This window comes from Wolffia australiana, chromosome 8 (genome assembly GCF_029677425.1).
Source record: "Wolffia australiana isolate 7733 chromosome 8, ASM2967742v1".
NCBI classification, from domain to species: Eukaryota; Viridiplantae; Streptophyta; class Magnoliopsida; order Alismatales; family Araceae; genus Wolffia; species Wolffia australiana.
The window spans coordinates 4,756,973-4,829,061 of NC_135842.1; the positions used below are offsets into that span (position 1 = coordinate 4,756,973).

The 72,089-nt window shown below is 38.4% G+C and overlaps 2 protein-coding genes and 1 long non-coding RNA gene across 3 annotated transcripts; 2 read left to right on the top strand and 1 right to left on the bottom strand.

Annotated features, from left to right (window-relative positions):
* Positions 1–1,710: 1,710 nt before the first annotated feature.
* On the bottom strand, positions 1,711–7,486 carry LOC144707022 (uncharacterized). The gene is made up of 3 exons (XR_013582385.1): positions 6,292–7,486; positions 4,096–4,175; positions 1,711–2,455 (listed from the first exon to the last, which is right to left on the bottom strand). It is a non-coding gene; the product is annotated as an uncharacterized LOC144707022 (long non-coding RNA).
* Positions 7,487–10,804: 3,318 nt separating this feature from the next.
* LOC144707097 (uncharacterized) lies at positions 10,805–11,407 on the top strand (the record flags this gene model as incomplete). Its single annotated transcript, XM_078580219.1, has 1 exon — positions 10,805–11,407. A coding segment is annotated over exon 1 (603 nt), but the record flags the coding sequence as incomplete, so codon positions are not given.
* Positions 11,408–38,274: 26,867 nt separating this feature from the next.
* On the top strand, positions 38,275–38,610 carry LOC144707099 (non-specific lipid-transfer protein 3-like). The gene has a single exon (XM_078580220.1). It carries the CDS (start codon positions 38,275–38,277, stop codon positions 38,608–38,610), a length of 336 nt encoding a protein of 111 aa, XP_078436346.1.
* Positions 38,611–72,089: the final 33,479 nt, after the last annotated feature.

The window sequence follows — 72,089 nt, forward strand, 5'->3', positions numbered from 1 at the left end:
CTACAGAGAAAAAATAGACGAATTAACCTAGAGAGAGAAAATGATGAATTTGGGGGAAAAGTGATATCCGGCCTGAATTTAAAAATCAAAAAATGCATAGTTGTTCCAAATCTATTTAAAACTAAAGATTAAAAATCAGATCTCGAATCAAAATCAAAATGCAATGCTAATTTCATTTCAAAACAACTTCAAGGGCATGTATATTTCGCCCATGCCTTGGCGTTTTAGAATCGTTCAAGAAGAAATTCAAAGCACAAATCAGAAACTTATAATTTTCAATGATGAATCTAGATGTGTCGACTTCCAATACAATTCTTGTGTCCTTCTTGGCCAAATCTTTGGGGAGAACTTCAAAAAGTGAATTTTGCCTTCTTCGTGACCTCTATTTAAAAATCCAATCATAGAGGGGGAAAAGACAAACATGCCCTCAATTTCAGCTCAATTGGACATCTGGATCTCAAGATATCATCATTTTACTAGCGTTTAATCATGGCCGTTGGATCATTTAATTACTTTAGAAAATTGGTTTTTTCTCATTGGCTGATGGCTCTTTTCCTTGTTTTCACCACCCTCGGATCACATTATGACACGTCATTGTGCACGTCTACAGTGCGCAATCAGTGCTGCAAGATCGAGACAAACTGCACTTTTTGTATGGTTAAAATCATGCCACGTCGCCTAATAAGCCCTCTCTTTAAATAAAAAAAAAAAGAATAAGGAGGTGAAGTTACCAATTTTTTTAATTCACGCATCGTCAATTTCCCCGTGCATTTAGTGCACGCAGCGAATCGACGCCTCATGTATTAAGTACAATGTGAATCATTTTCTTAATATAGACGCACGTGTATCGAGTAGCGCGTGCATTAAATGCACGCGGCTAACCGATACCGATCCACGCGCATTGATTAACCTCATCTTATCATTGCACGGAAAGTGAATGAAGAAAACAAAATGAGGAAATATACCTTTTCCTTGCTGCCCGCGCCACGTAGTTCCGTGCAAAGCAATGATTTTCTCATGATGGCATCGCGCATTGCGATGCCATAGTGAGTCAATGAAACATTTAGATTAATGCATCCAATCATCCACCCGTGCATAACGTGGATGCCATGTGATTTATAAATGAATAAATAAATAAATATTATTCTAAAATGCTAAATAAATAAAAATATATTTTTTAAATTTGGAAAAATCATTTCCTGGCTATATAATTGCAAAAAATTATATAAAAATAAGAAAAAATCCCCAAAATTAGTAAAACCCTTACCTACCTTTAGCCAAGTATTCGAAGCCCTGTAAAAAATATTTCTTCAATGAAATGAGGTTAAATACCATGTAAACAATACTAAAATTTCAAACTAATCATAAAATCAAGCTTTAAGTTATTTATCTCCATTTATATATGATAACATGCAAATATGGCCATTAAAACACATAAATATAATCTAATATTCATCACTTAAACATTATAATTTGCAACTTATCATACCCCCCCCACTTAAATCATTGCTCGTCCCTTAGCAATGTACCATTGTTACTTTAGATGACTTCTTTATGGATTAATCCTCATTCATCCGCATGAAGTGTTAGAGATATCAATAACATGCTCAAAAATGGAGATAGATAACTTACACATTGTTTATGTTTGGTGTAGATGTTTGTCATTTGAAATACATGGCAGAGTTTTTTGTTATTTTCAGATAATTTTGGACATTTTTCCAAGAATAAAGTATATCTTCAAAAATTTTTACATAGTATGGAGTCGAGTGCTGAAAATTTGTCACAACAAACAAATGACGTTGTGCCGCCCGTGGGGGCTTACGGTGAGGTTAGGAACGTCCGTCAATGTTGGAGTCAAAATTTGAGGAAGCCACCTAGAGCAAAAATATTCGAGTACTTCACGACAGCGGAAGACTCAAAGTACATATGTGAACTTTGTCATGCTATAAACCCTCCAATTAGATGCTATCTACAACGACCTAAAGATGGGAGCACACATGTTTTTTGGCAAAATTTGTTAATGGTTCATCGAAAGATACACAATGAACGGAAAGGTATACCTTCTTCGCAACGTTCTGTTGCAGAGGTGTTTTTGAATTTGTCATCGACGAAGTAGTATTTCACCAGAATAACTCCGGAGGCGAAGAGACAAGAAATTTTACCGCTTATTGCCCGTAGTGCGTTGCCTTGGTCCTTTGCCGATACCGAGCAATTCCAAAGGGCATGGAGATTTCGAGTTGAGCTCAACATAAAGATGTATGGACGATGGGCTATTAAGGAGACCGGTAGGACAGTATACACTCCACTAAAATCAGCCATAGCGAATAGGTTTAATGACGTCCACTGTGTGGCCCTCACAGTAGATGCCTGGACTACTCCAAATGGCTATTCGATGTTGGGCGTAACCGGCCATTGGGTCGATGCAGAATGGAAACTTCAAGAGCAAGTGCTTGGCCTACGTCATATCAAAGACAAGCACAATGGGGAGACGATGAGCGAAGTCGTCATTGAGGTCGTTGAAGATTTTAACCTTGAATTGAAGGTGTGATAACCATTCCAATAGCAACTTGTTATTACTCATAACTATTTTGGAATGCGTATCTCAATGTTGAAAAACATCCAGATTTCTATAATCATCACCGACAACGCTGCGAACAACACAACTATGATGGACTTTCTGGCGATAAGCTTGCGTGCTATGAATCCAGATTTAAGTTGTAATCGACACGTGCTATTAGTGTTTGCCCGTCCGATATCCGTCCGATATCCGGTATCGGACAACCGATATCCGATATCCGGAAAAAAATGGGACGGTTCCGGATATCGGATATCGGATATCGGGCGATATCCGTCTATCAGGGGTTAGATGGATATCGATATCCGATACGGGGAGGTGAGGACGAAGACGGTACCGGATACCGGATATCGGAATACCGATATCCGGATATCAGTTTCGCGATATCCGGTATCAGATACCGGTTTCGGTAAAATAATCATTTATCTCGCTTAGTTTAACTTAGTTACATTATTATAAGTAGATTTCAATGTGTATTTTATGCCTGTTATTATAAAGTAACAATTTTTTTTTATCTTTCCATATGGGATAAAGGGATTCCGAGTTTACCACAAAACCCAGAATCCCTTTATCCCATATGGAACAAATAAAGAAACGTAATCTGTATATAATGACTTGGATATATAATCAAATAACTATTTCTTCTAGTGCCCTTTGCCAACGCTAACTCTGAGAAATATGAAATGTCATACGCACATATTTTTAGAGGAACTTATTACTCGTGCTTCTCATATTTTTAAAGAGCGAGGCATGAAAAGCTAGAGAGAGAGGGAGAGAGGGAGGGGGAGGGGGAGAGAGAGAGGGCAAGAACGAGAGAGAGAGAGAGATAGAGGATGAGAGAGAGACTGAGAGAGAGGGAGAGGGCAAGAACGAGAGAGAGAGAGGACGAGAGAGAGACTGAGAGAGAGGGGACGAGAGAGAGACTGAGAGAGAGGGAGAGGGCAAGAACGAGAGAGAGAGAAAGAGGACGAGAGAGAGACTGAGAGAGAGGGAGGGCGGGAACGAGAGAGAGAGAGAGGAGAACGAGAGAGAGAGAGGACGAGAGAGAGACTGAGAGAGAGGGAGGGCGGGAACGAGAGAGAGAGAGAGAGGGGAGGGGAGAACGAGAGAGAGAGGGAGAGAGGGTATACGATGCGGATATCAAAAACCGATATCCGCATCCGATATCCGATACCGTCATCTGTCCCCCTGAGACGGGAGACGGATCACGGTATCGGACGGATACCGGTATCGGATATCGTCACTGTAGCAACCGATATCTGATACCGATATCCGGTATCTGGATATCGAAAAAACCGGATACCGGAAATTTCCGGTACCGGCATCCGTCCAGCATCCGTCCCGATACCGGTATCCAGTACCGGCTTCGGGACGGGCGAACACAACGTGCTATGTGTTGCACACGTCTTAAACGTGATCGTGTAGGCGGGTTTAAAAAGCCTATGTGGAACACCCAAGGAAACATAGATGTCTGTGTTTGACGAAGTCAGATATCCCATCGACACATCGTATGGACGCACCTGCACCTCCCTAGGCCGTGGCCTTAGTTCGTGAACTAGTGAAGTCTATTTCTCGCTCTTTCCAAAGGAGGGTAGACTACCTGCAGATATCCAAGAATTTTGCGATGCCAAACAACAATAAGGTGCTGATGGACTGCCAGACAAAGTGGAACTCAACGTACACTATGCTGCAAAGTGCCATAGATAAGCGAGAGGTTCTTGATAAGATGGCGCGTGTGCTCATTTTGATGAGCACGAAGAATTATAGCTTACAGGTAGATGAGTGGTTGATGTTGGAAGATTTTTGCAAAATCTTAGAAGTCTTTCTCAAAGTAACAAACTTCATAAGTAGTTCCAAGGTTGTTACTGCAACAATGGTGCTTGTGGTGATCAAGACTGTATCAAACCACCTCAACGATGTCGTCGACAGATTTGATAGGGATGATATATTTGCAGTGATGAACATGTTACCAAAGTCACAGAGGGAATCTATCTAGGACGCATGCGTGGCCATGAAGATAAAATTTGAAAAATATGAGAGTACCATACGCCGCAATGAATGCATCGCAGCAACATCGCTTCTTGACCCAACAACAAAAAGGGCTCTCATAGATTTTCAAACCCTTGAAGACTCTGTTGCGTATCTGCAATCTTGGCTACATACTTAATTAAATACTGATGAGCATCCTGATTGAATTGAGATGGATGAGGCTGGAGGTGGTCAGCAGCTTACTCTTGCAATTGCGAAGACAATAAAAGAGGCCGAAGCTAGCATTAAATCCAAGCCAAAAGCAAGACCTGAGCAGGAGTTGGATGCCTACCTCAACGAGCCCCTTACTCAAGAAGGTGAAACCCTCTTAAATGGTGGATGGTAACTGGTGTCCATGCTTACCCACATCTTGCAAAGTTAGCCATGGAGTACCTCTCCGTGCCAGCAACAAGTACACCATCAGAGCGTCTCTTCTCAGTCGGTGGTAATGTTGTCACGCCTCAACGATCGAACTTGGACGTCGAGAGTATTGAGATGTTGTGCGCCTTACAACCCAATCCGGCAACATCATCAACGTTTCTTAATCCAAAAACACAGACGAGGTAATTAGTTTTTTAATTAATTTTAGATTTTTTATTTTATATGTTACGTTACTTAAGACCGTTACTGCAGCATCCTTCCTTGAGGGAGGCTTGATTCTCGACCGTCGTTGAGAAATTATTCAAGGTTTGCTCTATGGACATTTCTTTCCGGCACGGTTTGAACACGATCTTGTTATATCTCTCAATCTCTGAATTGCTATCTGTTACAATTTTCTTCATGCTACAAACGATGATGACGATGAAGATGATGATACTGCAGGATGATGAGGATAATGACTTAAGCTTCACGTCGTCACCAGCGTGAGACTCATCGCTGGGCCACTAGGAGGACGATGACGAAGATACCGGGATGATGACATCGTAAGATATTCTTCACGGCACCAAGATGATGATGATATTTTTATGTTGTGCTATTTTAATGTATCAAATTTTAAACCTCATGCATTGACAGTATCTTTACACTACCTTCGTTTTTTTTACTTTTCTTCTTGTTCCTTCAAAATAGTGTATCCTTCCACATTCATGAACTTTGCATTACTGTTCAAATCTTTGACTCGTCAAATATTGCAGGCTAGACTTCTCTCGTTAAATATTACAGCTTCCAGCTCTCGCATGACTTATTCTCTCATCTCCCCCTCAACTGGCAATAATATAACCTCTTCGTTCTGATGTCGGACGTCGTCTAGGACGCTGTCTGGTCGACACCGAATATCATAGTTCGGTGCCGATAAGGGATGATGGTGTCGAACATCGATGGTGTCATTGTCTGACTGATAAACCCTAATGGGGTGATGTAACTACGATGCAAGTATGAATGTCCTACGTGTCGTACATGCAGGTGCCAACTTGAGGGAGACACCAAGCTCGAAGCTTGGACGGGGTTGCTGGTTGACGGCTATGGCATCCTCTCGAACCTTGTCGGAACGACGAAGGCATCTACGACCGAACGGATTCTATCCGTAGGGCTCGTATGAAGCGGACGTACTCGTCCGTACCGATAAGACACTCACAGAGTCGTAGATTTCTCTCAAAATTTCTCTCACCTACCTAGCCTGAGTGGGGTGGAGTCAAATCGAATTTATACTGCAAAATGTAAGTAACGAGCGACAGGAGAGGACAGCGTACCTAGTCGGTGGGCTCGTGGTGCAGAATTCGTCGACAGTCGGCGTCGGACGAAGCGTGTGTGGCGGAGAGGAGCCGAAGAGCGGACGGCGGCTCGATGGGCGATGATGATGCTGGTGAGTAGATAAAGGTCAGAGGAGAAGGGAGTACGATAGGGCCGCGCGGCAAACCGGCTCAAGCATGATTCTGACTCGAACACGCCCCGTTGGACGGACGGGTGCGTGCGGGTTCAGGAAGGCGACGCGAGCAATGCCTCTCGGCACGTCAGCACACGTAGGGTGGTCCGCGGGCAGAGATCGAGAGTGGAGGCAAAAGACGTGGGACCTGATGTGCGGTAGTCTCAAGTTGACTTGGGAGCGTGGAGGGCAGCGCTGGTCATCAGGGCGAGCGCCAGCTATCGGCAGCGAGGCTCACAGGCTAAGGTAGACTACAGGTCCTTCGTCCCGCGGGCAGAGAATCGTCAACAATTTCTGAAGGTCTCGACCAGTGATGAGTAGTCGCTGGCGCCGTCCAGATAGTCTGAAATCCCAGATCACGAGCAGTTGATCAGAATCTGCCAACCCGGTTATCGAATTCAGCAATCGCGACTGATGCTCAGTGTGGGCACCGTGCGTGGACCGTCGCGAGCGGCGGGTACGTCCGCCTGCATGAGAGCCTGAAATTGGTATCCGCCGATGACTCTGGCATGACGGGGAGTTGTTTGCCGCGAGTGCGGCAGAGCTGACTGCCTTGGCTGTGTGGTACCGTCCCAGAGAGTTGTCCACAGATTGATCGCACACGCAAAGGCGGAGAGCCCGTGCGGCGAATTAGACCACCGTAGGAATCTTGTTCGCTCTTCCTGCGGTGGAATACCAGAAGGGAGACGGGGGGACGGGGGGGGGGGGGGCAGGGTCAATTGCGTGCGCCGGTGGAGGAGCCGATGCGAGCGAATTCGACCGCCGTTGAATCCCGTTGCTCTTCTTCCTGCAATGGAATGCCAGGGGCGTGAAGATCCAGCCTCAGCCGTGAGAGTTGATCACCCAAGGGGAAGGGCAAAGACGCTCATGATCTGAGTAGGAGATTAAGGGGGAAGGGAATTTGAATTCCTCCCCCAATTCTTCCTTCTTCTCACCTCGTTCCCTCTTCCTCCTTCCTCTATGTTCTTCTCTTGAGCGAGGAAGGGAGACCAAGACAGAACAAACACACGAAATTTTCAACTTCTTCCTGGTCTGCCTCCTTTAGGACACCCCCTCTTCCCTTATAAAGGGGAGAGGAAATTGGGCCCGCAAATTGGGTCAACCAAAGGAAAAAAAAGGGTCCATTAAGGGGGCCCTTATATAATGGGCCCCCCATCACAAAACAATGGGGGAATTAAAAATAAAAGAAGGAAGAGAAACAAGGGAAAAGGGTCAAAGGAAGGCCCCTCTCCCTTGAAGATAAAATGATGGACGGACGAAACGCGTTGCGAATGTGACGAAAACACAACAACGAGAACGGGAAAACATAAAACACGAGAAAGACAAAGAAAATAAAATGCAATAATTCGAACATCTCTTCACCCTATCTTCGACGACGGTGTTGGCGACGCGGACGACGTCGTCGACGATCTTCGATGGCGTGCACCATCATGTTCATTGCGGAGAAAGAATAAATTTTCTCCGTCAACTTCTCTATGAATTTTCTCCGTCAACTTCTCTATGTTGGTCATTTATCCACCAACAATTGAGTTGTCATTAGTACCAATGTATGGTTTGCATAAATAATCATCTACTTCAACTCTTTTTGTGTTTTATAATATTGTTCTGCTTCTTTATTTAGGTTTCTTATTGCAAGCATTATTTATATGTGTTTGCCAATTGTAGAAGGCATATAAGTGTTTGGTCGCTTGAAGTTGACAATTTGTGTGTTCATTCGAATTCTGTAAATTTTGGATACTCTAATGTTTATAACCAACATGACTAATATGATCACGACAAGGAAAATAGGTTTTATTGAAATAAATAATTTCCAAATAATTTTAAAAAACAAATGTGGGCATTTATCTTTGAATACAATTTATCCTTAGTAGTCCCCTTCATTTGATTCCCAGGTCGTGTGGTTTTGTCATCGGTTGAGGTTCTTTGCAATCACTCCTCAGACTTGAATCGCCCATTCAGTGTTTGAAAATGAACTCGAATGTGAGAATACGATCGGATTACCTTGACTTCATTCATCCCCGCCAAGAACTTGAATCCCTATACTTAAATTTAAGTTCGCGAACCAAAAGCTAGGAGCACAGAATGCAATCGGATTACCTTGTAGAAGCCATCTGCGGAGGTCAATTCTCATGGATACTCAAATCTAACCCACCACGAGTGTCTTCTTACACCTGTTATCGAATCAAATAAGATAGAACAGAAAGAATCCGCCAAAATGTCTGGGAGACGGATTCAACGGAGAGGCGCATACACCCTTTTTGCATTTTAATGTTTGGATTTAGTCGTCTTCTCCTTGTGGTGTTCGCCAAAAATTCTGGGAGATGGATTCAACGGTGGATAAGTCACTCGTTGGTTGACATTCTTATCGCGGTCTGTGAAGCTCAGGGTTCTACCAGGAAGGGGTGTTGTTGACAGAATATCGTGGTCGACGGCAGTGGAATGACTGGGAACATCATGGAAGGGCGGCCTCTTGCCCAGAAAAAGATTACCAACACTCAGGATCCGCTCACCAAACAAGAACTCTGAGCTCATTGTGTTGGAATTCAATTTTTGATGTGGGCTACAACCGTTGGTTTTCTTAACGGTTGCAACCTTTGGCATTCTTCATTGGGAAGAATAGTGAGTTTAAGTGGGAGTTTGTATGAAGGGTTCTTAATGTGGACATGTATACATTTTCTGCAGAATTAAAGTTTTTTTTATTGTCCATTTTGTTTATAAGATCTCCATAAAGTGGGACTCGTATAAAATTTAATCTATGTCATTCTACATTATAGCATTAGTGATTGTGATGGCTGAATTGCGCGATAATGTGATGAAAGCTGTTCAGTCCTATGCTAAATATGTTGATGGACGAGATGAACATTTGTACTTTGACAAGTAGTAACCGTTTGAGCTCATTAAAGGTGGAAAGTCATGGTGTGTAGCCCAAGTGGGAGATTGTTGGAATTCAATTTTTGATGTGGGCTACAACCGTTGGTTTTCTTAACAGTTGCAACCTTTGGCATTCAGCAGTTGCAAGCTCTTGATGGAGGGGCTTGCAACTGCCACCCTTTGGAATCCCTTGGGATCCTATTTAAGGGGTTTCGGGTCCCCTTGATCCCCCATCGAGAGAGTCCTCGAGGTGCCATCGTCCTAAGGAAGAAACTCGTCGGTGAAGGATCAAGAAGGACCCTCCACCCTCAAGAAGAAAAGAAGAAGGAGATTCATCAATGGAAGGTATGTTTTAAGTTATTGATCTGTCAAGTGGTATCAGAGCATGATAGGTCGACGAAAATCGATCACTCTGAGTGATGATCTTCATCGTTTTGGATCTCCATAATCCGTTTCCGCATTGAGTTTTCGCAGCTTTCGTTTCGTTTTTTTTTTTGGGAAGACGAAGGCTATTATGGTTTATAATATATTAAATATACCCATTTTCGTAAAATGATGGTGGCTGGGTTGGTTAAGGTGTTTGAGGGAATGGTGGGTTGGGGGAGGTCGTGTGTTCAAGCCCCCCCCTCCTGCATCAATTTTTCTTCTTTTTTTAAAAGGAACTGAAAATATAGCCCATTAACAAAGGTCCATCCGAATTGGGCTTCATGAAAGGGCATAAGGTCATCTTCAAAACCATCCCAAAACAATTTTTTTTCTTTTCTTTGGAAATATATATGACATTTTTTTTAATGCTCATATTGGCCTTATAATAGTGGCCCACTAGAGTTTATATCGGCATAGAAAAGGTTGAATGCAACATTGAAATATTTCCAAAATAATATTTTGTTTAAATTCTTTTATGTTAAAATGACATCCTTGTTATTTTTTAAAGTCTTTTCTTTTTTTTAATTCATGCAAATATATCCTAACCCAAAGGAGAGGAAATATTTGGCAGAATTTATTGCACACTAGGTCACTAAAATTTGAAATGGATCTAGTATTTTCGCATGCAATGTGATGGCTATATCAACCTTAGTTATTTTTTAAAATACTAAGATAAAGAAATGATTTTGTTCATGCAAGCACTTATTGGCCCAAAGGAAAATGAGTGCTTGGCCGAATGTAAGCCATGTTCATGATAGAAAATTTAACGATCATTATGTGTAAATGATCAGGATAAGTCATCCCAAAGGAGATCTTACCAATGATTATTTATGATTGTTTGAATTTAACTATCTTACGAAGTGGATCGCTCACAAGTTGATTATCATCCAAAGAAGAAATTGATGTTGCATTTGATTGCTTGTGCCAAATTTCACAATTTGGTGTTGACGTAAATTTTGATTACGTTCTTATGTGAGTTTATTTATTCTTTGTATTTAGGCTCAAAATCTTCTGATATTTGCACGAATTTGAATTCCATTCCTATGTTAAGTGGTGCAAACTTTAAGAAATGGAAGGAATTCTTATCATTGTACTTGGGTGCTTTGGATCTTGATTATGCCCTCCGGAACGCACAACCACCGGCCATAAAGGAATCTTCTTCTCCTGAAGAAAAGAAGGCCCATGAAATATGGGAAAGGTCCAATAGGATGTGCTTAATGGTAATCAAGTGCACCATTCCTGAATCCCTAAGGGACACCTTAGCGGAAGAGGCAACAGATGCCAAAATTCTCATTCAAGAAATTGAGAAACGGTATCATAAAGAAGATAGAGCTGAGATTAGTACTCTCATGAATCGCCTTACGAATATGAAGTATACAGGAAAAGGCAATATACGAGAGTACATTATGGAAATGTCTCACATACGTTCCAAATTAAAGGGATTAAACTTGGAACTTCCGGAGGAATCCATTGTTTACATGGCTTTAAACTCTCTCCCGCATCAATTCAGTCAATTTAAGGTGAGCTATAATTGTCAAAAGGATCCATGGTCCTTGAATGAGCTCATCTCGCATTGTGTGCAAGAGGAAGAGAGACTTAAGTCAGAACAATGTGAAAGTGCTCATCTTACAGTTGCTTCTTTTGACAAATCTAAGGATAAGGGAAAAAGGAAGGGCAAACAAATTGCTGGCGTTCCACCTAAAAAGAAGCTGCATAAGGAGATGCGTTGCTTCTTCTGCAAGAAAGGTGGACACATGAAGAAAGACTGTGCCAAGCGCATAGAATGGTTCAAGAAGAAAGGTATTTTTATTTCTTATGTTTGTTCGGAAGTTAACTTAGCTTCTGTACCAAGGTACACTTGGTGGGTAGATTCTGGAGCCACTACTCATGTGAGTGTATCCTTGCAGGGCTGCCTCAGCCATCGCAAACCGAATAACGGTGAAAAGTTCATCTATCAAGGTGACGGGAAAGCGAAGGAGGTTGAAGCCGTTGGAGTCTTTAAAGTCATTTTTAAAACTGGTTATCATTTGCTTTTAAATCAGACCTTTGTTGTGCCATCTTTTGGATGTAACTTAATATCCGTTTCAGTATTGGACAAATCTGGTTACAATTGTTCATTTGGGGATGGAAAATTTGGTCTTTAGAAGGATTCTGTACTTCTAGGTACAGGAAATTTAGGAGCTTATGATAATTTGTATTTGGTTGACACTAAAGTCTCTTCGGAATATTCCTTTCAATTAAGTACGGTTGGTACAAAGCGAAAGTTGGGTGATGAGATTTCATCATTTTTGTGGCACAAAAGGTTAGGCCACATTTCTCAAAAGAGAATTGAAAGGCTTGTGTCCGATGGAATTCTTAATTACATAGATTTTAAGGATTTTGGCACCTGTGTCAAATGCATTAAGGGAAAACGGACAAATATTAGAAAATATGGTTCATATCGAGCTTCAGACGTCTTGGAATTGATTCATACTGAGATTTGTGGTCCATTTCCTATACCCTCTTGGAATGGCCAACAGTATTTTATCACTTTCATTGATGATTATTCTCGATATGGTTACTTGTATCTCATTCATGAGAAATCTCAAGCCATTGACGTGTTCCAAAACTTTAAGGTTGAAGTTGAAAATCAACTCAACAAAAGGATTAAGGCCATTAGATCTGACCGTGGTGGAGAATATTACGGCAGAAATGATGGATCGGGAGAACAACGTCTAGGACCTTTCGCTAAATATTTGGAAGAGTGTGGGATAGTCCCTCAATACACGATGCCAAGATCTCCTAGCATGAATGGTGTTGCCGAGAGACGAAATCGTACACTCAAGGATATGGTAATAAGCATGATGAGCCAGACTTCTTTACCTGAACCATTATGGGGTGAAGCGCTAAAGTCAGCAGTTTATTTGACTAATAGAGTACCAACAAAGGCAACAGAAAAAACCCCTTATGAGCTTTGGACGGGCAAAAGACCTAGTCTAAGACATTTACATGTTTGGGGTTGTCCTGCTGAGGCAAGACCTTATAAGCCTAATGAAAGGAAACTTGATTCTAGGACATTAAGCTGCCATTTCGTTGGATACTCCGAAACGATCCAGGGGATACAAATTTTATGATCCTACAACATGAACTATTTTTGAGACGGGGAATGCTATATTCTTTGAGGATGATGAGTTTGTGGGGGGAGATAAGGTTAGAACTATCGTCTTTGAAGAGGATTGTTTAACAATGCCTCCTATTGTTCACAACAATGCTCAAGATAAAGAAAAATCCCTTGACATTGGTGAAACAATAATTCCAGTACAAGATGATAATCAAGAATCCTCCAACCCTGGAATTCAAACTCAACAACCTCAAGAATCAATACCATTAAGGAGATCCACTAGAGAGAAAAAGAGAGCTATTCTGGATGACTACTTTGTGTATCTTCAAGAGCATGAAGTAGACATGAGCATCGAGGAAGATGACCCAATCAACTTCCATCAAGCCATGGAAAGCTCAGATTCTCAAAAGTGGATTGATGCCATGAAGGAAGAGATCAAATCCATGCATGATAATGGCGTTTGGGAACTTGTTCCACTACCTGATGGTGCAAAATCCATAGATTGTAAATGGATATTCAAGACCAAGAGGGAATCAAGAGGTAACAAGGAGAGACATAAAGCACGTCTCGTAGCCAAAGGATTTACTCAAAGGGAAGGTATTGATTACAAAGAGACTTTTGCTCCAGTTTCTTTAAAAGACTCTTTTAGAATAATAATGGCACTAGTTGCACATTACAATCTTGAGCTTCATCAAATGGATGTAAAGACCGCCTTTCTCAATGGAGACATTGAGGAGACGATATACATGAAGCAACCAGAGTATTTTGAGTCCAAAGATTCAAATAATTTGGTTTGCAAATTATGGAAATCCATTTATGGACTCAAGCAAGCTTCTCGTCAATGGCATCACAAATTCCATAAGGTTATCATTTCATATGGTTTTGAGATGAATAAAGTTGATAATTGTGTATATCATAAGTTCAGTGGGAGTAGGTACATATTTTTAGTTTTGTATGTGGATGATATTTTGCTTGCATGTAACGATATGGGATTATTGAGTAAAACCAAATCATTCCTGTCAAGGAATTTTGAGATGAAAGATCTCGGTGAAGCCTCATTTGTCTTAGGCATAGAGATATACCGAGATCGGACTCAAAATATTATGGGGTTATCACAAAAGACCTATATCGATAAAATCCTTAAGAGGTTTAACATGCAAAATTGCAAACAAGGAAATACCCCTGTATCAAGAGGAGACAAATTTTGTCTTAGTCAATGCCCAAAAAATAATCAGGAGGCAAAAGCAATGCATACTATTCCTTATGCATCAGCTATTGGAAGTATGATGTATGCCCAAGTTTGTACGCGTCCGGATATTGCATATATACTTGGAGTGCTTGGAAGATATTTGAGCAATCCAGGAATGGATCACTGGATAGCGGCCAAGAGAGTCATGCACTAGTTATAGAGAACTAAGGATTTCATGCTCACATATAAAAGGTCAGATCAATTGGAGATCATTGGATATTCTGATTCTGACTTTGCTGGATGCCAAGATTCAAGAAGATCCACGTCAGGTTATATATTTCTGTTGGCGGAATATATTGCTATGTATGAGGCATCTAATCATGGAGTATGGTTGAGGAATTTTGTCACGGGGCTTCGAATTCTAGATCGTGTCGAAAGACCGTTGAAGATATATTGTGACAATAAGTCAGCCGTTCTGTTCTCCAACAACAATAGGAGCTTGACAAAGTCTAAGCATATAGACATCAAGTACTTAATTGTCAAGGAAAGGATACAAAATGGAGAATTGTCTACACAGCATATTGGAACAAACTCAATGATTGCGGATCCGCTTACGAAAGGTGTACTGCCTAAAGTATTTATGGAGCATACTACTCACATGGGCATTCTTCATTGGGAAGAATAGTGAGTTTAAGTGGGAGTTTGTATGAAGGGTTCTTAATGTGGACATGTATACATTTTCTGCAGAATTAAAGTTTTTTTATTGTCCATTTTGTTTATAAGATCTCCATAAAGTGGGACTCGTATAAAATTTAATCTATGTCATTCTACATTATAGCATTAGTGATTGTGATGGCTGAATTGCGCGATAATGTGATGAAAGCTGTTCAGTCCTATGCTAAATATGTTGATGGACGAGATGAACATTTGTACTTTGACAAGTAGTTACCGTTTGAGCTCATTAAAGGTGGAAAGTCATGGTGTGTAGCCCAAGTGGGAGATTGTTGGAATTCAATTTTTGATGTGGGCTACAACCGTTGGTTTTCTTAACGGTTGCAACCTTTGGCATTCAGCAGTTGCAAGCTCTTGATGGAGGGGCTTGCAACTGCCACCCTTTGGAATCCCTTGGGATCCTATTTAAGGGGTTTCGGGTCCCCTTGATCCCCCATCGAGAGAGTCCTCGAGGTGCCATCGTCCTAAGGAAGAAACTCGTCGGTGAAGGATCAAGAAGGACCCTCCACCCTCAAGAAGAAAAGAAGAAGGAGATTCATCAATGGAAGGTATGTTTTAAGTTATTGATCTGTCACATTGGAGATGGAGGAAACGTAGAGAGCGAATTCCCTATCCTCATAGAAGCCAATGAGTTTATGTAAAAATTTAAGGTAAAAATTATACATTAATATTCTTGTCAACCGATAGTGTCATTCGTCGTTTCCATCATTGGTCATAAATGACAGGTGACCAATGACGAATGACGGACATCGGACCGTTCAGTCTTCCATCAATCGATGGGAACAAAATTGATGACGAAAATGAAATGACGGATGACGAAACCGTTATCCCTCCTCCATCTCTACCGGTGAGTAATAGCGTCCAACCGTCTAGGAGGTTTAATTCTCAAACGGTTGGCCGCAGATGATTAGTTTAACGTCCGAGGTGCATTGCAACCTCCAATTCCGGGATTGCCGACCTCAATCCTGGGGGTAACTGCTCGAAGTACGGTGCCGTTGCAGCAGAAACTTCAGAGGTTTGATGAAACGGCGAGTCCGCAAGACCTGAGCAGTCGATCTAGGTCAGGTGACTCCGTTCTGACCAGTTGGGGAGGGAACGGTGGTCCTGGCGGACGATTCAGTGGGCCACGCGGGCTTCTCCTTCTTCACCCGGCGAGGCTTCCAACCCTCTCCAAATCGTGATTTACTGACATCAGTTCTGACGTAGCTCTCGAACTATGGTGCCAGAGCAGCGAAAATTCCAGAGGTTTCATGAAACGGTGAATTAGGAAGTCTCGCGGTGGTTGATCTGGGATAGGAGGCTCAAATCCGACCGCCTGGGGGAGGAGAGTGAGCCGGCCACGCGGTCTTCACCTTCTTGAGGGCGTTAAAATTTTCCCCGTCCCTTTTGATTCCTCTGTCATCAGTTTCTATCGGCCCTGGATGGAGGCTTCACGACATTTAGCACGATCACCCAAGAGGGGAGGGGCGGCTCACCACCGTCAACCCAATCAGACAACCATAGCTGATGTCTGAGCGGCGTTTCCTCCCACGTCGACGGCGAAGCACAATTCCGACTTCACCCAAGCTGCCGACCTCAATTCCGAGATCGCCCAGATCTGGAAAATGGGAGCTGGTTTGCTCCATGGCTTCTGTCACAGGCGAGCTTCCCTGGGCCTGTTTCCCCTGTCTTCTCTGCTCACTCTTCTCCCACAACTCCCTCTTCCTCTGTATTCTTCTCTGAACGAGGGAGTGAGACCAGAAACGAAAATCAAGCAAGTCCTTGATTCTTCCTGGTCTGATCGTTTTAGGGCGCCTAATGGTCAACCAAAAAAGGGGGGACATTGGGTCCATCAGGGTGCCCTTATATAATGGGCCCCCCATTACAAATAAAAGTGGAAATTAAAAATAAAATGAAAAAGGGAAAAGAGACAAAGGAGGGGGTCCAAATGACTAAGTACCCCTTCCCATGACCACGAAAACACCGACACGGGACGCGTCGGAATGCGACAAAAACAAACTGACGAGTACGAAAAACACAAAATACAACTAAGAAGACGATGGAAAGCAAGATATGATAAACGAGCATATTCACCCTGTTGTCGACGACGGAGGCAGGCGACGCGGGTGACGTCGCCGATTTGTTGAGGATGGCGTGCGCCATCACTCTGTCTTGTAGCTTAAGGAGTAAACCCTTATAGAATTGCACCAAGATTATTTTAGACCTTACAAACGAATGACTCATTTCATTCAACCCCAGTAGTCAATATTGCAAATAAAGAAGGCTGATTGATAGGTCATCAATATTTAAATAGAGAAGCATTCTATATATATTTTCGTTTCCTACTTTTCCCAATGCAAATATATCTCTATGTAAACTTGTGTTATGTAAAAATATAAATATCATAGTAAAATGAACATGATTAATTATGATGCCTAGTATTATGTCCAATGGTAGAAGAATATTGGTGCCAAGTATTCTTTAATGAAATAAGTTTATATAGGAATATCCTTTGATATTATTTTTATATATACCCATCTCGAGTTCTTTAATAATTGTATATTTACTATCACGAAGACTTCCAATTAATATCCGTGATTCTTTTAATTAATTTTTTTTTGTACCCAAAAATAAATAAAAACAGAAAGACTCCTTCCTCAACGAAGGATATTTTTATTGAGATAAGTTTTGTGTGCATAGAACAAAAATTATCAAAGAAAATGGAAACAATATGATGTTTCCTTAAATATTCGTATATAAATATGTGATCAAGAAAATTGTAAGATTTTTTATAATATATATGGTGTTAGTTTTTGTAATCCATGCTGTGATATTAGCTTCCCTAGAGGGGAAATAGTAGGTACAACCGAAGTAATGTTTTTTAGCCAGGTTTCCTTATACTTATGACTTTTATACCTCCAGTGTAACATAAAAATATTTACTTCCATTGAGGTCAGCTTTAAAATCAAAGTAAAATCTTTAGTATATATGTAATTTTTGTACAGAAATCACATTTGAGATAAAGATATAAGACTGACTATTCAATGAGTGATCTGCTGCAAACGGGTCAGCATTAAAATTTGGTCAGCATTAAAAATGGGTCAGCATTTCCTGATATAACTTAATTTCAGGAAATGAATCTGACTAGACATTTCATATTTAAATACATTTGTACGCAGATATTATTTTCAGTTAGCGAACATTAAATTTCTTAATAGTTTAGGAAATGGTAAAATGGAATTGGTTTGGTATCACTAGCATATTGAACCAGATAGGGATGTATGATAGTAAAAATGGATGATATTTTTATTGAAACTTTTTTATAATTATATATATGGTTTTGAAGGTCAACATAACACTTTATCCCACACTAGGTGGGAAACTATATTGTGAAAGTATTGAAGGATAAAGTTTATATTTCATATATTTTTCAGAACTGTGACTTGTAAAATGAAATCAAAATGAGATTAAAGTATAAATGTAGGATTTGGGTTACTTTTTTATTAATGAACATGTATATAATTGTGCCCATTCATTTGTATAGATTAAAAATTCAGCCACTCGAGATTGTTTTCAGTAATCTTAATACTGAAGTGAATTACATAACGCAAAGTTGTAATAAAACATGTGTTGTGGTAAAGTAAAAGAAAATATTTTTGTTTTAAATGTTATCATGTTCATAGTATTTGTGAATTAAACCATTTTTATGATGTTTCGTTCCTGGGTAGGAAGATAGCCAACATGGTCTTAGGGGCACCTTTGTGGATGGAAGAGGAATGGGATTTTATTTTTACTTTAGTTTAGATTGTATCGCAATGATTTACTATTCCTCGTGGGCAGTGTCTTGGAAACATGAAAGTGTAAGGTTTGAGGTTGAGTCTTGGTCTGTCAAAACGTTAAAGACTTCAAGACTTTGATAAAAATTATAATTCTTTATTGGAAGTGGTAGATATTGTTTAGCTCTGGTTTGCTATTTTTACTTTGTCTTTAGGATTAGTATTTTATTAATTTTTATTTAACTCCTCTTCATTTCATAATCTGTAGGAGATATATCTATATTTCAGGGTCGTCAAAGGTCCTTCAGAACACTTACATTTTATGACTTAGGTTTATATTGAAAAAAAATTATAAGAATGTCTCTATTGGCAATTCTAGCTGCTTTATGAAATTTTTTGTAATCCACTTAGTAGTGTTCAAAATAAAACAGGTAGAAACTATGTCAACTGCATCACTATATTTTATAGACATGTATTATGATGTATAGTATTTTATTATGTTTTTAATAAATCATGATTAACAAGAATTTTATACATTGTGCTGAAATTGTGAATATTGATTTGCAGCTCACTATCTATGTATCTATCAAGTCGACATATATTTATAAACAAGTTAATGATTTCATAAATGAAAGACATAGGGACTGTCACGAAGGATGAGGAAACTATGGAAGTGTTAAGTACACGATATCATAATTTCACATTAAGATTTTAACTTAGATAAATATATTTAATTATTTTATATACTAATGCATAAAGGAAATGTATGTTATACTGACATTGACACACGGAAATGAGAAAAGAAATAAAAAACATTGTGGGAAGAGGGTACTATAGACATACAAGAACAAAATTGATCATGGGTGGTGTGGAAAAAAATACAAGTTCATGTAGGAGTACATGTAGGAAGATTATTTAGGTGTGCCCAAGGTTATGAAATAATATATGTACAAATATCTCTTAAACATGTTTTAATTTAGGGAATAAAATGTAGATTGTCTCAGAATTCCTAATTCTTCTGAAGGATTAGGCGAATGAGGCCAAAATAATCATGAATCATGAATGTCATAAAAAATAAAGATAATAAAAGATGATTTTGAAAAAAAAAAGATGAAGCTTCTGTTATTAGTTATGTGTAATAGTCGGCGTATGATAACCTGAAATTACCTTAATACATAGATCATTTTGTATTTTATTTTTTCAACTTTTTTTCAGGTTTGCACATGAATCATTCACCTTGAAAGGATTAAATGAGAAATTTATGAATTGTTTTTCCTAAGCTCTATTTAGATGGAGTTTATGGATTTTGAGATGAATCCCTGACATCGGACATTGTCTAGGACATCGTCCGGTCGACACCGAGTATGATTGCTTGGTGGCGATAAATGATGATGGTATCGAATGTCGATGGTGTCATTGTCTGACGGGTAACCGTAACGGGTCGATGTAATTACGATGCAAGTGTGAATGTCCTAATTGTCATATGATGACGGCAAAAATGGGGTGTAAAATGTTGTGTCGTTGTTATTTTTGCTTCAATCAAATAAAAATTGTAATATGTAAACTTTCTCAAAATCGTATAGAGATGAGCAAGGTCGTATCCACAGGGATTGGAACTTAGAGCTAGAATTCAACTAATATGTAGAAAAGTCAACAAACACCACTAGGTGTTTGTTGCAACGTTTAATAGAGGATAGGGAGGCATTTATTAATGATTTTTATGAAGAAAGTCCTCCCTACAGATTTTATATTGACCGCAGATTTTAGACATGAGAAGAGGAAGTAGATTAGTGATTTAAGAATATTTTTATGAAATTTTTAGAGGTCAATATCTAGGAGAAAAGTAAGAGTCAAATGTGGAAGATTAAGTGTTTGATAAAATGTCTCAGTGAGTATTTGAGATTGTTAGCATATTTGTAAGGAACGAGAGAGGATTACTAGGTATTTTATCAGATCCTTTGATTTTATGGTATTTTTTTAGAGATTTTTAATCGTGTTGAAAATATTTAAAATGATTTTTAAAGGTCCAATGTAAAGACTGCATATCAGATATTTGAAGAAATTTCTTAGAGAGGTTTTTTTGTTCTTTTTCTTGAGATCGAACTACTTCGATTTCGAGAAATGGATTGACGATGATTCCTCAATCCTTTCGTTAAACTAAATGAATTATGAATTAAAACTAAAGTAAAATCAAATTACTTACCGGACTTAACGGTGGATGGAGTTCGCTGTTGGCTCCTCACCTTGCTCCGGCCGCATCATCCTTCAGGTAGGCTTCTCTTGATTCTCTCTTCTTCTATCACTCTATTCGCGTTCTCCCTTCAGGTCGCAGGACTGTCACTCCTGTCGACCGAGAGAATCAGAAGAAAATGGAAAGGAGGATCTTTCCCCGTAATTTTATTTCCAAAGAGTTGTTTGAGTTCGGCGGCGAAAGATACTTTTCTCATGTCTTACAGTAGTTTTAGAGGTCAGGAATGGTCGGATGACCTTCCTGACCGGTATGGGACTATTCCGTCGACATCTACGGCGACCGAGCCACGGAAATCCGCCTTCTCGTCGCCGGAGTGACGTCGCCGGCGACGAAGACGGTGGACGATGGTGAAGACAACACGGAGATCCTTGGCCGTTAGATCTAAGTCATTAGGGGCTCAACGGCTACGATTAAATCATAGCAGTGGACCCCTTTAACTTTGGTAGAACCCTGCTCCCTATCTGACTCGTCACGTCAGCCACGAGAGTCCATTTGGATGCATCGAATTCGTCCACGTCACTGCTTCAAGATGACTTGTTCACCTGAAATAAAAGAAAACAGAAAAGAAATAAAAAAAACAATCTTGAACGTTCGATCTTCCGAAGGAAGATCACGGTCAAGATTAAAACGTTTCTTTTAAGTAAGGCCCATTTGGATACGGGCTTCAGGCTAGGTCAGCTCGAACCCTGTTCAGAATTTTAATGTAATTTCCCTCAGATTGCGGCCCGATGGGCCGCGATCATTCTATTTCCATCTCTGGCCCAGCCTGCTCTTAGTTGAGACATGGAAGTCGTGAAAGCCCATATTGCCCGTTTCTAAAACAGTACAAGTATATAAATGTCGCAAACATTTTTCTTCCGAAACAAAACAACCCACTTACCTTGGGCGCTGTCTGAGTTATCTTTGGGCCGTCGTAGTCTTGGTCTTGGGCAACGGCTACGCAGCGCACGTGCCACTTGCGGTTGCGGCTGCGCTTTGCGGTTGCTGCGGGTGGTCGCCTGCGGTGCGCCCGACCTTGGGCTGGCCTTTAGGCGGTTCTTTAAGGGCCCCCATTATTATTTTTAATTTATTATTATTATTATATATTATTTTTTCCATATTTTCTTTCTTCTTAATTAGCGAAATTTATGCTATATCTTATTAGTGCAAAAACTCATTAAAAACATGACGTTTTACATATTGAATGAAAATTTGCATAAAAGTGGGATTTAACATAATAATGCATCTTTAATTCTTAAAGTGACTCCATAACTTCCTAATAAATGTCGATTTACATGCCTGATATTTAGATGGAGTTTATGGATTTTGTGATGAATCCTTGATTTTGCACGTTGTCTAGGACATCGTCCGGTTGACACCGAGTATGATGGCTTTGTGTCGATAAATGATTATGGTATCAAACGTCGATGGTGTCATTGTCTACGGGTAACCCTAACGGGTCGATGTAACTACGATGCAAGTGTGAATGTCCTCATTTTCATATGTGCAGGCTCCGACTTGAGGGAGGCGCCAAGGTCCAAGCTTGGACGTGGTCGCCGGGTGACGACGACAATGGCCTCTCGAACCTTGTCAGAGCGACGAAGGTGTCTACGGTTGAACGGATTCTATTCGTAGGGCTCACACGTAACGGACGGTCTCATCCGTACCTGTAAGATACTCATAGAGTCGTAGTTTTCTCAAATTTTCTCTCTCACCTACCTAGCCTGGTGGCGAGGACGTCAATGCATCATCATTGGATGCACCGCCACCGTCATCCGAGACGCCCCGCGTCCTGACTCATCGTCAACATCAACTGAAGAACCGCCTTGATGATGACCAAGACAACGCACCGGCATCAGACACGTCTCCGCTTACACACGACACATGCCGCATCATGACACGTTGTCAACGCCAGATCCAGAACTGCCCTTTAACGTGACACGATAACGCGTCGTCTACTTTACTTTATTTCTCATATTTTATCTTTCCTCCAAGGCCTATATGTGGGCCCAAGTTGTAAGAAACACTTAGTGAATTTTCTTTTGAATTGAAGTCTTCTTCTTCAAAAAGAAAGTTTGCCCTAGTGGTCCCCTCCTGAGCCACCGCCGTCGCCGTCGAGGAAAGGCCACTCCTGCCACCCACCCGTTGAGTGATCCACCCTTGCCCTGCACCCTGACCGCCTGCGCCCTTCCCCTCGATCGCCCGTGCCTGCCACGCGCTTGGCCGCCCGCCCTTCCCCCGACCACCTGCGCCCGCTGCGCGCCTGGCCGCCTACACCCAACCGCCCTCACCTGCCGCGCGCGCTGGCGCCCGCGCCCCTCGGTCGCCTGTGCCTGCCGCGCCCTGGCCGCCTGTGCCCGCTGAGCGCTCGGCTGCCCGCATGCGCGTGCTGTGCCCCCGGACGACCTCGGAGCCACTTGTCGCAGCACATGTCGGTTAAGTTTCGGGGCGCTGCCCTGACCCCGCAAGGGGGCGCCCCCCCCCCTTGAACACCCCCCCCCGCCCCCCCACCCCACAACTGACTGCACAGTCGTATCTGCGACACCCTTTTGAAGCGCACGTCAATCATCCCGCCAATGACACGTCAAGAATTTCCGGCTGCCTCTTCACGCACTATCTAGTGCTGAGGTACTTATATACTCTTTGGTGTCCCTGTTCTTATTTCAATGTTCTTCGAGTGTTCATCTACCGCCGTCGGATTTGAGTGGATTTAGAATCTTCCAGCGATCGTCATTCGGATTTATTGAACGTGTTGCTTTGTTTTCACCGCGGTGGTTGTAAGACAGTACTCCCGCCCTCGACGAGGAAAGGGGCTGCACCATCATTATTTCACCGGATTAAAATCTTTGAATTCGATCGTGTGATTTGTGGTCTGTTTTATCCTATCCCTGCCCTAGTCATCATAGTATCCGGTTTCCATTGTCACTCCGTCCCCATCTCCTCTAGCCACCCTACATCACGCCGCCATTCCCTAATCATCGTACATCATAGCCCGAACGTGGTGGTGTCAATACGAAACTATACTGCAAAAGGTTAATAAACGAACGACGGGAGAGGACGCTCTACCTCGTCAGAGTGGCTCACGATGTCGTCGGCAATTCGGAGTGGGTGGAGCAGAGAGATGCCGGAGAGCAGACGGGGGCTCAACGAACAAGAAGATGTCAGAGCAATCGGTGAAGGTCGAAGGGAGAGGGACAATGCCGAGGACGAGGCGGGGTGGACCGTGATGGCAAAAGGCTCGAGCAGTCTTGCTGACTCGGACGATGCGCTCGTTGGCGGGGATCGGTACGGGAGGAGTCAATTCAGCAAGTGCGAGCAGTGATCGGCGACGGACGTCAGTCGCGGGTCAGCCAAGGTTCGGAAAGGATGCGCCGGTTCGTCAAAATCGTCTAGCAGCAACGAGAACCTGCAGCGTTCGTGCGTGAGATGAAGGTCGAGTCAGGTAGATTCCCACACCACGGATCCCTCGTCCCCCCCCCCCCCCCCCAAGGGCAGAGCCCCCAAAGTTCCAAAGTTCCATGTATACAACGAAGGAAATAAAAAGTATCTAAATATAATATCAGTGTCTTGTCCCACTCATTGGGTTAGCATACCTGATCATTTTACAATTAGTATAGATAGTATACAGAAATGTAGTGGGTGCTCTTGAGGTAATGGACTATTGTGTTTTAACAATGTCCTATGGGTTCATAATTATACGTTCTGAATCTTCTTTGATTAAATGCTATACGAAGCTAAAAAAGAGTATTGTATAGTGAAAATGGATCCTTCACCCAAATTAGTAAGGGGGTTGACTCAAAATATAAAGTGTTGCCAGATGATTGACTTAAGGTTTACCCCATAAATTATTCATCCACTTATACAAACTACAATGACTGATTAGGGTTATATACTTATCCATATGGCTAGTTATTTAAAGAATCTTGCACAAATAAAGGATTATCTGTACAAGGTAAATGATTAGGGTTATATACTTATCCATATGGCTAGTTATTTTGAGAGGAAATGGTGTTGCTTGGTACCCCAAAATCACAACTGAACCTCTTTATAAGGTAAAATGGATCCATAAATAACTAATACTTTAAATGTATTTATCAATGTATCATTTTTAATTTTAAATTAAAGGTTTTTCTGGTGAATAGTGTTATCCAGTAAATGGGTACAAGGGTTATCCAAATTCAAAACATCATTAAAAAAATGGATTAAGTCATTTCAGGTGTGATAACACACATTTATAACAGGTTGAATGCAAATAAGTATATAAATATCATTAATTAAATATTATTACTGCTTTATCAGACCCCCAACTATTAAGGATTTTGTTAAAAGTTTGAGAATGAAGTAAAGGGGACACTCATTTTAGGGGCCCATCCTAGCCAGATTTGAGCAGTCATTGTCTACTCCCCTTCTGAAATCCCTCAATGTTAATGCAAGGTTTTACGGCTGGAAGATCAAGTAGATTTTAAAGAGAGGACCCATCATTACAACAATCATGTGGTTGGTTGGAGGAAGAGTACATGAATGGCTTGAAGAAGTTCTTTCATGGACAAAAGTGAGAGCAAAATCAGTTCACACGAGCTGATTTTATTATCTAAAGTTTTATAGTTCATTTGATAAGCCAAAGGAGCAAACGTTTTCTTTATCCTTAATAGTATACATCATAGTGTTTACTACGCTTTTCAAAATCCCAATACATTCGATAGAAGCATAAGGCTAAATTTGCGACTTACACTTTTGTTGGCATGTGATGTAGGATTAGCCAGTCCCTGGCCCAAGTCCTTGATAGGGTCGAATATGGCTGACATCGTGGATCCAACCTAAAAATAAACACAGTGCAAAATATCTTTTGAAGATGATAAGTAGATTATTTGGTGTGCATCCTTATTCTTATAAATAGCTATCATTTAAAACATTATATGATAAAAAAGATAGGAGAGGAAAATTATAAGATTTTAGACAGATCTCACATACATAACAAGATTCTTAAAAGAATAGACGCCTTGTAATTTGTATTGAAGGGGGGATAGTAGTCTTAAGCTAAAGAATGGATGAAGGATTTATTCGATATAAAAATATGTTCATAGGGAAATCAGTAGGACCAAATAAAGCAACATCTCTGGAATCAATTAAGCAGGCCAGATCTCTCTACAGTATGAGCAAAAAATATGTAAGAGTAAGATGAATAAGAGAAAGGTACAGAAGTGAAATATATAGAATAAAAAGAATACCTCTTAGATATCTAGAAACCATTAACCTACTTTAGTTGAACTTATATGTATGTATATATATTTTTTATTATCATTCAAAATGCATGCATCTTTATGCAATATTATTTAGGACTAAAAAAAGTGGGTGATTTATAACTGAATCTTAATTTGACATTCTTACATATCCTTTAGGGCAAGGACAAAATTAAACTCACATGCTGAGAGCTAATATCATCATATCAATGGACATAAACCAAAACCTAAGGGTCTCAATGGATACAAACATACATGTATCTTTTTAATTTCAAAATGTATCTATGATTTTACGTATTACCCGGATATAAATAATATTAACGCAAAGTTTTCTCAATAAAATGGTACATAAAATACAAGAACATAAAATTTGGAGCAATAAAGGAAGGGTAGAAAAACCTAGTTTTGTAATTTTTAAAAAGATAAGTTATCATATTTTTTTACATATATTTCTGACACACTTCATTTACAAGGATTAAGTTATTAACACTTGTGCTTTCTTAGCAGATATAGCCTACAAAAAACCCATTGGCCTGTACAATACATTTAATGTTTTTGCTACGCTCTTAAGAATTTGTTGAATATTTTAAATAATGAAAATTTAAATTTAATAACAAAAGCAGGTGAGATATATACTATGAATTATAGGTTGACAAGATCCCCTATTTGCAACAGATTGCACACTCTCCTGGTTCCTTAGTATTGTATCATCAAGCCATTTAAATTTTGTCATATTTATGTATATGATAATATGAAATTAGATCAATAAAATTATGCTTTTATACATTTTTTACAACATATTTTTAGATTTGCTCAAGTATTATTCACGGTTGAAGGATAAAATGAGAAATTTATGGTTTATTTTACTAAGCTTTATTTATATATTTTTTATTGATTTTTGAGACTAACCCCACTTGACTCCTTAGAGTCAAGTCGATTTCTCACATCTTTGCGAAGTTTTATTTGAAAAGCAGGACTTCGGGAAATGTAATGGTGAATTTGAGATAAAAATGGGAAGAAATTAGAAACATAAGGCATTTTATACATAATAAGAAGATGCTGAGTACATAATAAACCCACTTTAGACACCCACTAAAACCTCCTTAAGGACTGGGTCAACTAAAGGCAATAATGATGTACCTAACCTGCAATTTAATTTGCAAGGCCTGTTATGAAATCTGAATAGGAGGGAATGTGGGTGCAGGCTGTTTTCAAATCCTAGCCCTCCAAACCCTTGGAATGAAATCCAATCCCTGCAAGAGTTAGGGCACTTCTATTTAATCTCTTGTCCCCTCTTTCTATTTTATCTTGGATTTCTACTCCCACTTGTTGTTTGAGGCCAAGTGCATTAGATTTGTTTGATACATTCTTCTTCTAGAAGAGTGTGCAAGAGAGAGTTAAAGGGTGGTCAAGATTCTCGGGGAAAGAACACCACTTGGCCTTTACAGGAAATGACAACAAAGTTTTGTGATCTCCTGCCTGTTTGATTTCAAATTTCTCACCTTCTTCTATATGCAAGATTCCAATGTATATCCTAGACTTCAAGCCCTTCAAGGCATCAAAGAACACTAGAAATTTCATCATGTTACAGCATTTTCAGCCTCCTACCTTTTGGTGCTCGATTCTCCTATTTGGCAGAGCGCCACAACATGTAAATTGAGGCCAAAGGTTCTATAATAATGTTAAATATTATTTATTGCCCTAAAAGTCTCAAAACAATCCTCCAATCACATTTAGTTATTCCCACTTATCTAAAACAAGGTAATTGTGTATTTTATTTATTTAAAATTGTATGAGTAGTTTTCATTTATTTGATTCATTTTCCTATTTAGACAATAAGTAAAAAATCCAAAAAATTATAAAATCACCTAAATACATTATTAAAACCTATATTTGAATTGAAGTTTATGCTTTCATTACTTGCTGATTGAGATTTTTACACTTAATTAGCCTATTCCAAGTAAGATAACTTTTATAAATATTTCTGCATGTATCAAAGCCATAATATGACAAATGCAACACAAGTTCTAGTTTTTTAGTATTCAATTCCCATTATTACAATGGGTCTTCTTTGGAATCTTGAAAAAAGGTCCCTTTGATATCTCAAAACTTCAAGGTTTTAATTTCTTTCTTACCATTTACACACATTAAATGGTAATAAAATATTGAGGTTGGCAGAAGGAAAAAGGGTTCCTGACCATTTTTGACATGGGCACTCTGAGTAGGTTTGCACTATTATATACCATGGTTGAAAAGTTTATTTAAGTCACTATAAGTGTTAGTATATCCGTGAGCGTCCATAGATCTTATGCATATGAGACTCTTGGCCCATGCTTCAATAAAGTTAAAAAATGTTTAATGCCTTGAGAATATTTATTAACTGACCTTATTAACTAACTTTATTGAGAAATTGATTTATTAATCTGGCAGATATTGGAAGGCCAATTGTTGTCTAGAGGCTACACAATAGTATTTTAACTCTCTAACTGAACCTTGTTTATCATTTGCTTCTCTATACATATCTAACTTCATTCGTGCAGGACAACGAATGACATAGGTTATGTCTAACCAGAAAACCATATTCTATCATTGTTGTTAGTACTGATGCATATAAAAATCATTGCTGAATGAATTCGTTAATATCTCAACTATTACTACTGGGGATTTTAAAATAACTTCTTCATGGGCTCAATATTATCTTGACTAAATAGGTAATGGTCCCGTCAAGATCATTTAGTCATCTTTGTGGACTTATTACTGTATTTGGGGTCATACGAATGTCAATATCATGATTGGAGATTCAGATATTCTTAATTAAAGTAAACTCATCCATAATATCTATCTTTCGATTGTCAAGTTGTAGGCCCACTTCCATAACTGTGACACCCAGATTTAAAATTAGGTATAATATTCTTTATGGGTTCATATGGTTCCATTCAGTGAAATGTTGGTTTAAAGATCAACTTTACTCATCATGTTACTGGGATCCTATAGTGTTATTCTTCATGGATAATTTTCCTACCACATATCACTTAGTCATTGCATATATTCATGGATGTTATTATACATCACATGAGAATAAAACACTGAAGTATGGCATTGCAACACAATTGGGTGGTAGGTAAATAGATAAAAGTAAGGTTTGAAAATGATAAGATGAAACTTAAAGTAGGCAAACCATTGGCTAAAGGTAATTAGAAATAATATTTAACAATACACCATAAAATCATACAAATAAAAGAGACATTTTGATTGTAAGATTCGTTTATCAATATTTAGAACATTTAAAGTACATAGACATTATAGGGATTAGTTGTAATGGCAAAGAGTCTTCAATTTACAGGTTTATCATAAAGAAATTTTATTCATTCAAAAGAGTATACCCAAATAAATAAAAACAGAATTTATTAATGTAGTCGTGATATTGGGATGTACCTGATTACAGGAGTCACAACTACAATTTAATCGTAGCAGTTCTCCAAGACAGTCGTCAAACATCCTAGGGATAAGCTTTTCTCTCCATATACTTGGCCACTATTGCCAGGGCCAGTGTCCAAATTCCATTTACGGGAAGGCAAATCTTCACCCAATCGCCACCGAAAAGCAGTTGGGAGTGGCCAATACTGCTCACGGAAGTTCTAGGAGCATTCCCGTCTAATAAAACTTGATTTTACAGGTGAAGCACACATGATTTTCTGTTGAATCTAAACTTGATTTGAAAATATTAAAGCTGAGGGAGACCCTCACCTGCACCTTTCTTCTTCCTTGTACGTTTCAGAACTAGAGGGTTACAGCTCCTAACTCCAGAGGGATGTCATTTAATGAATGAAGAGAGTACAAGAATGAATAAAGCAAAACTTGGGCGTGTAGGCTGCATTTGAAAGGGATTTGAAGCCGATGGTGATCTCCCATGGCAGTGACGTCCGGTATGTTAGCCATATTCATATAAGGTCCCACTTTTGTAAATCAAAAGCTCGAATCAAACAAAACCAGATATTAAAGTGATATGGTTTCTCATAGGCATTTGATAAGACAACTTATGCCTTCCAACCATGTCTTAGTTTTTTCCTTCTGCAATTCTACATTGATAAAATATATAAAGATTCTCTAACCTCTGTACATTTTCAATATAAAAATTTTCAGCTACTAATAAAATCAGTATAGTGACATTTCACTGTAAAATCCTATATAAATTCTCTCTTTCACTTGAGCGTTTCCATAAGCACATAGTGATAACTTTGATTTTCTTCAGAAGTTTTTTTTTGTTTCTATGTTTCTTTACAATTTAGTAGTGTTTACATTATGACCATGCATCTTCAGATGTCTCCCTAAAAATTCCCTTATCCAAGTTTTTTTTAAAACTAATCATAAGAATTTTCTTCAGTAGTGTTATGATAACATTTGTTATCACTCTTTTCTAACTCCTCAAAACATTTTACCTCTAAAAGCCAAGCTCTGTAAAGGTGAATTTACTCTATGCTATGCATCTTTGGGTGAGATTAAAAAAATATAAATGTTATTTGTTTGAACTAAGAATAATAACAACAACATACTAACTAGCTTGATCTTGCTCTATAAGACAGAACTATATACATTTGAACTTCTACACCATTCAATAATACATATAATACATATTATTTATATACGATAAAAATCAACGAGTCTTAGATTTATAAATAAATAAATTTATCTAAAAATTTTAATTTACATTTAGCATGATTTAAATATCGTGTTAGTTATAAGAAGTGAGTCTAGAGTGAAACCCATTGAAATATATTTGGCATCCGTTGAATAGTCATGCTGGATTTTGATTATTGTATCAGATAAGACCTAAGAGTGAGAGCGAAGTATAAGATTTGAAAAAGATACATGGAAAACATTGTGTTTTGTCTTACACATCTATTTGTTATGACAGATGAATACATTATCTCGTTCTGAATACTATAACCAATATAATATAATGTTTAAGATATGCCTGCACTAAATTCTCACCAGGACCAAGGCTTCAGTAGGTGGAAGAAGCGGATCATATGATGGGGGTAATGACTGTTAATCAGGGAGTATAACAGTAAGGAATTTGTCTGTAGCGTGGAGAAAGTTTCACAAGGACTGATTCCTTAATGACGTTAGGGTGTCAACATGGCCTGAGGACCACTGGGATGAGAACAATATGAGTAACCCCTAACCATCATCTAGTAAGTTCGTATATATAGCATATTTTAGGGATGAAATTTTCCCAAGAAATTTCTACAACTTCTAAACTTGCATCCAATTACAGTGCACTAACAAGTTCAGGGACGGGATAACATAATAAAGTACTAGGGAACAGTCCCTAAGATCATAGTTCGAGAAACCTCATTAATTATTTTATTATATTATGATATTAACATCAGGAGAACATAGTATTGTTTGGGTTTATATGTTTTTTAATTTCAAGCAGTTACTTATTTTCTCCTCATGAAGTACCATTTGAATTGATTCCTCTAACCCATTTAACATGGGTCATCAAGTTTCAACCTTATTTCATACTCATCCAATCATCAAATTGAATTCACCTTTCCACCTTGAATGCTATCACATAAGAGAACCTTCCACAGAAGTCTTGCATAATATCGTTCATTTCACCGTGATAAGTTGTTACGGGCTAGTTACCACAGGGTTGTCGTCTTCTATGCAGAGAAAGGTTTCTGTCTCAAATTCTCTGGTATTTTTGGCGATTGTTTGATGGTATATCACCCATCGACGACACAGAGAAAGCCACATTGCAGTAACTAGTTAGATATGAGAGTCCATCCATGGGCGCTTCATTGTCGGCTGGCTGCGGTACTTGTGGCGGAGAGAAATAGACAAACATAGACCGTTGTTTAGAATATGAGTTGCATCAAATATCACACGCGACTATGTTTACAACAACGTACGCGTGTCCATTAGTGTGATCATCTGTCTTCCACAGTCCACTCCATTTAATCACCCACCGATCAAGACTAAGTGAAGAAAACCGACTGGTCCACGAATGGGAAGACCGCTTCTTAGTGTTGGCAATAATTACCGTGACAAACAGGCATTGGATGTTGTACACCAACGATAGGATGAAGTGAAGGTGGACCATAAGCGCCCATCTGTTTTATAGTGATGCCACTTCTCTCGCATTTTCCAGCGAAATGTCTAGTTCGTGATTGTTTATTCGTGCTACGTTTTTTTCATCGTTCGCCTGTAATATCTATCAACATTCTCGTTCTTTTGTATTTTTATCCATCCACCATTGTTTCGATTATACACGAGAATAGCGATTCACTCCACCGACGCCATCTTTATCGATATACACATTTGGGGTAGTTTTAAAAGACGCCCGGCGTTCATCCCCATGAGGTGAAGAGCATCGTATTACCTACTTAAACGCATGGGTAAGGATAGCTGTTCCACCGGCCATATTAATTCCACGGCTAATTTTTAAGGATACAACCCCGTATCAACGTCTATAAAAAGGGATTACCTCGGTACCTAAATACATTATCCGTAGGAAGAAGCCTTTGGTGTAAAGAACACGAAAGTAAGTAGAAATGGGTGTCAAGTTCTTCCTGATCGCGTGCCTTCTTCTGGCTGCGCCTTGCGCATACGCTGCTATTACCTGCTCCAAAGTGATTAACCAGGTGAAGCCCTGTACTGACTACGTTACGGGCAAGCCAACCGGACCGAGTGCAGGTTGTTGTGCTGGCGTGAGCGCTTTAAAGACTCTCGCAGATGCACCGGCAAATCGCAAGGCCATATGCAACTGTCTCAAGAACTTTGCCAAATCGTCTACGGGGATAATTCCCGGCCGGGTTTCTAGTCTTCCCGGACTATGCGGCGTTAGTCTTCCATTCAAAAATTGGGAGTAACACCAACTGCAACACGTAAGTGCTTCTTCGTTTTCTCAACAAACAGAAAAATGCAAATGAACACGTGTGTTTTCATACATGCTGGACGTACCCTCCAACTCTGCTTTCCTGTCTTTCCATTTGCTTGTTTTGCAGGATCTGAAGCCCCGGCGGTCCTTAGAGTTCTCTTGAATAATTTTACTACGATATAATAAACTTGGAGATAATAAAGCATCTGGCGGTCATACTCGAGACCGGCTTTAGCCCTGGGGATACCGGAGATATTTGTTTACTTGTGATGACTTATGCCGGTTCATCCGGCGGATATCATATATCATATACCTGATGTTTGTGACTTTATAGTACATCACGATGATTGGTGTAGGTTCTTTTGCACCTGATTAAAGAGCTGAGTAACTAGTAAAAGCAATTTCCAATTTAATCATATTTGTCAATAGGTTAAAAACAATGGATTCATCTAACCTTTCTTAAATTGATATTTCATTTGGTCAACATTATTCTACTTTTGATCATTTAGAAGTAGATTGCCCCTTTTACTAACAAACTATGCTGATCAATCGGTGCAAGTTGACTACTTGTAGATTAAACTCTTGGAATCTCAGCGATACTCTACACTGCTGAATTAACCTGTCATTTAGCACATATGAAAACTCCCACATGTTTTATGAGGTGTTTTACATAAATATGCCAAAAAATAGGATACATGTTGCAAATGCAGCTCAAATGCTAGAAACCATCTAATAATTTTAGAATGCAATGGATAGAAGAAGACAATAGAATAGTAAAAAGGAGGACCTGGTAAAAAAGTTAACATGAAGGATAATGGATTCCTTGCATACGATTCCTAAATTAAGAAATAAAAAAGTCTTGCCTGATATTTATGAAGTTGAGGAGGAGAAGTACAAGCAGCTCCGGAATAAATAGATGATCCTATGAAGATGGATAAAAGATTACCTGATTCTGAAGTGAGTAAATATTCTACTGAAATCTTAAAAAGAATTTTCTGTTTTGGAAATTAAATCATAGTTTTCTTGGATTTGCGTGGTCCAAGAGGCGTATAAGGCAACCATATGGATCATTGTAGGATGTTGTTGTGAAAACAGAATGGTGTTACTTCCTGGTTAGTTTCATTATTGGTGATACGAAGGTGAAAAAATATCTCTGAGATGCACATATCATTTTAGTTTCACCCGTGTGGGCTACATGTAGGACAAACACATCTTGAGAAAAGGGGATAGTAAAACTGAATGATGAAAATGAAAAGCTTGCACATATCAGTTGCTGAAATATATGGAAAAATATTTCAAACATTGATGTTTGATCAATGCTTTTGAGCATATTGATTAAAGCTTATGCAAATCATCTCAATAGCTTTATAATACATTTAAATTGATTGAAAATGATGTTTACTCTCTTGATGTTCAGATTGCTTCGAATCTCTTGGCATTACATTTCAATTTTTAAATGTATTTTTAGAATAAAACATTGATTTTGTTATTATGAGATCTTGATCCTTATCTGGGGATCAATAGAATAAATTACTCAATATGCTTAGAAAATATAAATATGCCATTGCATGTTCTATTTCTGATATCGTGGGGTTGAGTGCATCCAGATGCGCTTATTGAATCTTTACTTCTGGAAAAACTAAACCTACAAGAGAATGTCATGTAGAATTAAATCCAATCACACAGGATGAAGGCAACTAACAGAAGGGTTAGAAGCTTAATTTGTTACTCTACTTTTGATAGTGATTTGTTAAGTCCTAAAAATGCTCAAGGGAAAGAAATTCAATTTAGACTTCCCAGTAGTTGGAGAATACTCAGGGATAACATAAAACTCAACACAATCATAGTGTCGTTATCCGCTAACACCCATAAATCATTTTAATATGAGGTATCTTGCCTGTAACACTCTTGTTTCATATACCAGTCAAGTTTAGAAGTTTGATTTTAAATACTATATATTGGAAAAATTAGTTATGGATTGATTAATCAATGATAATAGTCAATGTGACAGTATACATTTTGTTTTCATCTGTCCAGGATGACAGATTCAGTTAAAGTATGGTTAACCTATAAACCCGAATACATCAGTGGTGATGCATGTAAACAGTCATTGTATAACAACTTCTTACATATCCAGCTTTCTGTTGCCACGGAATTCAAGCTCATCTAATAAAAACATGTAAGTGGTGCTATCTTGATCATCTAGTCATCTTCATAGACTTTTAACTGTATTTTATAGTTAGGACTAAATCAAATATCATCTTTGGAAATTTGGAAGTCATATTCATAAGAGAGAAATCTATTTAGAATGCATCTTTGGCATGTCAAGTGTTGGGTTAAGATCCAGGACTATGACATGAATGCCCCAATTGAAAGTTAGATATAATTTCATTATTGAATCCATGCGCATCGATTCAGTCAAATATAATATTCAACATCACCTAACTTCTATCCCTTGTTTCTATACACTAATGGTTACAAGATCAACTATACTTATCATGAAGCAGGATTAGGCAGTGCTATTTTTCAGTGATATTTCAATGTCCCTAGTAAGCATCATCTGTATAAAATACTTCAAATAGATGTTTCAATACTTAGAATTACAGGTAAAAAATATCTTTAAAATTCAATTAGCAATGTAATAATACAAGATAAATGTTTTTTGAAACTACGGTGAAAATTTACCAAGATTTAGATCAATAGAGGAAGAAATTTATTTTCAGACTTGATTTGATATTTCGGTTGGATTTGAACATTGTGTCAGCAAGAAGCATGACCATAGGGTGGAGAGCGATGAAAACTTTTTGAAAAAGATACATGAAAAAATATTTTTACTATCTTAGACATCTTTTTCTCATTAAAGATGAGTATTGTTGTCGCATTCCTCGTACTATAATCAAGTGTCATGCGATCAAATCTCGAGCTATGTCAATCACTCAAATTGGGCGCGTGCCAGTCTCAGTGCTTGGAGCAGAACATTGAGCAACATTGATCTCTTGCAGCAGAAGTCTTTGCAATTGCTTAAGATTGTATAGAAGGGGTTAGAAGGGAGCGTGGGGATGTAGTCCCGTCGAGGAATAGGGTAGTTGCACCCCGCACAAATCCGTGCGCTGCATCTGCGGCCCGTAGCCCGGCTTGCGCGTCCGGCACCCGTGCACGGTGCTTCCCGCTCCTGCACAGCGCTTGGCTCTAGCGCGCGGCGCTTGGTGCGCACTCGCTCACGCCTGTCGACCCACGGGCCCAGCACATGCGGACTTCGCTTGATCCATTCCAGCTAAGCGCGAACTTGCACGTGCACCATCCGTAGTGTATCGCCACCTATGGGGGCGATGGCCTGGAAGATCGGGCTGGGCATTGCTACCCTCTGTGCATGTGGCACTAAATATGACTCAGTCATTAAAGGTCGTGAGTCTCATGCAAAGATGCCCTCCCAATAAACACGCAGGCCTCTGGGCAGGGAATGCCACCTAGTTAGGGGTCTAACACCATGATAAAGAGTTGTTTAAAGTATACCTTCTGTAAATTCACACAACGACCCAGGATTGAGTAGGGCGAAGTGACGGATCACAATGTTGGGGCATTGAGTGCTGGATTTGTGACAACAAGAAGCTTTTCTATGGCTTGAAGAACGTTTCATTATCTCTTCTTGTAAAGCTTCTTGAAGCTTACTATTCACGCAAGAACAATAACCGAGGTTGAAGAAAAGGAGCAGAGATAGAGAGGGAGAGAGAGAGAAGGAGAACATACAGAGGTAGTTGAAATCGTTGAATCTAGAACCAAACTCGTTGAATCCATAACTGTAATAAGGCTAGAACCAAACTCATCCTAACCGTTTGTTTGTTACTTATCTGGGTTTAATCCTGACCATATATATTTCAGCCTATCTATATTTAATCTAATATTTAATCCTGACCGTCTAATTCTCTCAGCGAATACAGGGTACGGCTCTCCTTTTTATTAGCCAATCTTATCCCTAGTGGCTGGTGCGTTACTGACGTGGCTTCCAAGTTGTTTACTACGTTCTTCATCTTTATCTTTGTCTTCCTTGACAAATATGGCTTGTGAAGTACTGGGATGAGAACACAATGAATAACCCCCAACCATCTTCTGGAAGTTCGGAAGTGGAACAATTTCTCCTTAAAAATTTCTGCTACATCTAAGCTTGTCTTCATTTGTAGCGTACTAACAAGTTCAAGGAGGGAATAAGATGCTAAAACACTCGAGAAGCGTACCCTCAGATTCTATTTCGGGAAAGCTCATTAACAATTAAACTATGCTATTACATGAAAATCACGAGAACACCATCTTTTTTTGGGTTTGTATGATTTTTTAAATTTCAAATAGTTTGTTAATGTCGTCACAGGAATTAAAACTTAAATTGATTCCTCTAACTCATTTAACTCATTTCAATTTCGCGATTATGAAATCATTCCAAAACTATTTCATAAACATCAAGTCATCAAATTCACTCATATTTTGATCCATAAATATTTTACATAGTACAACCTTCCAGAGAAGTCGCCCAAAATATCCTTCGTATCCCCATATTAAGTTGTCGAGCTAGTTACGTCAGGGTTCTCTTTTATGTAGAAAAAGGCTCTGTCTCGTATTCTCTGTTATTTTGTTGACTTTTATTGTATTTCTTTGCGAGACACGTACCGCTGCCCGTCGACTATCAAAGGCGCCTGGATGGTCTTTCTCTTGGACATTAAAGGCTGATATATCAGATATTAATTAATACCGAACAAAGACTGTTATCTCGAATATGATTTATATCATTTATGACTATTTGGATTACAATACCCTACGTGTGGCCTTTCGTTTGGTCATCTGTTCTCGTCCAATCCATTCAATTTAATCACACGCTGATCAAAACTACGAGAAGAAAACGAACTTGTCCTCCTCGAATGTTGAGACGGTTACTTCGGGTTGACAATTGAACACCGTGACAAACAAGGAATTGGATCTTGAAAGCATGAACGTCTTGTTGTTTACTGTTTTTCTTCATACGTTATTTAATGGGGCGTCGTAATGTTTCTCAGCATCCGCATTCTTTTGTGTTTTCAACCATCCAGTACTGTTTCGATTATACACGGCAACAGAGTTTCATTCCACCGACGTTATCTTTATTTAGATACGCATTTAATGAAGATTGGGTTCTTTTAAGAGAGCCACCCGCAGCTGGCCGGCGTTCATCCCCTTAAGATGAATAACATATCGGCAAAGATATCTCTTCCGCCGGCCAAAATTAATTCGACGGCTGAATTTACAAGGATGCAACCCCGAATCAACGCCTATAAAACGGTATGGCCTCAGCCTTTGAATGCAGTATCCCCAGGGAAAAGCCTTTGGTGAAAAAGAACGCAAGAGTGTGAGTAGACATGGCCATCAAGTTCTTCCTTCTTGCGTGCCTTCTTATGGCTGCGCCTTGCGCATATGCAGTTATTAGTTGCCCCCAAGTGAATAGAAGGGTGGGATCCTGCGCTGGCTACGTCACTGCCAAAACGGCCAAACCGACTCCCGCTTGTTGTGCTGGCGTGAGGTCCTTAAACAGTCAAGCAACTACAAAGCCAACCCGCCAGGCCATCTGCAACTGTCTCAAGGACTTTGCCAATAAGATTAAGGGGATAAACGACGCCCGGGTTGCTGGTCTTCCCCAACAATGCGGCGTTAGTCTTCCATTCACAATTGGGAGAACCACCAACTGCAACGCGTAAGTGGTTATTAGTTTTCTCAACAAATAGATCAAACTAAAAACCAAGATGTGTGTTTTCATACATGCTGGACATACCCCGGAACTTTGCTTTGTTGGTTTTTTCTTCGTCTGTTTTGCAGAATCTGAAGCCCTGTCGGTCCTTAGTCTTCTCTGGAAGAGTTTTACCATGATATAATAAACTCGGAGAAAATAAAGAGTATGGCGTTCATACTCGCGACAGATTTTACCCCTGGGAGTCCCGAGATATTTGTTTACTTGTCATGACTGATGCCGGTTCAGCGGCGGAGATCATATATCATATACTCGATGTTTGTGAATTGTTAGTATATCATGATGTTTGGCCTTCAAATATTTAACCATTAGTATGATAATATGGGCACACTTAACTGATATTTACAAACTCCGATTTGTCAAATAACAGGATTGCAAATAAAGGTCTTCGGTCTGATATCTCATCTGATTCACGTCCAAAATGGTCGTGTATATTTGGTATACTGTCCATGATAAAGGTTGACTAACAAAATAACATTCTGAATATCCAAACAGTTAGACATTCAAGCTAGATTCATTTTACCATCATTGGTATTTTCCAATATGACAAAAACTTCAAGTGACATTCAAATTCAAAGACAATGTCTAAATTATTCATCTAAGTTTTTTTAAAGGGATTTTATTTCGTTATGAACATCTAATATTTTATAACCTAGGGTTTGCCCATCATATTAATCAAATACATATTTCCTTTCTGCTGATGCTCACATGGTTTCGCAACTTAGCGGAATATCATCATTTTTACCGATTTTTTAAATGTATTACAATTTTAAAATAAGCTGTTATATTCCATTTTGTCCCTTTTCCCCCCTAATGATCCAAGATTTCTCATCTGGACATCAGATACATAGGAAATAAAAAATCGTGAATGGCGTGAAATGCATGCTCAATGGAAATTAGCTAAACTATGCAATATTAATTTATTAATTGGCCATGAGATATTGCTATTCTCAATATTAAATAGCGTATTAGCACTAACATGATTCAAGATGTATATTATATGGTTTAAAATTTAATATTGAGCTTTCAAATAGGTATTTTTTGAAGTATAGTTAATTTACTTGCTTATATATTCCCTAATAATTTAATTTAATGATTTTTAGGTATAAGGTATTCGTAAAATAATTGAAAATCATTTAAATTGAGCCACAATTTATTTTCAAAAGCTTCATAAACTACACAGGGTAATATACAGGGTTATGTAAATAATATACAGGGTTAATATAAGAAGCTAACATAGAAGGGATGTCTATAATATCATACTAGTTTAACTGAGGTCATACTATATAGGCATATATGAAATAAATATTTTATTTGCAAAAAAATATATTTAGATGTATTAATAAAAAAATTTCCAAAAGAGGAAAATGTGGGCCAATCTGCGAAAATAATAAATTAGTATGTATTATATATTTTTATATGGTTTTAAATGACACGTCAGCAAGTAGTTGGGGTGTGTAGTTGACTTATTTTATGTTGAATATCAGTTGTATGTTTTATCTAATACCTGTAGTATTGTAGAAGCACATGCCCAGTATCCTGCTACAAGGGATGAGAGGAATGCGTAACACGGAAAATCTTTTAAAACGTAAGAATTTCTCTATCCTATCCAATCGAACATCTCACTCAAAGCCTCTCTTCATATTCTTAAGAGTGTAGCACATGGATTCCTAATAAACAAAATGATATGAAAAATAATAAAAAGGATTGTATGCCTCGATGATAAACTCCATCAGTTGGTATTTCCATTATTTTCACTTCCCTTATATTATGCACAATCCCCTATGCTTTTTTATGTGATAGGAGATTGACCAGAGTAGCAGTAGTAAGGGTAATGAAAAATTTCGTAGAGTGAGGATTGGAGACCAAAATTATAAAATTATTAAAAAGTCTAGGTTACCGAATACATAAAATGTTAACCTTTTAAGCAAAGAATATCGACATCCATTGGACAACATTGTTAAGTGAAAATATTACAGTTTCACTATTCAGTGATATCATTCCTTGGGTTAAACTGCACTATCCCTTCTTCGTAATAGAAGGGGGAATGTGTCATAGCCTGATTGAATTGGAGTTAAGTTAAATCATATTAGCTGTTAAAAGGGTATTAATGTGACATTGAGATACGATGAGAGTTTTTCAGCTATGTCCTATGAGGAGGCTGGGGTGAATCAAGTTATTTAACTATATTATACTCTATTTTTTAACTAACCGAGATGTATCTACGTAGGAAATGAGCTGAGAGGAAATTGGAGAGACAACTATGATTTTTAGACAGCCTAGGCGGATCCTAACGGTGCTCGTGAGTCTTCGTCTCGAGGTGATGATGTGGCCGAATCTTGTTTATGCAAATGCCCCCTGCGCAACCCACTAGGAAATAGGCTATAAATGGCTACCCAAAAAAGGAAAAGGTAATGCATCTCTATCGTCCTCAACCTCCAAAGACATCCACGAACGATGTCACCTGATCTAAATCTTTTGATGGCCACCAAAGCCATAACCTGACTGAAGACAAAGATCTAGCAAGAATAATACATTTTTGAACAAAATCTTATTTTCAATAACACTTTGTATAACCACTTCTTTAGTATTTAAAACAGGTCCTAATTTCATCTCCCTCAACGGAAATATTTTTGGAGCAGAGATTTGACAAAACTTCAAACATAAAAAATTTCAAACGTAATTTGGACTTTCCTACAATAATAACTCCATGTTTTTGTCATTCTTTTCTCATATCCTCTTATCCTCTACGTTTATCATTGCATGAAATTCCATGACAGGTGTTTGATGTTTGGTACTGAAACTAAAATATCTTTTTGATTCCTTAACAAAATGATGTAATATAATTATGAAAAACTATTATCACATGCAAATATTCAAAATGAAATAAAAGAAATTTCCATACGTCAATTTGTCCACGTTCTTACTGAACCATCTAATTCCACTAAGTCCATGTTCCAAACCTGATAATGCTTTAAAAACTCAACTAAAAGATGCACTTCCAAGATTAATGGATATAAGGAACTATCCATGAGCCAAACAAATCTCAAAACCAATGTAAAAATGTTTCTAAGATATAAAACTTATCACACGGTGGAGAATGTGCAGAATTATGATGCCAGCCATATACCCTTTGAATCCTGAAACACCATGCACCAGGTCATACTGAGTCCAGCTGACTGGAACAACAAATGTCCTCTCGTAGGAATGCTAAAAATTGCAGGAAAGTTGCTTTAGGGATTTAAGGCTCTATCTAGCTTGTGGTCTGTGATTTTCAAAAGGCAACGAGAAGGAGGGTTTGCAATTAGGGCTCCCAACTGTATAAATGGACTTAGAAATCGCAAATGGGATAACGGTAATTTTCAATAGTCGAACAGTCCAGTGTATTGCTATTGATTAGACAATATGAACTTTTAATCCTTTAAGTTTCAATTTTTATATTTACTATTTTAGCATAAGTTCAAAATACCTCTCAACTGTTAAGACTGGAAACTGATCATTGTTCAATTCCATTTCAGCTTTAAAATACTCTGAAACTTTCAGGTATGTTTACTACATTGTTGTATTCAAGATATAACATTGGACAATAATATATTTATGTGATTACGTTTCATTAAATCATGAACAAATTCAATCTTAAATATCCAAATGCAGTAGTAAGGAGATTGAAATAGTTATTAAACAAAGTAAATGAATTGAAATTCAGATAAATATTTAAGAGTGGTAGACAATATGTTTATCTTAATGTCCTAGAAAATATAAGTTGGGAATCCATGATTTTACTTGTTAACCTATAGTCAATCTAAGTAACCGTTTGATATAACTAAGGGTGTTATTTTTAATTTTACTTACAATCAGTAAACTGGTTCTCTGAGCACCTACTTTGCTGGATCAGAATCCCTAATGAAGCACAGAGTATTTTGAAGATTTGTCAAAACATGTATTAAGTTGTGCTAAAATGCCATTAAAGCTTTATCTTCACAAAGGAATTCACATCGCATAACATAAAGACATTTTGGGAATGTTTTAGCAGTCTGTTTGTTCCCCTGTACCGTTTCAACCCATTACTGCTATTGATAAACTCCAAACTAGATTAAACCTAATAGTGTCAATTGGAGACCCGTCTTAATCAAACTTGATCATTCATACAGTATAGGACATGATCATAGTGGAAAGTGGGATATGATGCAAATGAAATAATATAAGGATGTACTATTAATGTAGAACCTTGGTCATTGACTCCTGGCATGGCTCGTATGACATCTTTTTACACTGTCCTATGCATGCCCAAATCTTCTTGACATTTTCAGCAGGCAACTAGTCCACTATAACATGAGATATTTTTATTTAGAGCTCTTCGTTCGTAACTTGTTGCATTTTTTGTCATACTTCCACCAACACACAGCATTTAATTGCAACAATTGTGCCAAAAATTATTTCATAGCAATATGTAGGCAAATGTTTTACACCATATCTTATTGAGAGTTACCTCCATCCCAGATTTCCCAAGATGCAGCACCCAAAGTCTAATAAACAAGTGCATGCCTTTGACAATTATCTCCATCATTGTCTCATTTTCAGATTCTGTATGTGATCAAAGAAAAATTCAAATATTGTGTCATTCTTATTCGTAGTCATGTTGATGATTATGTTTGCTGAAAAACGTTTGTCTAAATAGTCAATGCTTTCGCGAACGATTGCTAATGTCAAATATTTTAGTTAATATGATTACATCGGCCTTTTCTATAAACCTGTAATGTTTATTCAAAAACTTCATTTTCCCATTATGAGATGGAACTCATTATCATTACAGTACACTATCTCATTATATACATATATATTTATTTTTATCAGTTCAAAGCATTGAGATTTTACATAGAAAATAGATATTTGATCAATCTTTAAATAACTCATTGAAATTTGCTTCATTAGTTTTCAAACAGTATATGACTTTGAAATTAGAAATATATTAATTTAATCCTATTTTCATTATGCGTTTTCAGGTCTTACACGGTAATCTCTCTCTCTATATATATATATACCTGATTACCTACTACTGAAGAAATTGCAAAATTAAAGTGTAGACAATGTCATTGGGTAATGAAACCTTCACATTTATTTGTAAGATTTATTAAGTAGCACATGACAGTAAACTTTATATGCAATAAGTCAACCTACCAAAGTTTCTTAAATCATTATTTAAAATATAAGACATATTCCTTAATATCAAACTGCTTCTTACTAGATTATTTGTTTTAATAAAATTTGATTATATTTGTATCACTACGAGAATGGTTGATTAAAGTTTTACTGCTATTAAGCAACTGTTCTACCAGAAGCATACTACACCATCAAGAAATTTATGAACAAATAGAAGCAGTTTATGTGGGTCCCTTCACAATCACTAAAGAAGAACAATATTTTAGTATTTGTCGATAAATCCCACTGTCTTAATTCTTAAACCCCTCATACTGAAAGTAAATATAATGGATCAATGGATTACTAGGATATGCTGCCTTGTTATTCAACTAGAAATGATTATGAAAATGCTATTTTTAGTTCTCATAATATTTATTTACCAAGGACATAGAGTGTGTATTAAAAATGATTCTTCGTTCATACTAAACTATATATATTTGAAAGAAGTGTTAGATATTTTGTATACATTTTTCAATATCCAGTGTGAGATTAATTCACTTCAAAAAATTAAAATTATTTTACCTAGTGATATAAAATAAGATGAATTTCTATCTTATTTTTAATAAGCTCTAAGTTAGTTTGTGAAATTGGGGGAACTTTGGCTCATTTTTTGGGAAATTTATTCAATTCAAAAAAGGTTTACATGCGCCTTTCAGCTTTCTGTTGGATCACCTTCTTGAAGTGCCTGAATGGGTCTGTTGTTGTGTTGTACTACAAGTGCTGTAACATTTTTGACATGTGGGTAGATTGAGTGCTGTCCAACGCACTGGGATTGTCAGGATCTAGGTAATATGTACGAGTGGTAACTTAGAAATAAACGCAACCTTAAATAGTAAAATATAAACATAGATGTATAAACTTTTTTCCCACAATGGTTTGGGTCCTGTTCTTCTTTTATGAATCAGTGATCCCTATATACAATACCCTTTATAAGAGAGGTACCAATAAGATTAATGCACTAAGGCTGTCAGCAATATATTATGATGGAACTAAAGGATGGGGAAGGGATAGAGCCAAAGACAAGTTGATACACATAACACCTATTTTTCGCTGACATTAGATCTGAATTTATTCAATTAGCAGGGTTTAATATTCTAAAATGCAACATTGATCTGTAATTTTATTTTACTGAGCTTCAAATTCAAACTAATCAGTTTATTTATCCAAATCACGACTCTTTATTACACAGTATAAAAAAGTGGGTTAAGTGGTGTTCTCCCCTATAAATATTTTGCCTCCTATTGTAAGCCTATTTCAGTATTTGTGACTTAATTAAATATTAAATACAATACTCAGCCGTAACATTTGTTGAAACTTTAAACCAAAAAACAAATATCGTTACAATACAATATACTTTTTGGGCTGTAATACGACTGAAAGAAAAAAGTGCTTTAGTAATTTTTGTAATAGTTCTAAAAAAAATAAATGTAACTTAACTAATGTCATCAACAAAACAACTTTATGTAATATAATAAAGCGTAAACATAGTTATAGTATCACTCATAGTTTATAAACCATGAAAATTCTACAAAATTTTGGAAACATTCATTTCGAAATGTAAGACTGTGATATCCATAAATGAGGAATGAACAAGTACAATTGTTTTCTAATTGTGAGGATGAGTTCAAACACGAATGTCTTTCCAACATGATGGTGCTCCATAAGATGGATAGAGGGTGTCCTACTAAAACTAATGATTTGTGTGTAAGGGGGAATAGTTATTAAAGCCGATCCCATTCCGACCTTGATATGTGGAATTGTCTTGCACCATATGGACTGAAATTGTTCGAGAGACATGCTCAAAGCCGGTTCATTTTGCAAGCGAAAGTGAGAGTGGTTCCATTTGTTTTTATTATTATTTATTATCATAACCTTCTCCATTCCTTCGGAACATCAAGTTCCATGACAGGGATTAAATTTCAAACCGATAAGAAAAGATTGACCAGACCTTTCACTCTTATAACACTTTGTCATATAGAGTTTGAGGTTCCAAAGGTTTTCCATTCATTCATAACCTTATGTGCGAGTTTACGAGCAAAAGCAGAAGGGTGATAGGGCAGCTTTTCAAATAATTTTCTTTTTCCTTGTTGGGTGGGTTGGGGACCGGTTGGGATCATTGTCTCCTTTTTGAATACCTTTTGTTTACTGGGCTGTACATCCTGCAAAATCCAAGGAATTCTATGGAGCACCAGTTCCGTTTTCTGAATAACCCACCGAGCTTGCCTGTTTTTCAAGGATTTTGCTTATTGGGAAATGTGTTTGTGAGTTTTTTCACTGTGTTGTTATCAGAACGAGATCCCTTTGAGGAAATCGATTGTCAAAAAATGTGAATCATTTAGATGCTAATTGTTGAAATTTAGTTTGCATTTTTTCGCAAGGGCAAATTAAATGGGAATGTGGAACACAATCTGAATATTCTCCTGGTTCTTAGTTTATGCATCAGGATGATATGGAGGAAAAGGTGAAAATAGATGAAGAAGGTCAGCTTGCCACAATCATCGATAACTAGAAGAACACAATCCTCCTGGTTATTTTCCAATTGCACTACATAATGGATTTTATTTTAGCAGGCAAACTATATCGGTGGAGAAAAGATGATTCAAGTTTGAAACCTGATTATTTTCTTGAAGACTAGAGGACTAGTTAACGGGAATGAAGAATCTTGAGGGAAGAAATGGATGACATGATCTCTGATGTTTACGTCTTTTTATTTTATGACAGATATCATGTCAAGTAAAATATCAATGAGTATGCATAAAGGAGTATAATGTAGATGGAACTGCAAATGGAAAACATGTTTCAGTCTGACCCTAAGCAAATCATTTAAAGTTCAACCCTGGACAAGTGTGGAAAATATTTGTGACCGACTTGAGGTCAAACCTGTTTTGTGCAGGATTGTTTTCACATATTCTTATGAGCATTTCATTTGATGGAATGTCCACGTTTAATATTGTTCCTTTATGGTCTAATACCATCATGTTTTCGCTCCTACTGGCCAAAATCAGAAGGAAACCAATCTCAAATATAGGTATGTACACATGGGGCTTGAGTTTCTCATACTTGATGTTTTGAAGTAAGTTTTGCTTCCAGATGATCCTAAGCTTGTTTTGTTTTCCTTTCTACAGTGGAAATTGGGAACCTTTTACTGCTCCCATTCACAGCTTTTGTTTTGTTTTCTTTAGCTATCATAAAAAGTAGGCAGTGCCCACATTAAGAAGAAAAGACAAATGGATGTGACCATGATATAAAGAGAAGTGAATTGGAAGATTTATCCACAACTTGGTCTTTTTGGTCCCCAGTCCTGAATCTAAATTCTTTATAAATTTAGTCTATCTTTAAAAGAATTTAAAGTATTTTCTTCATTACCCCTATGGATATAGGACCTTACCTTGCATTTATGAGTATATTCCTTAGTTTTTGCATTTGTTTAGGTTTTTTACAATGATAGAACCTCTATGTGCATCCATAGACACACATCAGCCCAAGACTCGTCTCTGTATTCTCCAAGGAGACCAGGCACAAAAAATGAAGTGTTATCTTTCACATCCATTCTCTGTAATCATGAAGTTTTATCTATGTGCCTTATACATTTATTCCACTATTATCCTTCACATGCTTCCATACTATCTCTTCAAACTTTCTTTGTCATCCTAATCCTCTACATAGAGCTACCTTCCATCCTTAGTTGTTGAGGACAGTTCACCATGCTAAGTTTGTCTATTCATTAATTTAGAAAATAGTACAATGCTAATATTGTGTCATTTATATTATTTCTATTATTCTTCCATTACAATTACTTCTACTAATCGATCTATATACTAGCACTCCATCAAGTTCCATACATGAAGGTTGATTATTTTATTGATTATTCCTCTCCATTAACATTGTGACTTGGACTTCACTAATCACTTCTCTTGCTCTCTATTACCCCACCATTAATCACATGTTTTCTATGTACCCCTTTAAAAAATGAGAAAGAAAAAAATAAAAGATAGTGAAAAGAATAAAATGAAAAAGAAATAAGTAAATAAAATAGGGTAAACAAAGTAAAAACTTGAAGAGATAATGTGTCAGGGGTGATCAACTCTTTCTCCCTTTGTATACTAGCACTTCATTTTGATATCCTCAATGGTTTATTATTGTTTGGATCAGACCTCTTTCGAAGGGACAAGAATTTTGATGCTCATGAGATGGAATCTTGTAAGTATTTGTGTCTATATTTGTCACTACTTCAAAAATCTTGTAAGTATTAGCCCAAAGTAGACTATCCTCATTAAACAACTATACAGTCTTTTTCTGTCCCCATTTTAAGCATGATTACATATTTAACTAAACTTAGTTACCACATTTGCGTTCTCTAAAATACCTTGCCCTTTGAACCCTGCCAGGGGGAACAACACCTTGGACAATAAATTGGAATAGATCAAGCCAGAGTGATGACCAGCATATGCATATCTTTTGGTCAGACAGATGTGTGAAAGATGAAATTTGGTTTTTGAAAAGTACAGAAGTAAGGAGTCATGGAGGGATGTAAACAAGATTTATGGAGCAAAGTCCCTAATCACCGAGGACCATCAAAGCAGGCCTAGTTTGTGAGGGCTGAGGATGATTTTCTTGGCTTCGAAAATTCCATGTCTATTATCTAGAAGGAAGCAATATAGTAAAGCGCAAGACTATCAATCGACATATCAATAATTCCATGCATGATATAACTTGGGATTAGAAATGATCTCAATGTGGAGGTATATGCTAACATGGCATTTATAGTTTTAATTTCATTCATGTTATGATTTTACTTTTACTAAAATGATTATAATTACATGTTATCATAGTAAAAATAAAGTAAATTTGTCTTTAGCATTAGTCACCAGCACTTTCTGATTTTATTAAATCTTCCTAGATTTTTCTTGAAACAATTGTCTTTAGAACATTAAGAAAAGGGTTTTAAACAATCGTAGATAGTTTTTGCGGCAGTGAATCTGTAATTTATGTAAGGTTATTTGTATTCTAAATCATGCTGGAGTACTAGAAGGTTTCTTTGAACTTTTTCAGGTGAAATAAGAAGTGGAGGGCAAATATCCAAATTTCTTTCTAAGACCAGCATCAAAATATTTATTTTTGCAAAACCGAAGCAGTTTTTCTGCAAAAAATCTGAATAGATGAAATATCAAATGAAAAATAGATTTAAAAATAGAAGACTTACATATTCCTTACTTGCGCCCAAATTTCCCTATTATTTACCAAAGGCCTATATTATGTACCTGCATGATCTCATTACACTTCTGGTTGGATCTTCTTTTGAGGATCAGGTTGAATGAAGTGTGGACTTATAATTTCTTCTTATTCTCTCAACTCTACTAGTTCCCCAATCTCTAATATTTTCCCATGTGATGCCTCAAGATCTACCTTTTTATTTACAAGGAGAATCAATAGAGATCATCCTTATTTAATATCAGAGATCGTCTATTCCCTATAGATCACATCCAATCAAGGCTGGTTGTATTAAAACTCCATTCCAATCCAATCAAGGCTGGTTGTTTATAGTGAGTAGAGGGGTACCCCTCTACTCATTATAAACATCTTAAGATACAGGGTTCATTATGAATCGTATTGTATAATTTTATCACAACAAAGCATAAAAAGGTTGGTAAGCTTTCCAAACATATGTGATGGCCCACGCCATCAAGGATCACCGACGATGTCGTCCGCGCTGCCCGACGTCGTCATCAAAGTCGGGTGAAGTTGCTCGATTATCGCGTTCTGTTTTCATCAACCTTTCTCGTGTTTAGTGTTTCGTTTTCCCATTCTCATCGTCGTGTCTTCTTTGCGTTTGCAAAGAGTTTCGTCCGTCCACCGTTTTATCCTCAAGGGAGAGGGGCCTTCCTTTGCCCCCTTTTCCCTTGTTTCTCTTCTTTCTTTTTATTCCTTTCCCCTTTCTTTTTATTCCTTTCTCCCGTTGGTTGACCCAATTTGGGGGGCCCATTTCCCATCCCCTTTATAACGGAAGAGAGGGCGCCTTAAAGAATCAGACCAAGAAGATGAAAAGAAGGATTTCGTTGTTGTTTATCTTGGTCTCCCTTCCTCTCTCAAGAGAATACCACAGGGAAGGAAGAGGAGAGTGCAGAGGAGAAGACAGGGATGGAGTTGGGCAGTCGAGGAGGAACCTTATCCTCCTCTCCAGTAGAATGGAATCTGCCGTCCCCCCTTCTTGAGCAGACGCCCAATCCGAGTGAATCTCCCCCGTCTGCCCAGCAGAATCTGCGGAACTTTCTGTTCCGGCCAGTATAGTGGTCGTGGAATGAAATTCTAGCCTCCACGTGTATCAGGTGACATGAAATCAGCCTCCCCCACCGTCACCGGTCCGATTGAGCCCTACTTGCTGACGTTCAGGGCTAACGATCAAAGCCGCGCGCGCGGGGACCAGAAATTTGCCGCAGTTGACCGGTGGTCCACCGAACGAACAAGAATGCTTGACGATGTGAGATCAGCCCCACTGCCACTGATCATCTTGATCGTTCCCTGAACCAGCTACGGGTTCTTGATCTTTGCCGTGTGCTTGGGCACAATCCGCCGCCGACGACTGGTGGTCTACCGATCGAGCAAGAACGTCTGGCGCTGCATGAGATTAGCGAACCATACTCCTCTTTGAGCCGGCTGTGCGCCACCTGCAAGCCTCCGAGACAACCGACCTTCGTGCGCCTCAAGCTCTTGATCGCTGTCTTTCGGCACCGTGACTTTTATTGACGCCTGGCATCAAACACTGCTTCGATTGACCAACCGTGGATCAACTTGCACCTTGCCGGCACACCAAACGCCGCTGCTCGCATCCCTGCCATTTGACACTGTTTGCGCTGCTCGCCTTAAGGGAATGCCCAGGAAGCCAACGCTCGAGCCGGCTCTTTGCGGCTCCCCCACACTCTCTTCCTCTGACCTTTGCTTATAGCTCCGGCACTGTCGATGCTCATCGAGCTGCCGCCGCTCTCCGGCGACTCTCCACCCAACCAGTTTTGGTCGCCACCGGTCATCGACGAATCCTGCCATCAAGCCCGCCGACTAGGTACGCCGTCCTCTCCCAATGCTCAATTAATTACTACTTGTAGTAGATTTTCGATTTGATTCGCTCGAGCTAGGTAGGTGAGAGAGGCATTGAGAGAACTATGATAAAATTAAGTGTTTGCCGGTGCGGACAAGTATGTCCGTTACGTGCGGGCCCTACGGATAGAATCCGTTCGACCGTAGAAGCATTCGTCGCTCCGACAAGGTTCGAGAGGCCACCATTGTCACCGGTGACCCCATCCAAGCTTGGAGCCCGGCGCCTCCCTTGAGTCGGAGCCTGCACATACAACATGTAGGCACTCATTTTGCGCATTGTAGTTACATATCCTGTTAGGGTTGCATTCATCGGACGACGACACCATCGACGTTCGATACCACTACCCATTATCTGCACCGAGCCATCATACTCGGTGTTGACCAAACGGTGTCCTAGACGTTGTCCGACATCAATATGATTCATGAAAGTTAAAATTTTTAAAATAATAATTAATATGCCGGAGTGAGTTTCCACCAAGATGAAGTTTATAATAAAATCCAATAAATGGATAGAACAAAACCTATGACTTAAAATGTTTGATTATTACAATTTTTTTAACTGTACTCTAAAGTTGACAACCTTGGAATTCGAACCTTGATGTCTATTTAGTTTGATTAACATATTAGTTGCCGGACCTTAATATTTATGTTTCAAATGAACCAAACTGTACACTTTGCATAATGGAAACATTAAAATCCATCAAGTATGACGAATAAGGAGTTATGCAAAGTTTTTGTGGTATGAAGTGATACAACATTTTCTTGGCCAATGACATGGCTGTTTAGTAGCTTGATTTTATATCATGCTACATAATATAACAACATATCATATAGGTAACTTTACATTTGGTAGAACATTCCAAATATCGATTATATTATGATTCTTTAAAATTATATATTTCGATTATTCCATGTTTTTACTACTGCCTTCTCATACCATTTCGAAATACATATGCTATGAATAACTAAAAGGATATATGAGCCAAGAAAATGTTCAATCAAGTTAGAGATACATTATGACACAAATATTTTGTATCAATGTTTGACTTTTCTATAAAGTATATACAATTAAATATTAAAGTTTTATAAATTGGTTCTCAGCTTATTCACACAAAATATTTTAAGATTGAACTTTGAATTCACATGTACAATTATCCCTACATCATTCTATATAATATTAATAATATAACTTAAGTTACTTTTCATTTCAGAAAACATCTAACCAGAAAACTGATAGTCATTCTGGCAACATTTACTCGTGTTATTCATTTTTGGTCGTTATAAGTCAGATTATATGTTCTTATCATATACCTGGTGTATTTACAAAGTCAAACGAAATAATTGAATAATTCAATATGGACCCCAAATTGATCATCAGCACATAAACTTTTCAATCTTACTTTATCAAATATTACATTAATTGTGGAATCTGATAGTGGTATATGTTTTATCCATTCATCACTTCATCTAGTCATGTACTGGCTTCAAGATGAGGGCCTTATAATTTATGTCTTGTTTGAGCTACTAATTATGGACACCCCACTATCTATTCCCCTACGGAGATTGAATTTTGTCTTCCAGCACTCCAGGAATCTAACCCATATCTCAATGATCTTGCCAACTAACAATACTGTGGAGATCAATATGAGGGATTCAAGATGCGTTCTTCCTACTTCTTAAGCTACATATATATTTAACATTTTTAATAATTTTCAAAAGTAGTATTTGTTATTTATTTTGTTAAAAAATATAGAATCTTCATTGGGAAGTATAATACTTTTTAAACTAAAAGGCCACGTTACTCAGATATCGCAATCGGTTTATTACTCAGAATTCTCCTAAAAAATATTTCACTGTGGCTTAGGATTTTCTGAGGTTTAGTTAATCTGTTTTGGATTTTATGAGGTTATTGGAGATATATTATTATCTTTTACAGTATTTATATTTTTTGGAATTATATAATGGTAAATTTATAAGAAAGAAACTTTACGAGTACAAAACTAAACTATTTGAGTTTTTTTTAGGATCTAAGAAATATATGACACAATGCGATTTTTTGAAGTGCAATAGATGGTTCATGGTGATCATGTATAGGGTGTGGCAAATGATTGGGATCTAAACTACCAATAGCATAAAATGATTAAAAAAAGTCAGCAAATCATGACATTTCACATAAAAAGTATGGACGAAAAAAAAAAGAAAACAAGGGACTTTTCCAAAACTAATATACACACATCATCGTTGTGTATTTGAGTTTGGATGAATTTTATTTCAGAAACGTGCTTTGTTTTATTAATTTTCATACCCATCTAATTAAATCTAATTGGCGCCGTTGCCGGGGACTGGTGTCCCTTACGTTGATTTGATTTTTAAGTTGTCTTATCTTCTTTATTATTTCTACTACTTTCTATTTTTTCTGCCTAAAATTGCAGGGAAATCAAAGTCATTTTATATGAACTAATTAGGAGAAATTTGGGGTGACATATTTTCTCTCCTAATTAAGATTATTTTAATTGAAATATTTCTATACTTGCTTGGATTCTTCCTAGCCTTGTTGCAGGTGTCGGTAGTACTTAAAATTAAGGTGAATTTTTTTTTCTAATTTCTGTTATTTAAAATTTTCATAGATTTTGTGTTATTTACATGTCAATTTTTAATGATTTTAGATTCAACCCTTATGAAAGACATATTATTGAAACATTCTGTGTACCTTCCTTCTTATAATTGAACATGGAGGGAAACTATAGTTATAATCATGCTATTTCAGAGCATGAATACCCATCCTCATATTGGGATAGTTATGATTCAGCAAACGATTTTCGGATATCATACTCACACTATGCATATCCAGATATGAGACAACATGACCCTACCTGCGACTACTCCGCATCTCATTATTATTACGAGGATGATCATAGCCAACACCTAGCACCTCATGGCTATCCTCAAAACTATCACCCAGATTTACAGTCTAGAGAGCACCACATGGCAAAGGTCCACCAGACACACAGAGAGGAAACAACTAGTGCTTATGGGAGAGGTGTGGCATTTGATTTCAATAAGGAGTTGTTGATATTTATATATGGACACGTTATTTAAAAGTCTTCCATATCGGAATGAGAATCTTGCTATTTCTTTTCATCTTGCAGCTGTCCGGGCCAATGATAAGAAACAATGTGATCTCGACCCGACGGGTCGTGATCTGAAGAAAACAATAATAACTTAAAATCGGCCTTCGAGCCAACCTGGCCCGAAGCCCATGTCTTTTCGGGCTTACTTTAAGTAGCTCCATATGATCTCAGCCGTCTAATCTTCTTAAAGATGATTGGACGGTGAGATCGATTGCTCCTTATTGAATATGTTTATTTTCTTTTTATGATTTATATTTGTTGTTAGGCGCTGATGCAGGTTACAGGACCCAGGGACCCACGATGAACTAATTGGAAGGAGGCAAAGCTGACAAGGCGCTAACGTTGGCAGTTGATGGGGAAGGAGATGGATACAGTGTTTAACCCAGGTCTACGAATGCGACTTAATCGTAGTTGTTGGACCCAGATGAACCCCATTGAACAACCAGGGGCAGTTCAATCCAACTCTGCCTATGGCCATTGACGCTGTCAGTCAGAGGTTGTTTGCGGTTGATGGGGGGCCATCGCTGGGCAATCCAACCACTCTAGAGGATCCCATGGTCGTTCACCTCCATCGCAGGGCCTAGGAGGTCCCTCCCAAGCCGTTAAAGGTGGCCTGAAAGGCCCCCAACTCATCATATTTGACCAATAGCTTTCACAATGGCAGGGATCCCTTCCAGCAGCGATGAGCGTAGAAAGAGGGTGTGCCAACCTCCTACCTACCCAAGAAGCTCTAGGCGGCCAGGAGAAGTTAGGTCATCATTGGAACTGCACCCGGACGGAGAAGGAGAACTAGATAACTCTTAAATGGTAGCTAGACGGTGGCGATCCGTGCTGCCACTCTCGTCTCTGATTCAGCACAATTCAGGTTTGTACATGAATATCTGTATATTTTTCATTACACATCTACGATTAATGTTGAGTAAAATCTAGTTAGAAATTGAATTAGAATTAGAATTTGGGACTATGGTTTCTCTTGGACATTTCATCAAACATGTCACGGGTTCCATGAATGTATCTCAATTTACATAAATTTTTACCCATTTTGATCTTATAAATATAAAAATATTAACATATCCCTATTACTTGACTTTATATTGGGCATTCTGTCAAACACCTGATGGGCATTAAACCGACATACCCCTTATCTCTGATTGTCTCCCATTGAAGTATATATAGAATATATGAAAATCATATAAATACTATATAAACTCCTTGTTTGACCCCATCTCAAGCATTTGGTCAAACATCTCCAAGGTGTTTGACCAAATAACTCATTTTATGCTCGATTTCTTACTATAAAAATACTGTAAATATATAAATACATATAAAAGAACAAAAATATATGTATTAATTATATAATAAATATTTCACCTCTATAAGTAGTATTCTCTAAGTATAGGTGATCCTATAATACTTAGTAATTACTATTAATACTCTGTTTTATCTTTATTTGTATATTTATATAATTATCTAACTGCTTAATGTATTATATTAGATACTTATCCTCTTCCTATATACCCTCTTAATGTGTATTATTTGTTTTCTAGCTTACCTAGATAAAGTAAATAGTCGTTCCCTACCTATCTAGCTTCATCTATTTCTTGTTATTTTTTCCCCTTACTAAACTTCTTAGTCTTATTAAACTACTTACTCTTATTAAATTCATATCTATCTTTTCACTAATTATATTGCGTACATCTTAAATGTAATATCTAATTTATTCATTCTTTATTATTCTTAGTACATATAAAGTATATATACATATATATCTGAGATTCTATCTTATCTAGTTATCTTCTTAGACTAATATTCACTATACTTACTTATTACCTATACATTCTTATCCTTATTATATTTTGTATTATTACTGTATATTAATAAATAACAACTCGATTATTGAATACATCCCTAAAGGCCAGTCCGTGTAAAGACGACCATACTCACTATATACACTTAAGTAAGTTTCTATATTTTATCAAAAAATATTTGATTGCAGGCAAATCAAATTACAACAACATTTAAAATTAACTACGCAATTTGCATCCGTCAAGGTACACATGGAAGAAACTGATTCAACAAGTCTCTCGATATATATTGTTCATTCCGAAGGATTGATAGTATACACTGATATAAAAGGTATGTGTTAGTTTGTGATTGAAAATTGTGTCTACTAAAAGATTCAACATTAAATTACTGGGAAATCTAGGGATACTATATCTATAATGAGGCGAGTGAATACATAAAGGCCATCATTGCTTTAACTTGGGGTATTCAATGATCCCTTAGAATTTCAGTATCACAATGGATACAAATTTTTTTTAAACCTTTCATTTGTATCCTTTGTCTTAGATCCATAAAGACACCCCCATCTCGCTATGAGAAGATAATCTTAAATTTAGCTGCTGTTATTATTTCGGCGTGATTTTCCATTTCAGTTCAGTATTCAGTTCATAACAAATAAATTTATGCACCGAGAACTTTCCAAACATTAAAGAGGAAAGCAACATTGATCATGTTAACACATGCAAGGATGTCCATGCAGTCTTCCATTATTTTTTGACTTAGGTCTTTGTTCTTCATAAGATTTTCATCATCGCAGGTAGCCGAGGTTATCACCATACTTCACGAAACCATCATCTATGCTGCTCATCAACACGTGCTTGCTCCCATATCCCTTCCTTGTAGCAGCAGTATGCCCGTGTCACTCCCATGTCGCATAACTCATTAACACACATTGATGCATAGACTTATGATATTAAATGGAAGTGTTTTGTATCGACTCCATTCCATACACACCACTACGCTCAAGACTCCTAAAGTGCCTCTGAAGTGTTTGCTTATGTGTGGAGGTGTAACTGATATATATTTCTCATTCAAAAGTTCCATTAAAAATCCTCAATATTTTATAATTTTGAATGAATTTAATAAAGTAAAGAAAAACTCTATCATCCTCTTGTAACTATATATTTTTTCTGTACACGTTTATTTTATTGAATTTAACTAAATAATATACATGTACACAAATTCAAGAATTAGGATCATCGCAATTAAATACCTGTTCCCTATGCTCAATGAAAAAATTATAAATACTGCGGTATTAAAAAGAAGCCTAAATGATTTTTTTTGGAGATGAGTACGTGGCTTGCGGTCCATAAGTGGTTTGCATTAATACTTGTGTTGTGAAGAGCATGGAACCCCAAAACTGGCAAGTTATGGTGCCCAACATGTCTACCGAAAATCAATATGGCTAAAAAATGGAATGATTGGCATGTCAGCTTGATCGAATCTGAAATGTTTGAATATATTATATGTTAGATGAAATGATGAAAAATAGAATTTTCAAGATGTCAACTTTTGCAAATGAGATAATAAAAAATTATCAGTTAAATATATTGGATAATCAATCGGTTGAAGAGATGAGAAACTGGCAATCTTACAAACAGATTAATAAGTCTAGATAGATTAAGTGGTAAATACGAATAAATTGAATAATTAGAGGAGACAACTGCTTTCTCAAATACTTGAATAATAACTTTATAATTTTCGCATGAGATATCATTTCTCCATTACAGTACAAATGTCTAATATACGAGATATACTCTCGGCATGAGAGTCCCACGTAAGAGAGAGCGAATCCCTAGTTCTGTGATTCTATTATGAATTTTTTGATGGTCTTCAACCGAATGCCTGTTTTTATCAAACATCTGATTAAGGTTGAAATTCAATGATGACTTTGGTTAACACACTTTATTTTAACCGTGTCACTTCACCTGGCAGATAATTATCACAAATTATGTATTTTGATCTTCATCCAATAAAATGATAACTTTAATCAGAGAAAACTAGTGATTTTTCTTGAACATTACTTGCGAGGGTGAACAGCAGTCGTTCAACTGTAGGGACATTTCCTTTGTTTTGCCGTGCAGCAAATTTCTCGGCGATAAGAAGCGGATGGACAACAATGTTTTCCATCAGCATAAGCGTGCTTATTCACCATCAGCATCCCCGATAATATCAAACCACTGAACAAGATTTATAAGTTAATTGAAACAATATTAGTTCATAGCAATGTGTTCTTAGATTTTATTATAGGGTCTATAATTTTAAGTCAATATAGCCGGCTCCGCATCCTTTTTTCGTGTGTACTACATGGTTTTAATGATTTAAGCTGGACTATCAATTTATCTAGACTATATAATTTATCTAAGCCATAGATATTTTTGACGAGCGTGGATCTAACCCTAACATAATTATTTTTTCTATAACTTTAGAGATACACAGTATAAAGGGAGGTAACCCTTTTACCTGGCTCGAGATTTTAGAAAAAATATGTGTTTATATTCCTACTTTGAACAATATTTTGTGTTCAAGGCCAAAAGTAGGCCCATCATTATCCATGAGAAAAAACATCAAATTTATATAGACAACTCTACAAAAACTGTCTCGGATTTCAACAAAATTGTAAATATTTCTAAAACTTACTTTTTGTGAAATTAATATTTGAGTCTAGCACTTGAAATCCCACGAAGTTGATACAAAGAACACCTTTTAAAAAAATCATCTAAATAAACGTACGGGTCTTGTGAAGATAAACCATAGATATCTTTTGAGGAATTTCGAAATGCATTATCCACTTTAAATAATACACTATCCTCCAAGGATACATCCCCTGAAGTTATTTTTTTGTTTCTAATTTGCTCACAGTGCTCTTTTAATATTCGATTCATTTGAGGAATTCCCCTCCTTTCTGCTCAGTCATGTCAGACATAACTTAGTTTGCTTATTGGAAATCATGGGTTTATTTATTTAACTAGAGAGAATCATACAGTCTTTATAAACCTTGTACCTTTCAGACACAACAAAACAATAATGAAAGATAAATTGAAGCTAATTATGAATACATCTCAATTCTAGTATTAAATTTAGTTCTGTAGTCAATAAATTGTCAAAAAACTATTGTAACTCAAAAATAAATTTACTTAATGACACCTGCTCCCCAGCAACGGCACTAGTTTATATAGCAAACTTTTGTTAAAGAAGATGTTTTAAGCCTGTAATTTTATTAATTATAATAGGTTATTTGTTTGGTTGAGTCCATAACGAGCAATAAACAATAGAGTAAAATACAATTAAAACATAACTTGAAATAAATATTTTAGACGATTTATATTTGTCTGGAGATTTTTAACTATTTTTTAAAGAGGACATCAAACAAATGACGGAGAATTAGTCAAAACTATTTAAAATAAACATTAATGCTGTTTTCAATAAGTTTTAATAACTTATTATGATTTTTATAAAATTTGAAGGATAAATAGAATCCAGATTATGTTACATTAATGAATTGGTATTGGCATAATAACTATGATTGCGTTGACAGTATACAGTGACGTCATAGTACTTTAAGAGTAGTATGCAAAATGTTTTAAAATAATGGATTTTCTAGGTTTATAGAGTCACGGTAGACAGAAAATGAAATTAGGATATAGTGGAAAATGTTAAACATATATTGCAGTAAAACTGAGTAATGTCTAGTCTTTCTTTGATGTGGTCTCATATTTGTCCTTGCCTTGTCTTTCTATATGGTCGTATCACTCTGTATTTGCCGTCGTTTTACATCTGGCTCTCAATTTGTCGGCTTTATTGATCCTTCATTCATTTTCATCACTCTTACTTTCGTTTCTGGAGTTACGTTTCATTTCTGTGGTGTCATATTATTCTTTATTTTGTCTCCTTGATTCTGATATCTCTCGCTAATGTCCCTCCTTTCACATCTCTCAGTCTCCATCTCTCGTCTTTCTCGTTTCTGTACTATTTTTCCATGACGCTCAAATTCATTTCTGGCCTCTCATTTCTCATCGCACTTTAAGCTCTCTCTGGTTTTCAACTGTCCCTTTCCTAACTTGTTGACCTTCTCTCTCTTATCTCTCTCTGTCTATTTCTCTCTCTCTCTCTCTCTCTTTACGCTTTTAATCTGCCGTCTTATTCGACTAATTTAACCCTGTTAAAACCCTCGGACCGCATTACACCTACTCCAACCCAATCTATACATTTCAACCATTTTCCATCTCTTTCACCCTTTCTAACTCGTCCCACCTAAATTAATGAATTCCTCCACTCAGTACAATGTGTTTTAGCAATTAGCCAACCCCTTCAGCGCTGCCACCATATTTCACCTGTTTCCTTCCTCTTCCATTCCATTTGCTCGCTTTAGTTGCTCCCAGCCATTCCACTCGTTCCATTCCGTGTAAGCATTGTTGATGCAATGTAGTTTCAAAATAGGAATCTAATCTTGATGGACTTAATGATATGTAATTCGACATAATTCTTATTTAAATTGGTCTGATTTAATTATAGCGATTCTAAACGGTTTTAGGATTGGGCCGTTATAGATTCGCACCTTGCTCACCTCCCAAACCCTCTGGGACGGTTAAAGTTATCCGGCTGGGAAAACTTCTGCCCGAAAAGAAAAGAGCGGTGCCTAATCACGGTATTTGTTAACCACTATGACTATGTATGCATCGGGCGCATAGTTTAATGACCCAGCAACATAAGAAGAGACACGAAAAGATGAAAATTACGAGAACCTATAAAAGTAGTTAACTCAGTAAAAGTTGAAAATAGTACATGGCATATCGAAGAAGGATTATTTAGATTTGAATTATTAAATCTTAAATTATATTAGATCAGCATCCGGAAGGACTCTATTCATGAGGCTCTCTTATCGCCGCTCATGTGAGTACCCTTTTTTATGCAAGGGTACCGCCGACCAGGAATAGATACACGTTGCCCTGTTCTTAGCGGTGATAAATCGGTAAAAATATTAATCGGTGAGGGTATTAGAATAAGCTCGATCTGTATGAATATAAGTAAATCTCAATAGTTGACCGGTCGGAAAACAGTATCCAGTGAAATAGGTTATGGGTTATGATTCCGCCATCATAAAAACAGGAGGCTGAAGAAGCAGATTGTGGAATGCATCAGCTGTTTCAATTGGCCAATCAGCCAGGTTAGAGAAAAAGTAGAAAGCTATAAAACTTTTTGTCGCCGTTAAAGAGGCGGACATAAGATGCAATTAAGGTCTAATATTAAATACTAGTGGGGCCGCTCGCAATGCTCGCCTCGGGTAGGGAGAGAAGAGAGAGGAAGCAGCTCCGTCCTTATCGTTGGAGAGAAGAAAATTAGAGATGGTCGTGCGGTGCGGTGCGAAAACTTCCACCGAGTGTGCAAATTTTCGCACGCACAAAATGGCCTGTGCGGCGTGCGTTGCGCTTTTGTGTGGAAAAGCGCACCGCACAACGCACTAAATTCACAAATTTCGAAGGTTTTTTAAAAATATTTTAATACGATTTGGAAAATAAAATAAGAATATTTAATTCTTAATATAAGTGGTATAATTACTATGTTTAATTATTAATATAATTAATAATTAATAATTAACAATTAAAAATAATACTATGCCGCCCGCTGTGTCGCCCAGATGGCGTCGCCCGAGAAGACGGTGCCGGCGAACGCGGCGGTGGTTAGACGGGGGGCTGCGTGCGGAGGAGGGTGGAGAGAAGGCAGGGTGGGGGTGGGGTGACGGGGTGGTGGTGCGGGGCGGCGGCCAGTGGTTGGAGGGGAGGAAGGGGCGGGAGAGGACGGGAGGTGGAGGCGATGGGGAGGGGGTGGCGGCGAGGGTTGCGGCGGTGGGGGGGGAGAGGGAGGGACGGCGGGGAGGGCCGGGAAGGAGGGGGGATGGCGGGGAGGGCCGATAACTGGGGGGGTGGGGGGGATGGCGGGGAGGGCCGGTGGGGGGCTGGGGACGAAGGGGGCAGTGGGGGGAGGGGAGGGAGGCGCGATGGGGCAGGGGGGGGAAGAGGGGGGCGGCGTGGCGGGGCGGGGATGGGGGGGGGAGGGGGAGGCAGGGAGGCGGCCGGAGGGGGCACAGGCTAGAGGGGGGCAGGCGCTGGGGGACGACCAGAGGGGGCCGACCGACAGACAAAGGGGGGGGGGGGGATTTTCGCACAACAGGGAATTTTCGCACTGCACCGACCCCTGTGCGGTGGGCAGTGGAGTGTGCAAAACTTGTGTGCGAAAATTCACACAACCGCTTCACCCATGCGCCCAACCGCACGAGCGCGATCCGCTCGCACAGTTTGGCGCATGTCTAAGGAAAATCCGTATCTAGAATTATTTAAATCATAAATGTTATCAATTAATCATCATTGGATTTTGAGAAACTTCAAAAATCAACTAAAAGGATAAAAATGTATAAAGAGAGAGAGAGAAAGCAAGGCTGTCCTTATTCTGGGAGATAAGAAAAAAATCCCATCGTCAAAATTCATTGAAATACATTAATTTCAGAAAATAGATACAAAACTCAACAGAATCTGTCGTTGATCCATTTCCAGCGGAAAATAGATTCATTTTCAGAAAATAGATTAAAAAATCAACATCATCTTTTGTTGATCCATTTCGGCAGACAATAGATTCAAAAGACATTAATTTTATTAAAATACTTTCAAACTTTGAATAAAATACATTTTAAGCAGAGAAAATATTCAAAACTCAGTATTTTCATTAAAATACATTAATTTCAGAAGAAAAACATCCGCAGATACAAAATCATATGCAGTTGATCCATCTTCATCAGGAAACAGATTCGAAATTGATTCGTTTGCAGAAAACAGATTCTAAATTTCAGAAAAAAGATTCAAAATTCAACAAAATCTGCGGTTTATCCATTTTCAACCGAAAACTGATTCAAAAGTCATAAATTTTATTAAAATACATTCAAAATTTCATTAAAATACATTTTCAGCAAAAAATTTCATTAAAATACATTCACAGTTCATTAATTTCATTAAAATACATTGATTTCAGAAAAAACAGTAAAAAATCAGCAGCATCTGATGTTGATCCATTTGCTGCAGAAATTAGATTAAAAAATAGATTCCATTTTAGAAAACAGTTTCTAAATTTCAAAAAGGAGATTCAAAATTCAACAACATCTGTTATTGATTCATTTTTTAGCAGAAAATAGATTTAAAAATATATTCATTTTGGAAATTCAATTTCACACTTTGATTGGAAAAAAAATAGAAACGTGGATGGTCCAGATGAAATGCGTGTCGACAGAGAGAGAGAGAACATATGAAATGCTTTACCCCTCCAAAGCATTGCTCACGCACGCCTGCCTCGTTCTTCCCCTAAATTTCTGTCGATCGTCATTTCGACATTATGCGGCCTTATTTCTATTAAGTTCTTATTATAGAATGGTACATTTTCAGGAGAAAATAGATTAAAAAATAGATTAATTTTCAGAAAATAGATTCAAAATTTCAGAAAAATAGATTCATAAGTCAACAACATCCGTTGATCCATTTTCAGCAGAAAATAGATTTAAAAGTCATTCATTTCATTCAAATACAGTCGAATTCCTCTAAAATACATTTTTAGAAAATAGATTCAAAATCTCAGAAAATAGTTTCAAAAATCAACAGCATTTCCCGTTGATCCATTTTCAGCAGAGAATACATTCAAGAGTCATTAATTTCATTAAAATACATTCAAATTTTCATTAAAATACATTTTCAGCAGAAAGTAGATTCAAAATTTCATTAATTTCATTAATAGATTCAAAGTTCATTAATTTCCTTAAAATACATTAATAAATTCAAAATTCATCAATTTCATTAAAATAGTTTGAGGAAGATTTTGTCATCAGATTTCGCCCTAATCTTAGGACGTGATTCTCATAATCGATCGAGGTTTTTGCCACGATCGATCGACGCAAACCCTACAACGATTTGCATTCTTTACCTGTATTCTCTGCTCTGAGATGCATAAAAAAATATCGTTAGATATCAGAGAAATAGAGAGATTTGCATGGAGGACGTGATTCTCATTATTGATTGAGGTTTTCTCCACGATCGATCGACGCAAACCGTACAACGATTTGCATTCTCTATCTGTACTTTTTGCTCTGAGCTGCATAAAAACTCTCGTTAGATACACAAACCATTGACAGTTCAAAACAACTTCGAACTTAGAGTAAAATGATAAGAAGCAGATCTATTCAAAGAAAACGTAAACTCGCGTACCAAACTTGCAAAAATAGATGCGTCACCATTTTTTTTTTCAAAAAGAAAGAATGAATATTCATAAAATGACCTCAATACTTGCTGCGAGGGTTAAAACTGGCCCAAAAACCATCGCGGCTCAATGCGGATCACCGACTGCGCCCATCCGAGGAACACAATAGCGCCCGTTAACGGATCATCACCGGAGCGGCCTTTCTTCACCTCATGGTGGTTACCCACGAACCCAGAGGCCCCTGAAAACTATGAAAGAATCGCGCCTTTTGAAAGGCCACACTGGAGAACCGCCGAGAAACTGCCAAATTCAAAAGAGGGTTCCCCAATTCCTTCACGGCGAAGGAATTAGGCAGCCCTTGTTCTCAGCTTTTGATGCGATGGTCGATGTAGAAATTTATTTTCATCCAAAAGTTTGGATCAAGAATTCAGAGTTTTTGTTCTTGGGAAATCAGCGAAAGAATTTCTTCTGGTTTTACTCTTCTCTGTAGCCCAGCCGGCAGAAATGCTGACGACTGTGCCAATTGCTTTCTATAAAAAAAGAAACATACGGGAAATTTGAAATTCAGTCATGATAATGATTCTTTCTGAACAGAAATCCAATGTTAATTCGACAGGAATTCAGGTTACATTCATACCCCTCCCAAGACCGGACAGCACGACCTCGTTGTGCTGGTTCATGATCTTCAGCAAAATCAAACACCGGGATAAGTACCATACGTCGGTTTGCTTAAATCAATTGGGTAAATATACTCATGAAATAAACAAAACGGGTTAAGAAAAGATGATTATACCTTGGCTAGATTAACGTAAAACCGTACGGGCTTCTTGGTGCTAGAAACTTGAATTCTGTTGTTTAGAACGCCATTCTTGCTCCCATTATCGAGTACGATTACAGATCGATGGCAATCCTAGTCCATGACGACCACTTCCATCTCTTCACTCGTTTGGTGATAGAATCCAAAACCGTTCTCAACCGTTTTTTGATCTCGCTCACTCTCTCTCTCCTCTCTCACTCTCTTTATTCTCTCTCATTATTTTGTTAGCCAATCAGAGGCCAGACGTGTACATGTATTCCGATTATAGTAGTATAGATATCTTTTGGAGTCTGTAATGGGAAATGGTTAACTGCTCTTTTTTCTCTCTCTCCTCTCTATGTTCTTTAACTTTTATTCCCATCTCTCTCACGTTCTTTTCTATCTCTCCTCACTCAACTCCTTTATTTGACGTTTCCTCTCGGCTCATTCTCTTTCATCTATGAGTTCTCTCATCCTTTATAACGGCCTACAATTATTGACTATTCCAACCTTTCTTTTTCTCTCTAATTTTCTCTCTTTCTCTTTTTCTCTCATTACTTCCAATTTGAATTTTCTCATAACCTCTCCCCCTCACCATTTGAATTTTCTCATAACTCCTTTCTCTACGTGAAACCGCCCTTCTCTATACCACTTCTCTTCAACCACCATTCCAAAATTGACAGTTTATTTTCCTTGTAACTGCATGTTTCCTTCCATTTAAACGGGCCACGAGCCTGCTTGTGTAGACATCTTTTGCTGAAGAATTATTGTGAAGTTATTTTGTGAGAAAATAGTGATTCTTGGTGATTTGCTTTGGCGATAACGGCAACGGACAACGGATCGACAAGGGAGCGAGCTCGTAGCTTGTCTACTTCAACATCGACAACTCCTCTTGGGTTTATTCCTCCTCTTTCTCTGTGCTTCCTTCTCCATAATTTACCTATCTACTTATCCTCACCATTCTCCATCATTGAACACTTTCCTTCAAATTAACCCACCATCTTCACCTAGTTCAACTTGCCATCCTTCTTCATTTCACCAATTCCCACACCGTATCCCATCCAATTCCTCCAACCTCACACTTCATCTCTACTCGCATCTTACCCATCAACCTTCTCTCGTGCCGATCAAATCACACATTTCCTTTTATCCGTCTTTCCACACCTTTCCCTCTCTCGTTTGCATCACTCGTGGAGCTGCAGTTCAGCGTAATTCAAGGTCATTCAACATCAAGATACTCAAGCTATTGGCTCCCATCTCTCAGGTACCTTGAGACACCTTAACTTTTGAGATATATATGGTTCATGATAATTATGAATTTGCTCAAGTGAGAGTTGCTTAGAATTTCTGTGTTATGTTTTAGATGACCATTCCAAATACTGTATTCGCATTAGTTATCACGTTATTGTATTACCAAAATGCCTTGTAGAGCCCTGATTCATTTTCGTAATCCCTTCCTATAGGATTATACCAAATTTGGATCACCCTCGAGGATATATAATTAACAACAGATTTGTGTTATTTTATTAGATTCACGAATCTATTTTTGTGTCCCGCATCAGTCTGTAAATCCAAAATTTTGTTAGAAGGGAAATTTTATTTCAAACGTTGTAAATGTATGTTATGTGGCCCATTAAAAAAAACGTACGGTGGAACATATTAACAATCCAGAGGTCAACGTCACAGTATGTTTACAATACAAGTATAATGGGTGGGAGGGCCTCCGTAAAAGTAAGAAACATCCATTCGACGATATATCAACGCAGCTAGGTAAGGCAGCACAAGTTGCCACGGGTCATCATCTATCTCCGGTTCACGAAGGTACGAAGCAAGACCAAGCCAATCTTTATTTCCTCCCAGTGTGTGATGGCGTGGTTAAAGTCCTTGGCCCAACACTAGTTATATCCTTTGGTTTCAATTCTGCAATATAAACAATAAGAAAGCCATGAGAAAGAAGTTGAGCAGTGTTATCAGCTATAGTGTGTGCGATGTGCACTTTGTGTAGCGAGAGTGAAGCAGAGCTGGAGAACTACTCACGAGTTGCAGTCGAAGATCCTGCAGAAACCAATTGCAAAGGTAACTCCGCATGTTACAGGAAGATCGGTCACAAGTTGGTCATCCACCTCGTCTCCCGGAGTGAGGAGTGTCTTTAAACAGGTGCAGATGGCCCGCCGATCTTCTACCGAAGCTGCAATAGATTTGAGCTTATTGAGACCATGGCAGCAACCGGTCGGGGGAGTGTCTGCCTTGGCGGTGACGTAGCCTTTGCAGGATGCTACTTTTGCGTGTACTACGGAACAGGAAACCTAAGCGTATGTGCAACGCGCTGCCAAAAGAAGGCAGAACAGCAGTGCAGGGACGAAAGCCTGGAAATGCTTAATGGCCATGTCTCCGAAATTTCGTTTTCTATCCTTTACTTGCGCTCTCTCCAAAATCTATTTCTTTTTCTTCTGGACACCCTCTTCCTTGAAGATCTATGTCCTGGATTACCGACATGATCTCATTTTATAAAGATAGGTTTGGGGTTGCAGCCCTTCTCTTGAGAGGTGCAGGTGCATCATCAGGCCGGTATGATAAACGGCCAGAATGGCCATACCGCGGGCCGATTTGGTCGACTTTCGTTTATTCTTCTTATTCTTTGATAAATCTCGTACTTTGCCCGGTATTCATTGGTGAACGCAGGGTAGATGGTGGCCACTCGAGGATAAGTGGGCATTTTCTGAAGCACAGTTTTGATAACTATGGGCCTATAATCGGCTGAGATGGGAAGGATGTGGACGTTAATAGAATAACTGCATACAGATGCTTGGGCTGCAGAAAATACCGGGTATTTGGCCATTGTTACTTTTTGATACCGTTGTATTTCAGTCAAATTATCTTATTTAAAAATATTTGTAAATTTCCCTAGCGTCGGCGGGTGGGAGGTCATGAGGAGATGCGGCAGCAGTGGAAATAGACAGAAGATTCGGAAAAGGGCACCGACGGAAAAGACAGAAGAGGGTGTAAACCTCTTAAAAACGTGGCTAGTCGAGCTCTAAACGAAACTTACAATTTCTTTTTCATTGTCTTTGTTGTACGCTTACGATAAAACTAAATAGAACGAATACTAAAAGAAATTACCAATATTTTTGGTATTTAAAATGTTCTGAATTTCTAGATGACTTTTTTTGTAACAAACGGACAAGAGCTTGTTGCGCAAGGAGCCAAAGATTTCTATCATCATAACATATTTTGTTCCGATTTTGTGACATTCGAGAATGAATCGTCGTGTTCTTTTTCCAAGAAACTAGAAAGTGCTGACGGAAGAAATATTCGATTTCCTTGTAATGTCTAGTATTTTCGGGTGAATGTTGGGCTGCTCAACGGTAAAATAAATATGAAACCTTTAGTTAGTGAAATGGGATTAACTGGGAGACAACATATTTATGAGGGCAACCTTGTCTTTTGACCCGCTCTATCCATAGGGTTTCGATCATATGAAAACTGGTAGAAAAGAGGTAATAGTTGATAGAAGTTTGGCCCGACCGTAGTTTGCCTGGACGAACACAACAGTTGGGGAGTCAAAAATTCCCTATCTTCTTCAATAGATCGTGTAATATTCTTCTTCAAATTTTACATTCCTTTTCAACAGATCCAAAGGCTAAGATACCGGCAAATGCAACTGCCGTTTGAGGTATTTGTCAAAAAGTACAAAATATTCCTATTGTTTTTAAAAAATCTTGAAAGTCATTACACATTGTTGGCACGTTGAACTCGTAACCACCTAAAGAACTTCAAAAAAATGGCAAAGAAAAGAAATCCCTCCATAAGAAACAAGAAATCGAGAACACATAACAAGATATCGTTCCACGCACATTTCATCGAGCAGGTAGAGGCTCTTATATTGTGAGCCAATCAGACAAGGAGAGAGAGGGGAACATAACCGCCAGTAGGTGAGCTGGCAAGCAAGTCTGATGTGGATGCATCTCTGCCGTTATAACTCCTCGCGATGGACGGTGGAGATCAACCTAGAAAAAGAAACATAACTGCCAGAAAAACATAAAATCACCAAATGTTTATTCGACGTAGAATTTCACCGAAGCCGGTGAAATTGGAGAGCTCAAGTGAGGCTGGGCCAACTCCTTCATACTCCTCCTTTCTCCAGAATCACTTGGTCAAACATTTCGCATGCCTAGCCGCTTCCGCATTTCTTCAAACTTCAGTCTCCCGAGGAATTTTGTCAGTATATCTGCAAGTTGATCTTCCGTCGGTACATGGTCCAGGATTATCTCCTGCTCCTCAACACACTGACGAATGAAGTGGTATCGAACGTCTATATGTTTAATGCGATTGTGAAGCACGAGGTTCTTGCTCATGATAATAGCCGAATTATTATCTATCATCAGCTTCCATGCCTCCTTTGCCTTGCCTCGCAGCTCACAGGTGAGTCAGTTCAGCCACATCCCTTGGCAAGCTGCTGAAGTGGCCGCAATGTATTCAGCCTCACAAGTTGAGTGTACCACAGTCTTTTGCTTCTGGGTGGACCAGCTGATCAACTTCTTGCCTAAGAAAAAGGCCTGTCTAGAGGTGCTCTTCCGGTCATCAGCATCACTTGCAAAATTGCTATCGACATAGCCCACCAGGCCTTCTCCTTCATACCCCTCCTCAAATATGAGACCAAAGTCGCAAGTGCCCTTGACATATCTGAGAACTCTCTTAACTCCGGTCAAGTGCTCGGTGGATGGCTTCTCCATATATCTGATCAATAAACCAACCGAAAACATCAGATCAGGGCGTGTATGAGTCAGGTACCTCAAGCTTCCAACAAGACTTTGAAAATAGGTAGCATCCACTGGTGGGCTTGAGTTGACTAAGGAGAATGCCGGTCTTGCTTCAAGCGGTATGTGCACCGAGTTGCAGTCCACTAACTTAGCATACTCGAGGATCTTCCTTGCATATGCCCCTTGAGACAGAGTAATCAGCCTCTTCAACTATCTGATCTCTATCCTAAGGTATGAATTCAGAAGGCCGAGATCACTCATCTTGAAGTGATCTCTCATCTGCACCTTGAATGTCTTGATGTGCTCATCACTTTAACCTGTGACAATTAAGTCATCTACATACACACCAAGGATTAGTGATGTACCGGAGCCCATCTTGTGATATACACCTTGTTCATGTTTACTCCGGGAAAATCCAAGCAACTTAAGGGTAGAATGAAGCTTGTAATACCAGGCACGTGGCGCTTGCTTTAGCCCATTTAAGGCCTTCCTCAGTCTAAGCACCTTTCCCTCTTCTCCCTTTACCACAAAGCCTTCGGGTTGTCGCACATAAAGCTCCTCCTCCACCGTGCCATGGAGAAATGCAGATTTCACATGAAGATGGTGCAAATCCCACCTCTTTTCAGTAGCAAGGGCAATTACGAGTCGAATTGGCTCAAATCGAACCACTGGAGCAAAGACCTCGTCAAAGTCAATGCACTGCCTTTGAGAATAACCTTTCACAACCAGCCTTGCTTTGTGATGGATAGTCTCCCCTTGTGCATTCTTTTTCAGCTTGTAGAGCCATTTCAGCCCAATTGGCTTGCAGTGGACTGGAGGATGCACCAGCTCCCATGTCAGATTCTTGTCAATTGATTCCATCTCCTCCTTCATAGCATTCCTCCACTCCTCTGCTTTTACCGCTTCGCAGAAACTCACAGGTTCGTCTTGGATGAGCAGACAGTTTTCATCCACATTCAAAGGTGAGTTAGTATTTCCATAGATCTGAGCAAGAGATTTGTACCGAGGAGGATGAGTTGTCTCTGACTCAGTGTGGGAAGATACCACCGATTCACCAACAGGTTGTTCCACTTCAGTCATTTCTTCATCATCGGGTAGTGTAGGGTTGACCGAATCAACTGACTCTGACTGGGATATTTGCTCTAAGTCACCAGCCTCTGAAGATAGCTGAGGATAGAAGGTAAGTACTCGATCATTCTCACCTTGACTGCTCCACATCCATTTACCATTCTCATCAAAAATTGCACCACGAGTAATATGCACCTTGGAGTTGACCGGGTCAAAGCACGGATAACCCTTAGTCCCAACTTCATACCCGATAAAGACCATAGGATGACTTCTATCATCTAGCTTCTTATGATTTCCTCTTGTGGCCTTCACATGAGCAAGGGATCCAAAGACTCTCAGGTGGTCAACGCTTGGTCTTCTGCCGGTCCACTTCTCATATGGTGTGCTACCTTGAAGACGTTTTGTATGTGAGTGATTTAAAAGGTAGACTGTAGTGCTCACTGCCTCTTCCCAGAGCTCTTTTGGCAGATCCTTGGACTTCAGCATGCTCCTCACCATGCCCATGACTGTCCTATTTTTCCTCTCAACAATGCCGTTTTGCTGAGGAGAATAAGGAGCATTCAACTGCCTCTTAATGCCCTGAGAATCACAAAAATCAGAGAATTCATCGGAATTGAACTCACCTCCTCTATCAGTCCGAAGACATTTGATTTTTCGATCCTTCTCTGCTTCAGCTAGAACCTTGAATTTCTTGAATGCACTTAAGGCTTCTGACTTGTGGTTGAGCAGAGCCACCCACATTAAACTCGAGTAATCATCAATGATTAGGAGAAAGAAGCGACTTCCCCCTAATGTGAGTGGATCTATCGGGCCACATAAGGCTGCATAATCGAGCTCTAAGGGCTGGGCAGCCCAAAATTCACTCGAGGTGGGGAAGGAGTGTCGAGTTTGCTTGCCTGCCAGGCGGTGGATGCATAGATGAGTGGGCACTTGAGTGAGTGGAAGACCCTCCACTAACTGCTTCAAACTCAATTCTCTGAGGCCATGGAAGTTCAAGTGGCCAAATCTAGAATGCCAGAGCCAGCTCTGTTCATCAGCATCTTTCGAGACCAAACACTAATCAATAACATGAAGTTTGAGCAGGTACAGTCGACCTTCAGTGCATTTGACCTCTGCAAACACTTCTCCATCTTGATCAAATATGGTCAAGGATCCTCCATACATGACCATCCGACACCCCTCTTCATGAAGCCTGCCCAAACTGAGGATGTTAGCACATGATTTTGGTACATAGAGTGCCTTACCGAGTTTCACATAATGTCCATCATCCCGATGAACATGTATAGTGCCTCTGCCAGCTATTTGG

What these genes read in the sequence shown, in the direction of transcription:
- LOC144707099 (XM_078580220.1), top strand. Translation starts at nt 38,275, where the DNA reads ATGGCCATCAAGTTCTTCCTTCTTGCGTGCCTTCTTATGGCTGCGCCT.